General features: G+C 47.5%; 1 protein-coding gene across 1 annotated transcript; it reads right to left on the reverse strand.

Annotated features, from left to right (window-relative positions):
- Positions 1–5541: 5541 nt before the first annotated feature.
- On the reverse strand, positions 5542–36558 carry RSPO4 (R-spondin 4). The gene is made up of 6 exons (XM_035124282.3): positions 36436–36558; positions 35474–35552; positions 13698–13886; positions 12164–12307; positions 8681–8866; positions 5542–6943 (listed from the first exon to the last, which is right to left on the reverse strand). The coding sequence occupies exons 2-6, from the start codon at positions 35550–35552 to the stop codon at positions 6861–6863; spliced, it is 681 nt and encodes a 226-aa protein (XP_034980173.1). The 5' UTR covers positions 36436–36558; the 3' UTR covers positions 5542–6860.
- Positions 36559–72089: the final 35531 nt, after the last annotated feature.

The following is a 72089-nucleotide window of genomic DNA, read 5'->3' on the forward strand; positions in this document are numbered from 1 at the left end:
AAGGAATTGGTAACCCGTTTTCCATCCACCCCTCTTCTACAGACTTCAGGCCTGGCCACCAAGCCCAGGACATGATTAACGGCAGTCGCAGTTCTCGATGCCAGGCCAGCTTGTTTTTGAGCACATCCCCAGGGAGGTTGAAGAGGCCCTCTTTGCACAACAGTGTGTTGCCAACCATAACACCAGACAGACACACACAGAGAGAGAACGAGAACCAGAGGCCTCCCAGTCCTGGGGACCCCAAATTCTTCCTTTCCCTGTTTTGAGCATTCATCCTCACTTGCTAGTGCAAAGTTTACATGGAGGTTAGATTATATCTAGTCTTTGCTGGGGGTGGGGGAGTGAGAAATGTCCCTATTTTCATCTGAGGAATGTTCGAAGAATGTTGGTGAAGATCGCAGAGCCCAGGCAGGTTCATATGGGAGAATTCGGTCCTTCAAATAGCCTGGGCCAAACCTTGAGGCTTGACAGGCATATGTCAAGAATGCTTTGATGGTGATTCCTGCTTGGCAGGGGGTTGGACTGGATGGCCCTTGTGGTCTCTTCCAACTCTATGATTCTTATGGATAGATAAGACTCTGCATTGTCTCGCAGTACAGCTAAGGTTCTGCAACGTGGTTTAATGCCATCTTCTCACTCTTCAAACCCAAGGTGAGGCATTGCTTTGGTCCGAACAACTCAAGAGAGACTCTTCGCATTTCTAGCCCTTGTCAGAGATGTCGCAAGAGAAACTTGGAGGAATTCTCCCTTTCCACCCTGCCAGGCACCCTGGGCCCATGCCAGCTGGGCAAATAAACATCCCAGCCGGCTCTGTTTACATGTTGAGCGAGATCGCTCCTTTGAGATGCTGCCCTTTGGCCTGCAGTCAGGATGGGAACTGGCCCAGCTTTTCCTGCTTCCCAATGCAAATGGGAATGCTGATGTAAACCCAGCCCATGCTAGGCCAATGGGGCAGGCTTGCGAAGCCCCACTTTGCCCCTCCTGGTAAGCAACTGTGGTGCTGCTGCTACATCTGGGAGGCTATTGCTGCAGCCCCACAGAATCGTAGTGTTGGAAGGGGCCCCAAGGAGTTCAACCCCCTACAATGCAGGAATCACAGCTAAAGAATCCCGCTGTTCTTCTTCAAGCCTGCAAGAACTACTTGGTTTTATACTGGAACCCGGAGGTCAAATAACCAGAGCCAGGCGGGTGCAAAACAAGGCATGGGGAAGGGGGTGGAACCTGGAAACACCCAGGATGGAGAAAACGAGGCATTTCCACCACATAGGTAGGGGTGCCAGCTCAGGAGCACCCCAGATGCTAAGATTTCAGGGCACAAACCTGAGACCTAGGGGTGACCCCATAGCAATGTCACTAGTGGAGGCCATTGGTGATGTTGTTGTGACAATCCCCTGATGATGTCATCGGCCGGGCCCTGGAGACAGAGGTTAATTGGGAGAGGGGAGCGGAGGAGGGCAGAACCCCTCCACAGAGTGTCTATGCTATACTTTGCAGCCGTCTCCTGCTGAGCTGAATCTTGCAAGGTGCAGGCATGGCCCTGTTATCATTATAGTTATTGCTGTTATTGCTATTATTCACCTGGAGATCCAAACCCTTCGACCTGCCACCTGGAGAGAGCCAGGTGAACCTGGAGGTCTGGCAACCCAACACACAAGAGGTTTCTTTTTGCCTTGCCTCCGCTGACTCACCCACCAATTGAAAGGGATGGTTCTGAGAGCTTGTATTCTGTCCTAATCGAGCCACACCTGGAGAATCACATCTGGTTCTGAGGATTGCAGTGCTATAAAGGAGGGCAATTCTGCCAAAGGCTACAGCCACGATCACTCTGTTTCCTGTGTCCAGTTCTGGGCGCCACAATTTAAGAAGGATGTTGACAAGCTGGAAGGTGTGCAGAGGAGGGCGACCAAGATGATCAAGGATCTGGAAGCCAAGCCTTATGAGCAGGCACCTCCAAACTGCGGCCCTCCAGATGTTTTGGCCTACAACTCCCATGACCCCTAGCTATCAGGACCAGTGGTCGGGGAAGATGGGAATTGTAGTCCAAAACATCTGGAGGGCCGAAGTTTGGGGATGCCTGCTTATGAGGAACGGTTGAGGGAGCTGGGTATGTTTAGCCTGGAAAAGAGGAGTCCACGAGGTGATATGAGAGCTGTATTTAAATATTTAAAGGGCCAGCACATGGAAGTTGGAGCATACTTGTTTTCTCCTGCTCTGGAGGGTAGGACCCAAATCAATGGATTCAAGTTACAAGAAAGGAGATTCCAACTAAATATTAGAGCAGGCATCCCCAAACTGCGGCCCTCCAGATGTTTTGGCCTACAACTCCCATGATCCCTAGCTAACAGGACCAGTGGTCAGGGATGATGGGAATTGTAGTCCAAAACATCTGGAGGGCCGAAGTTTGGGGATGTCTGTATTAGAGCTTAAGACAGTAAGAGATGTTTGACAGTGGAGCGGTCTCCTTTGGAAGGTGGTGAACTCTCCTTCCTTGGAGGTTTTTAAGCAGAGGATGGATGGCCATCTGTCATGGACGCTTTAGCTGAGAGTCCTGCATTGCAGGGGGTTGGACTAGATGTGACTTGGGGTCCCTTCCAACCCTACAATTCTCCGATTCCATGATTCTATGAATGTCGGTGTTGGGGGTCATGGATGGGGGGAAGGCTTTTGCATTCGTGTTGGTTCCTTTGTCAGTCTTTGGGTGCCTCCAGATGTTTTGGGCTACAGCTCCCACCAGCCTCCATCAAAATGTGGTCAAGAGACGGGGATGATGGGAGTTGTAGTCCAACTGCACCAGGAGGGCCACATGCTCCCCTTCCCTGACTTAATGCTCCTCCAAATGAGCAAGGGTATATAACGCACACATGCAGAAGTTGTTGCTTTTTTAAAAAAAAGAAAGAACGTTTTTATTGGAAAGCAAACAAATCAGACAGCTGCCCTGCTTTTGAACGTGATACAGGCAATATACAAAACCGTAGCATTTGCTGATTTTGCGTTTCACTTGCATTCACTTGAAGGCAACAGCCGAAATTGTATTAAATGCAGGAAAGGAGTACCAGCCATCCTCTACTCTGTAGCGCCCCCAGGTGGTAGCTGCAAAAAAAGTGTATGTAAAAAAACAAAAAAGATCCCTTTCCTTGGAAAAACGTTTCTTTTAAGATGAGGTTGTGTCCATCTTCCATGCAATCACATTTGTTTTTTTCAGCCTAAGTCTCAACAAGGTTTCAAATAGAGGTTGCTATTTACAATGCATCTTTTTTTTTTTTTGGAAAAGAACAAAAATACATCTAAAACAAAATTGAAGAAATAAATCTATATGAGGAAGAGCATTTTAAATACATTGACATTCTAGAAATAAATTCTCTATATTATATATATATATTTATTTATTATTTATAGAAACAATAAAATGTCATTTGCTTTCATCCAGAATCACAGGAACCTATCAAAAAATCTGCATCTTGCTGAAGAAATGTAGCTAGGTAGGCTTACAGTGCAAGTTTTCTCAAAGGCAAGTAACTAAAATAAAGTACCCTAAAGGGAGTAAATTTGGACCTTCCACAACCCTCAGTTGGACAACATAAAGTGGGAAGGGGGAGAGGATTTCTTTATTAAGTATAAAAATTAAGCTGATGCTTATCCACGAGGTCACTATGCAGACTCGGTTCCAAGATGCAAATCGGGGGCTGAATGTGGTGCTGTTTTGTACTTCCCCCCTTTCCCTTTCACGCCCCCCCTCACTTCCTGCAACCTCTAGGCTGAGGAAGAGTCCTGTGGAACTCAAAAGCTCACGCCACTTTTGTGACGTATTGCTCAGTTATCCCAATAAAGGTCTTGCTCAGCTCCTGGCTTCAAAGGTCGCCCTCCCTCGCCACTTATAGAGCAATGTTGCTTCCTTTGTTTTTCCTGTAGAACTAACAGGATTTCTCCACTGGGAAGTTCCTCCCTGTTTGGGCCTCGTGGGAAACCATTGCTGCTCTAGGTTCTGGTCATGCAGGAGAGCTTCCTGTGTGTTGTGTCCACTATATTTTCAGGGAAATGCAACCCTAGGACCCAGGATCATATTCAGCATGTAGCAGGAAGGATTACGGCTATGGGACTAATTTAGCAAATGCGCTCTCTCTCACTCTCTCTTCAAAATTTTGACTTGGAAAAATCTGCAACACCATTGTAGCAGATGGTAGGCAGAGACACGGCTCAGCTCCAACTACAGGATAAATCCTCATGATATGCCTGTACAAACTGGGCTGGGTTATTGCTCTTCTGGGCCCTGTCCTGGGGCATTTCAGGAGCTGGAGTCACTTCCAGGGGTTCTCTGGCAAGAGAGTTGTCCTTCCTTAACTTTCCATGTTTGTCGAATCCAAAGTGAGCCCCGATGGTTCGGCTGCAGGTGAAGTTAGTTGCCCTTAGTTCCCACTGAAATTGATGAGATGTAAGTCGTTCAGCGGCGGAGCAAGCCGATTGGGCACCAGGGGCGGTGTGCGTACCCTGCACCCAGGGGCAGGACTAGTTGCCCATGGGGTGGGGCGAGCTGGGGCAAGACACTCCATGGGGCCTCTGAGGAGTCTGCCTGCCTTTTCACACTCAGCTGCCCTACAGGTGAGGGGGAGGCGGTGGGCAGACTGTTTGGGGCAGCGCGGAGCCTGCGGGGGCCCAAGCTACTGTTTCACTCCCAGGAGAGACATGCGGCTTGGGTGCGCTGCAGGTCCCGCGGCTAGTGCCACCTAGCATTTTGTCACACCCCTCAGTGGTGGGTCCGCCCCCACCGCCCCTCCTTCCTCCGCCCCTGAAGTCGTTATAACCAACTTGTCCCATTGATTTCAATGAGCCCTAACTTCAGCCAACCTAGCCTGGATCCGGCCCATTGAATAGTGCCATTCGGACTGTAGCCTTAGAGTGCTGCTTGCTCAGACCCCAAATCCTTCCCCGTCCCCCCGTACATCGGTATGCATTCATTTCGTAACAAATTTAAAAATGTACCAAAATTAAGCCAATTCAGTTCAACCCTCGCAAATACCAATAGGGGTGGGTAAAACTACGGTAGGTTCATTATTTATATCCCACAGGCCAGGGTTTCCCAAACTTGTGTTTCCAATTGTTCTTGGACTACAATTCCCATCATCCCTGACCACTGGTCTTGCTAGCTAGAGGTGATGGGAGTTGTAGTCTCAAAACAGCTGGAGACCTAAGTTTGGGAAACCCTGCCATAGGCACTCATTCCTTGTGTGTCATTCAGGGGTATGTGTGAAGTTCCGGCAGTGGAAACAGGAGACATTTTATTTTCCCAGAATGCCCTGGGTGTTGCATCATTCCAGGTCATTTAATGGTACCTGACACTCCTCTCCCCTTGCTCCAGAATGACACGACATCCAGGGGCATTCTGGGAAAATAAAGCAAGGGTTGCTGGGAAGATGCAGCCAATGAAATGAAGCTCTTTTGCCACTGCTCCAAATTTGGGGCCCAAGCCACAGCAAACGAGGAAAGGAAGGAAAGCCTGCAAAAGAAAGGATATTTTTTTGCAAGTGAATAACAAAACAACTGCCATTTCAATAAACAACGAAAGGAGTGGTGTTATTAATGCCAAAAACAAATGGAAGAACAACATTGGGGGGATATTCATGCACCCCTCATGGTCGCCTGAATGGACAGAAACCACTGGAGGCCTTTCAAAGACTTCTTTGACATGGAGGCATCTTGCGTCCTGGCTGCAGCAAGACTCTCTCCAACGAAAGTGTGCTGGAGTAGCAGCACAGAGGGGGACCTGGACGTCTAGGGCTTGGCTTGCTGGACTCTCCACAAGCATCAGTGAGCCCCTGTCAACTGCCCAGCCATCACAACTCCTCCTGCGCGAAGAAGGCGGAGATCAAGAGATACTCCCGGCAATCCGCTTTGGCATCTGTGCAGAGAGGATCCTGCCTTTATGGGTTCCAAGTGGGGAAGGGAGGCGGGAGAGAGAGAGGAGGGAAGCATTGCATGGCAGCCTAGCAAACGCATCTAAAGTCTTTCCGGCCTCTTCTTAGGAGGAAAGATACGCCGGATCCTGGCCAGCTTCTTCTGTTCATCAGTTCTGCTAGGTGAGCTCGCCTGCTCCCAGGCAAAGGGTGCAAGGCAGTTGGGTCAGCCCATTTGGGAAAGCCAGGAGAGTTGGTTTTCCACCCACTTGTGAACATCTGTGGTATATTCGCATTGCTTTGGAAGGAGATAAACACAAGCCTACAAGCCACGGACCTTTGAGTCAGGGTGCCTTGCCGCCTCTGGAACATAAAAGAATCTGCCTCATACCAAGTCAGGCCATTGGTCCATCTAGCTCAGCTTGTCTACACTGACCAGCAGCAGCTCTCCGGGGCTTCAGGCCGAGAGGGCTTTCCCAGCCCCAAACAGGTGCTCCACCTTTGAATGACAGCCTCTTTCCATCCTTTGGGAGACGTCCTCCTTCTTTGCTCTTCTCTGAATCCCTCTGGGGTGCCTTTCCAGTTCAACGAAGGCTGTGCAGGGAGTGTCAGCGACACAATGCCGTACGGCCCCAGCGTTCTTTTCCATACTGTCTGTGCCGCTTCATGAACATCCCGGCAATCTGAGGGTGAGGAGGGAGATGTGTGTGTGTGGCAACAAATTAGGACCTCTAAAGGGGAAACATCTGACAGGCCGCAAATGCTTCCTTTTCTCTCTTTCTCGAAAGAAGGATTGTGCAACGTGATCTGGATGGAAAAGATGGAAAAACAACAACAATGCAAAAATAGATGAGGAAGGAACCTCGCAGAGGCAGAGAAAGAAGGTCTTTTTTCCGTCCACTAGGATGCCCCCTGCTGGACTGCCTCATGTACTGCTCCCCTCCCTGACATTTCCACTTGATCTGACGGCGATTAAATAACCATGAGAGATTCCAGCTTTTTCTTCCTCCTCTGTTTTCTTTCCCTTTTTCCGTTCTTTTTGTTTTCCTTCTTCTCTGAAAGGCAAAACCAGAATCACGTTTAGTTCATGCCACGGACAAAAAACAGAAGCTCTTGGGATACACATTACTATTAGCACTGAAAATATCATTTCTAGGCTCCGCAGAAATAATTTAGTTTCAGATGTGGATTTAGAGGTAGTAGCAAACCTCCTCACTGGTGCAAAAATATGTGTAGGAAATAACTGCTGGGGGGGGCAGGAAGGAAAGCATGAGATGGTTTGATGACTTCTAGTGTACCACAATACTATCTAAATTAGCATTTTATAGCAGATCAGGTCATGAACAGCCCTACGAGTCCTTAGGGTGCTTCCAGACACCCTATTTGCTGAGCATTTGCCCTGTTGTGTTTGCAACAAGATTAGATGATGCTGGCAATTTAGCAAGCATTTGCTCCAGTCAGTTTGCAGGGAGGTTAGACGACAGTTGCGTCAAAGGGCTTTATTTATTGCAAGAAGTCCCAATCAACTGCGATTCTGCAACCTGAACATGCCAGTGTGCAACTGAATCTCACCGGAAAAGAGCGAGAACCTGGAAGCAGTGCTGGTCTTAAAACAATAAAACATTTACAGCATTCTGAGGACACTATTTAAGCCATCTAAAAGCAGTTTCGGTTAACAGCGTTATTCCATCCAGAGATCTCGACTTTGCCAGCCTTAGCAGCATCCTGCCCATGGGAGTGGAAGAATTATGGGATGGGGAAGAGGTTGCTTAGCCTCCTTGCCCACCCCCTGGCCACCAACCTGCATCTTGTTCTGTTTCCTGTTAGGGATGGTCTGCCGCCATCCATTATTGTTTTGCAATTCCCCGTTGGTGAGTCTTGAGGGACGCTTGTGTTCTTTAAAATGTCCTTGCCTTGCTTTGTAGTGCATTCTCTGTTTATTTAATGAATTGTAGGAATCTCAATACCACTCAGCTTCTAAAATGCTCTTTCTTTCACACAAGCATACCTGCCAAGTTGCTGTCAGAGAAATAAGGGACCGGACCGGAAATAGCAGACTGGAAGTAGCGCTGCTGCCATTTTGGAACTGGGCGGAGCATGCTCAGAAGTGACTTTTGATGCTGCTTTGCCCAGTTCCAAAATGGTCACCGCGCTAGAATAAACCGAGGAAAAACAAAAAAAGACCCCGTTTTTTCAGCTAGGAACAGCTGGAAAAACGGGAATTTCCCGGGGAAAACGGGAGACTTGGCAGCTATGCACACAAGTGTCCCGACTGGAAAACTGCATTGGCAAAATTCGGAGCAGTGTGAACTTTCGGACCACAGAGCATTCGAGAAAGTGGGAGGCAGGGGAGACTGCCTTTCAGTGCAAACGGAGACGAATTTCACAGCACCCCGCAGGGGAGTGGTGACAGGAACTGCCCTGTACAGCCAATGCAGAACTGAAGTCCTTGCACCTCCCAATCCAGTGACATCACCAGATGATGTCATTTGATTGGCAGGTGGCCAGGGCCGGTATATGTACATCCAGTTTTTTCCCCTTTAAATGTTTTTGGGGGGCCCCCAAGAGATTGGGGCCCTAAGCTATAGCTTGCTTAGCTTATATGTAAATCTGGCACTGCAGGTGGGTGTGGTTTGGGGGAAATTGCCTCTTGGGCTGAAATGGATCTATTAGCGAGCTAAACTTCTGCTGTGGACTAGAGGTTTCCCAGCCCTGTTTGGGATTCAGAAATGCTGGCAAGTCTCTTTGCCCCCTCCCCATAGCAGAGCTACCCCCCTCCCTCTGCACCTCACCTCCTGGGCAGATCTTCTTCAAGCGGCACTTCCTGGACTCGGAGAGCGTCTGGCACGCGGCCGCATCATCTTTGCTGGGCCTGAGGACCTCGCGGACCCGGGTCGTCGAGCCCCACTTGGAGCCGCACGTCCGCCCTTGGTTGTTGCAGGGGCTCCAGCTGCCCCAGGGACCCACCTCACACTTTTCTGGCAGGGGTGAGATAGGAAGAAAATAATAATGATAATAATAATAATAATAATAATAATAATAATAATAATAATAATAATAATATAATTTATTATTTATACCCCAGCCACTCTGGGCGGCTTCCAACAGAAGCATTAAAATACACTAATTTGTTAAACATTAAAAGCCTCCCTGAACAGGGCTGCCTTCAGATGTCTTCTAAAAATCTGGTAGCTGTTTTCCTTTTTGACATCTGATGGGAGGGCGTTCCACAGGGCAGGCGCCACCACCGAGAAGGCCCTCTGCCTAGTTCCCTGCAACTTGGCTTCTCGCAACGAGGGAACCGCCAGAAGGCCCTCGGAGCTGGACCTCAGTGTCCAGGCAGAACGATGGGGGTGGAGACGCTCCTTCAGGTATACGGGACCAAGGCCATTTAGGGCTTTAAAGAAAAACCCACAATCACCATGTCAGAATATAGGAAGCCGGCTTGGTTTGACCTTTGTCCATCAAAGTCCAAGATTGTTCGAAGCAGCAGAGAACCCAAGGGCCATGTTTCCTTCCATGGCCTAGAGACACTCCATGGGCCGGATAAGAAGATCCTGGGGGCTGCATGTGGCCCACACACCTGAAGTTCACCACCTGTAAGGGATTGGTTGGACATGGAGGAATGGTGGGGGGAACCAGCTGGGGGTTCGTGGTGGACCAGGTTGCTGGCTGGAGCAAGACGGTTTGAGCATATTACACCGATCCTGGTCCAACTGCTGTGTTGTTGTTGTTGTTGTTGTTGTTTAGTCGTTTAGTCGTGTCCGACTCTTCGTGACCCCATGGACCATAGCACGCCAGGCACTCCTGTCTTGCACTGCCTCCCGCAGTTTGGTCAAACTCATGTTCGTAGCTTCGAGAACACTGTCCAACCATCTCGTCCTCTGTCGTCCCCTTCTCCTAGTGCCCTCAATCTTTCCCAACCTCAGGGTCTTTTCCAAGGATTCTTCTCTTCTCATGAGGTGGCCAAAGTATTGGAGCCTCAGCTTCACGATCTGTCCTTCCAGTGAGCCAACTGCACTGGCTACCATCCAACTGCACTGGCTACCAATGAGTTTCTGGGCCCAATTCAAAGTGCTGGTGCCTATAAAGCCTTAAACGACTCAGGACCACAATACCTCAAGGACGGCCTCTTTCCCTATGAACCTACCCAGACCCTCAGATCATCTTCTGAGGCCCTCCTTCGTGTGCCTCCTCCTCGAGAGGTCCGGAGGGTGGCAACACGAGAACGGGGCCTTCTCTGCAGTGGCTCCCCGTCTGTGGAATGCTCTCCCCAGGGAAGTTTGCCTGGTGCCTTCATTGTACACCTTTAGGCGCCAGGCAAAAAACATTTCTTTTTAACCAGGCCTTTGGTTGACCTGACTGACATCCTATACACTTTTAAAATGTGGCTCTTTTTTGGGGGGGGGGTGTTTATTGGGTTATTGTTCTTATTTTGATTTTATATATTGTGATCTTTTCTGTGAACCACCCTGAGACCTCTGGGCATAGGGCAGTATATAAATTCAATGAATGAATGAATGACAATAAGTGATCCGAGGGAGAAGACTGGGCTTAGTGAACTGGAGGAGTCTGTTGCAGAGAGAAGTCCTAAAGCGTGGACTGAGAACAGGAGGAGGGAGGCAGAGGCAGAGATTGGTCTGGCTGAAGAGTCATGGGTGTCTCCCCTTCCTGCTTGCACCCCAGAACCAGAAGAGGTGTGAAGAGGGTAGAGGAGAGGTTGTCTGCACACAGGCACAGTCTCAGATTGCTTGAGGAAAGCCCTGGAGAGGAGGGGACTTAGGCAGCTGTGAGGAGGCAGGGACTTTCAGTCTCGGCAACTGATTTTCATGGAGTAAGACCACCAGGGATTGGGTGCTGTGCTTATTAGGCCTGCCACCCACCCGAGTCTGTGGAGATCACGTTTTTGCTAATAAAGAGTTGACTCCAACATTGAACAGTGTGATTACGAACCGGTCCTCTCCTCTTAACACCACCTTTGTATTGACTGATGGAACTGTATAACACATGCAGTTATTTCAGCATGTGGCAGCCCTAATTTACAGCAAGATTTTGTCATCAGAGATTTGTCAGCAGGGTCTACTCTCCATATCGCACGTTCCATCGTGGACAGAGCAGAAGTTGCTGGTCTAGCCAATCACGTGTCAGTTGTGGCCATAGGACCACAAGGCTTCTCTGTTCTCCTCTGTCGTGGAAGGCTGAAAGGCACCCCTGCCTATGAAACATCAGTGTACAGTGGAACCTCGGTTTATGAACACCCCGGTTTATGAATTTTCGGTTTATGAACACCGTTGACCCATCTGGAACGGATTAATTCACTTTCCATTATGGGAAAGTTCACTTCAGTTTATGAACGCTTCAGTTTATGAACAGACTTCTGGAACCAATTACACCCATGCTTCGGGTTAAGTACGCTTCAGGTTGAGTACTCCGTGGACCCATCTAGAACGGATTAATCCACTTTCCATTACTTTCAATGGGAAAGTTCGCTTCAGTTTATGAACACTTCAGTTTAAGTACTCCACGGACCGCCTGGAACAGATTAATCCACTTTCCATTACTTTCAATGGGAAAGTTCGCTTCAGTTTATGAACGCTTCAGTTTAAGTACTCCACGGACCGTCTGGAACAGATTAATCCACTTTCCATTACTTTCAATGGGAAAGTTCGCTTCAGTTTATGAACGCTTCAGTTTATGAACAGGCTTCCGGAACCAATTGTGTTCATAAACCGAGGTACCACTGTATTATATGATATCCTCCCTTCCCCCCCCCCCCTAGGATATTATGTACGTAGGGTTGCCATATGCCTGGAATTTCCTGGACCTAGTTGGGGTTCGTCCACTGAAAATTGTGTCGGGGTGTAATTTCTGATAATCAGCCAAAATGTGGAACAGGCATAGGCAAACTCGGCCCTCCAGATGTTTTGGGACTACAACTCCCACCATCCCTAGCTAACAGGACCAGTGGTCAGGGATGATGTGAGTTGTAGTCCCAAAACATCTGGAGGGCCGAGTTTGCCTATGCCTGATGTAGAATTTTTGGCAAGTTTCCTTAAAAACACCTCAGAAACCTAATTTTATTTTTGGAGATTTTGCCAAAAAAGCTCAACAACTTTGTGTCCGGATTTTCGCTTTCTGAAATACGGCAACCCTAATGTATGTGTATACATTTTTATTTAATGTAAGTCACTTGGAGACCTTTGAGTGACAAGTGACTGATAAGCATCCCTAACAGAGCCTGGGGTGGGCTCTTCGCTACTCCTTGCTTGGCTTACCTTGGCATTCCCGGGTGCTGTGCTGGACCACAGTGTCCTGGGGACACGAACTGAAGCATTTGCCTTTGTGCAGGTAGAATTGCTCTTTGCATCTCATGCAGAAGTCTTTGCTGAAGCAGCTGTCGCAGCTGGGCGACCTGCACTCTGCACGGGACAACAGAGAATAAAGTGGGAGAGAGGGAGGGAGGTCAGCAACACCTTGCCATACGTATATTTATTTCTTCCTGAAAATCTCCAACCCACTGCCCACAGCAACAGAACTCCCACAACTCTACAATTCTATGATTCTATTATTTTAATAATAATATTCCAACATAAATATTAAAATACACTAATTTAAGGTAAAGGTAAAGGGGCCCCTGACCATCAGGTCCAGTCATGTCCGACTCTGGGGTTGCGGCGCTCATCTTGCTCTATAGGCCGAGGGAGCCGGCGTTTGTCCGCAGACAGCTTCCAGGTCATGTGGCCAGCATGACAAATCTGCTTCTGGCGAACCAGAGCAGCGCATGGAAACGCCGTTTACCTTCCCGCCGGAGCGGTCCCTATTTATCTACTTGCACTTTGATGTGCTTTCGAACTGCTACCGGTAGGTGGGCAGGAGCTGGGACCGAACAACAGGAGCTCACCCCGTTGTAGGGATTCGAACCGCCGACCTTCTGATCAGCAAGCCCTTTCCATGGGACTCTCGCGTGGCAGGAGGGGGCTCGGGGAGGGGGATTAGAAGAAGGTGGACAATATATATTGTATGTTCTTTATTCATTTTGTAAAATCAATAAAAATCATTATATAAAAAAAGCAAGCCCTAGGCTCTGTGGTTTAACCCACAGCACCACCTGGGTCCCTTACACTAATTTATTAAACATTAAAAGCTTCCCTAAACAGGGCTGCCTTCAGATGTCCTCTAAAAGTCTGGTAGTTATTTTTCTTTTTGACATCTGGTGGGAGGGCGTTCCACAGGGCGGGTGCCACTACCGAGAAGGCCCTCTGGCCTGGTTCCCTGTAACTTGGCTTCTCGCAGCGAGGGAACCGCCAGAAGGCCCTCGGCACTGGACCTCAGTGTCCGGGCAGAGCGATGGAGGTGGAGACGCTCCTTCAGGTATACTGGACCGAGTGATGGAGGAATCTGCCAATTTCATTTTCTTCCAGGTTTGCATTTTGCAGCTTGTAAGTTCAGTTCCCCTTATTTATCAGTTCATCAGTTTGCTATCACATTGTTGTTGTTGTTGTTGTTGTTGTTGTTGTTGTTACTATTTCTTCTCTATAAAAATTAATATGCTTTCCCATGTATTTGTCATGAAATATACACAGTTTGGCAAACAGTTCTGCCCATTATAATGCATTTTTGTATGGTGTTTAAACAACATGTGCATTTTTCTGTATACTTTCCCCTATTAATCACGTTTTTGCATTTTGGGAAATGAAAACGAGGTAGTTTGGCTTTGGAATTCCCCTCCCCAGTTGCAACCTCCAGAGAACAGAGAGGCCAGAGCCCCATAGGGATAGGAGAGACCCGCTTGCGTAATCAGCCACCTACTAATGCAACGGTTGACCTCTTGGCCTCGCACCCCAAAGTATCCCGGTGGACAGGCGTGGACGCAGGCACCGTACTGCCGGATCCCGTCCCTCCAGATGAGCAGGAAGAGCCTCTGCTGGCAGGAGATGCATCCGTTGTCCTCCGAACACATGACACACCCGGTGCAGTTCTCAAACAACGTGGTGCTTACTGGTAGGGAGAGAGAGGAATCAGAGATGGGAAAGAGGCAGTGAACAGGGACTACTGACAGCATGAGCATGAGCCAGATTTATGTATAAACTAAACAAGCTATAGCTTAGGGCCCCACTCTCTTGGGGCCCCCCCAAAAAATTAAAGGAAAAAATATGGATGTACATTTCCAAAATATAAGCATAGCTGCCAAGTCTCCCGTTTTCCCCGGGGAAACCCCTTTTTTCTTACCTTTTCCCGGTGGTCACCTGTATCACTTAGTCTCCCGTTTTTCTCCATTATTTTCTCCTGCCGGCGGCCATTTTTTCTTCTTTCCGATTTGCCCTTCTATGGGCACCAAAAATGGCCGCTGCCAGCTTCAAAAGTCGCATCTGCGCATGTCCGGAAGTGCATAGACGTGACTTCCGGTGTTGGCGGCGGCCATTTTGGTGCCCATAGATGGGCGAAGCGACACCGGAAGTTGCGTCGGCACACTTCCTGACATGCGTACAAGCAACTTTTGAAGCCGGCGACGGCCATTTTGGGTGCCCATAGAAGGGCAAAGCAACACCGGAAGTTACATCGACGCAACGTCCGGTGTAAAATGGCTGCCGGTCCCGGATTCTGCAGTCCGGAACTTGGAAGGTAAGAATATAAGATAAAAAACACATAAAATAAAACCCAACAGCAACAGTGTTTGTGTGTTGTGTAGGCTCCTATGATGTAAGTCATGGGCCCCGCCTGCTAGCCTGCTCCCTAAAATATCACGGGTTTGCTCATTTCTATATATATAGAGAGAGTGCCTACATGGACTAGTTGGATGGCAACAAGGGCAAATGGCTTGAGATACCTATTAGGTCCATAAATTACCATATAGCATATATTCAACACGAAAAACAGCGACAATTTGTTGTGGACAAAGGACAGCTGGACATACAGAGGGCCCCATCACCTTCAGTAACTTGGGGCCTCATCAAACCTAAATCTGGCCCTGGTTACATGAGGCAAACCCTCCAAGTGCCCCTATTTCCCAGGGACAGTCCTGGAATTACGAAAGTCACCCCAGCTTCTGATTTGATCCTGGACGCAGAATGTCCGTATTTCCCCTGCCAGCTCCAGTGCCGATGAGCTCCGGGAGAAGGATGAGCCGGTGCTTGTCCTAAGTGGCAGCTGTGGCTGCAGTGGCCACAAGAGAGGATCCTGTGGCCTCTCTATGGCTGCTGCTGCCGACCTCCTCCTTTGGGTAGCTCATGGCAGCTGCTGGAGAGCAAGTGAGGTGGAGGGGAGTCTGCCCCATCAAGGACCACCTCCACTGGCTCTGAGGGGCAGGTAGAGGTCAGGGCCACCCTGGGCAGGAAGAAAGGGGGAGCAGAGCACAAGGGGCATTGGTTGTTTCTTTTAATGCTTTGTGCATCTGCGTCTAACCTTTCCCCTCTCTAAAATTTATTTATTGGTGTGTGTTTTTCCTTTTGTAAATCTACAGAAGGGCATGTGTGGCTGCGTCCCATTGGCAAAGTAGTGGAGGGACTCATCCTTCTTCCGATAGGAAAGGCTTTGCAAATTCCACAAATGCTAAAAATATTAACCTCAGCTGTTAAAATGCACAAGCCCAGTAAAACATTGACATTATAAGCATCCACAATGAAAATGTGCAATAAAACAATCTCATTGAAAACTGCGCAGCAGATGGAGCAGGCTGAGAGATTGTAAAGCTCAGGGATTTTGGATTGTAAGCCCTTTGGGGTCAGGGACTTGTCCCTTCATTTTTGCAAAGCATCCTGTGCTTTACAAAAAGAACAAAGTTTGGGCTAAAGATGTGGCTTTGAATTGGTGTTCCAGGAAAGCCTGAGGTTGCTTGGAAGCAGGTCTCCACGAGAAAGTGAATAATGGCAGACTAGCTTCCCAGAAAAACAGGAGATCAGCACTGCAGGTCTCCCCCTGCAATGCACAGACCCAGACAGTATCCGTTTTTATTTGCAAGACAACAGGGAGACCCACACAACAGACCTAGCCAATGCTCTCTGGTAATGGACACGGGGATATAGGAAACCAGCTGTGGTACTGAGTAAGTATGTCATATGGAGGAGGGAGAAAGATTGTTTTCTGCTGCTCCAGAGAAGCGGACACGGAGCAATGGATTCAAACTTCAAGAAAGAAGATTCCACCTAAACATTAGGAAGAACTTCCTGACAGTAAGAGCTGTTCGACAGTGGGATTTGCTGCCAAGGAGTGTGGTGGTGGAGTCTCCTTCTTTGGAGGTCTTTAAGCAGAGGCTTGACAGGCATATGTCAAGAATGCTTTGATGGTGTTTCCTGCTTGGCAGGGGGTTGGACTGGATGGCCCTTGTGGTCTCTTCCAACTCTATGATTCTATGATTCTAAGTAAGCAAGGCACAGTGGCCAGGATGGCAGAAGCCCATCACCTACAACCATCTGGGGGATGATCATAGCTGAGTGGCAGGACATCTGCCTTGCATGCAGAAGGTTCCATATGGCAAGCGGAGGAAGGAAGTGGGGTAATCAGCTTTACACACACGAAGCAAGCTCCACATCCTCCAACCTGGTGCCCTCCAGATGTTTTTGCCTACACCTGTCCTCATGCTTCCTCCAAGCACTGAGTCTCTGATAGAAGCCACCAGCAAGTTATCCAAGCGCGGCACAACTTTTTGATGAGTTACTCCACTAGGGATGGATAAGCCTTGGCAATGTTGGCTTCTCTCAATTTCTCATTCTCCAGATCTTTGATTTCTGTTCGTCCCACTTCCACATCTGTCTTCAAGAAGATTCTAACACATTTTTGCTAGCAAATTTTCCCTAATATGATGCATTTTAAAAAGCTACTTTCACTAACATACGCATTTTTGTGAACACTTTCCCCAGGGCTTATTCCCAGCGGGAACTCACAGGAACTTGGTTCTGACACCTCTCAGGTGGGTGCCATTGCCATTCTAAGAAAAAGAAGGAGGGATTCATGCTGATTTCTGGCACCACTTTCTCTAGAAAAATAGTGCTGACTTTTCCTAATATTCATCCTAGTCACTGATAGCCCTCTCCTCCATGCATTTGTCCAATCCTCTTTTAAAGTCATTCAAGCTGGTGGTCAGCACTACCTCTTGTGGGAGCGAGTTCCATAGGTCAACATGCACTATTTGAGAAATTTTGCTGTTCTGAATCTTCCGAAATGCACCACAAAATTCAGAGAACTGCAAATTTCAAAGGTAGCCATTTTTCTCATCTGCTTCCTAGTTCCAGAAGAGCAAGCCAGGCAGCTTCACATTAGAATGTAAACAGAATATATTTCTCCTCTGTCCCTACCCAACAGTATGCAGAAGCTAGAAGAAAGCTAGAATTGTGCCCATTCCCCTGTCTGGCCAAGAGAGGCAATTAAGGTGATGCAATGTACCTGCGCCCACTTCACGTTCCAAGATCCGGATAAGACAAGTATCCTTTGGAGCAGGGTTTGGGAACCCCCACGGATCCAAGTTTGACAGGAGGGAGGGGCTTCCCACCTGTCATTCACCTGACCCAAGGTGACCTACTTTGGCCCAATGTGGTTTGAAATCAGACTATGCCGCTGAAGGCAAGGTGCTTTGCAAATCATAGAATTGTAGAGTTGGAAGAGACCACAAGGGCCATCCAGTCCAACCCCCAGCTGATCCTTGGCACTTGCAAAGCCCAGTCCACATATATTACACCAGGGGTAGGCGAAGGTGGGCAGGACTTGGCCAAAATGCCCTCGCAGGACCAATGGGGAGACCTGGTGGTCCCCACACTGCACAGTCCCAGCTGTCTGGTGTTGATGGGGAATATGCATCTAGATTTCGCATGGGCCAAAGGGGTCCTTTCTCAGAGCGAGGCACAGAATGGAGGGGGCCTGAACTGCTACCAAGGGGGAAAGATACAGAGGAGGGGGCAGCGGCTTTTGTGACTTGGGGACTAGCATGCTCATCATCTGAGGGATTAAGAAGGACCAAGAACGGTTTTTTATCCCGCTCTGAGATTGTTGTAGGCTCATCTTCAAAATTTGCATTTCTTCGGTCACCCTGACCAGTCCCCCAAATAGTGCAATTGTGAAATTGAAATTTGTATTTAAGCTTACAAATAAATAATAATAATAGCGATGGCAATTGTTCCATCCTGACATTCTGACATCCATTGTTTCTGATTTGAATTTGAGAGGAGGAGAACCGACGGAGCGCCAGGATCCCAGAACAATTATGGAATGGAACGGTTCCATTCCACTCATCCCTAATTCCAAGACATTTTGGCGCCTGGAACAGAACATGCAAATCGTGCTCCCCGTGCCCACAGCCAATGTGGTTAAAAGAATCATACTACAACAAACACAATATCTAGATGCTTCCCCCAAATGTGCTGCGTTCGTTTCTGCATGGAGATGTCTCACACCCTGTCCTCGTTGGGCTGCTCTTACTAACTCCACCATTATCACCACTGCACTTCTAGAATAACAGAACTGTGGAAGGGATCCCAAGGGTCATCTAGTCCAACCTCCTGAAATGCAGGAATCACAACTACAGAATCCCTGACCATCCAACTTCTGCTTAAAAACTCTCCAAGGAAGGAGAGTCCACCACCTTCTGAGGGAGACCGTTCCACTGCCGAACAATTCTTACTGTCAAAACCTTCTTCCTAATGTTTCCCGATGCTTTCCAATGCCATCATCTTCCACAGGAACCAGCCTCCCTCATTTCAGCGGTCTTCCCTCCCTCCAGATCGATCAGTCCAGCAAGCTTCAGTGTGTCAACAAGAAATCCACCCTTCTCCAGCATCTGCCTTTGACACTCCTAGGAGACATGCCTCAGACTTTGGTACTGCAAGGTCGTTCCTGGTATCAAGGGAGATCCAGCAGCAATATTTTTAAAAGGACAGCACCCTCAAGGCAACAACTTTCCTGCCTCCTTGCCCCTCTCCTTTCCCTCCCATTTAAGTAGAAGCAAGAAGAATTGAGCAGTGGCTCTCAAAGGGTGTGATGTGCCACACTGCTGTGGCAAGAGAGGGTGGCAAGTGTAGTACATTTCAGCGTAGTACAGTATCAAAATAAATCTTTTTTGGATACACAACTACAAACAGTATCTGCACCTCTGTCTTCAAGAGCATTGGCTATTCTGCAGTTCTCCACAAACATATTGTTGGGAGCAGGGATTTTCAACTCTGGCAAATATGAAAGATCAGAAAAGAGAAAGGCTTCTTTGTGTCGATGAGGAGATGAGAGTTTGTCTGTCTCAAATCAGACCTAATCTAAATGAGATCGCCCACTAAAAGCAAGCTCACACGTCTTATGGAATTGTAGAATTGGAGAGCTGGAAGGGACCCTGAGGGCAGAGAGCAAAGGGGTGAAATAAGGCAATCTCTATGCGATCTGAAGATGAATCAATAGAACCTGAAGGTTGGAGGGGACCTTGCAAGTCATATAGTGTGCTACCTTCCTGCTCAGTGAAGAAAATCTGGAGTTTCAGAATCTCCCACAGATGCTCCTCTGGATTCTACTTGAAGAGCCCACCAGGAAATTGGTTCCATTGTCAGGACGTTTCCACTAATGCTCAACCGAACTCTATCCTCCTGCAATGTAATCTAGTGATCTAGTCCTGCCCCCTGGGAGGCAGAAGAGAGCAGCCTTTTGCCCTTTTCTGTGTGGCAGCCCTTCAGGTACGTGGAGAGAGATTGAGAGTGATATTGTCACCTTTCAATCTTCCCTCCTCTGGGCTAAACAGACCCACTTCCTTCCACCTTTCCCTATATGATTCCTCGTGAGATTCCTAAGCAGGGCATCTCCTACCATCATAGAATTGTAGAGTTGGAAGGGACCCCGAGGGTCATCTAGTCCGACCCCCACCAAGGCAGGAATATTTTGCCCGACACAGGACTCGAACCCACAACCCTGAGTTTAAGAGTCTTGTGCTCCTGTTTGCCCTGTATCAATAATGGATTGCCTAGTTTTGTGGGCACTGGGTTGGAGGAGGTGGGGGTTAGTGATTCCAGAAGGAAACCTATCCCATGAACAGAGGAAGTTGTTCTGTACCCAGTCAGACCACAAATGCATCTAGTCCAGAACTGTCTACTTTGCCAGTGCATCTTCAGGTTCTCAAGATGAGGAGTTCCCCTGTCTTGCTACCAGAGACCCTTTTAACTGGAGGTGCCAGAAATAACCTGGGATCATCCATATGTGGGCCAGGCACTCTCTTGCTAAGCTGTGGCCCCAAGCAAGCTCGACTAGACAGCAACTTTTCAATGTCCTTTGCAAAGGCAGCCCAGCTTCAACAATGGCTGCATCCCAACCCTGACAAGCTCCTTTTTGACATGGTTGCTGCTACCGAGAGAGGTCAGCATCCTCTCCTCCCGTTACTAATGCACCTGGGAGTCATAAGACGTGATGGTTTGCATTTGTCAATGCTGGCTGCGTCACTTTTTCAGGCTTCGTCTCAAGGGTTCTCCCTGTGACAACATCATGCCATGTTTGATTTCATCTAGTTTTCTTTCAGCTTCTCTTTTTAAAATATACCTTCGTTTCCTTCTCTTCTGGACCCTTAGTGTGAAAAGAAAGAAGAAGAGGAAAAAAGCAGTTTTATGGGAATTACCAATGGAACTGTATCACCAGTTGCAATGTATTTCCCTTCATGAAGCTGAAACTGAGTTTTTTTGTGGAAATCAAATGTCTGAGCCTAATTCAGATCAAATATGAAACTATACTTTCCCTGTACATCAATGAACCTCATGCTTGCACTCTGCCCCCACCCTTTCTCTTCCTTTTTTGCACACTGGAGGAGGGAACTGCAAGCACCCACTTCCTGTTTTAAACAAACCACAGTTCCCCATGACGTCCAAACCCAGGGAACTGTGGCTTGATATAACTGTAGTTTCAGCATGCTTTGTCCTCACTGTAGATTAATCCCAGGTCTGTGAGTTCGGATGTCGCAGAGAACTGTGGCTTTTTAAAGATCGAGAACAAAAGTCTACTAGTTACAGGTAGGTAGCCGTGTTGGTCTGGGTCGAAGTAAAATAAAAAAATTCCTTCAGTAGCACCTTAAAGACCAACTAAGTTTTTATTTTGGTATGAGCTTTCGTGTGCATGCACACTTCTTCAGATACAGTGAAAAGTCTACTAGCTTCGCTCTGTGGCATGAAATTGGCATATAGAAGAGGAGGAGTGTGTGAGCCCATTTCCTGCTGTTTCTTAACCAGCCTTTGAGGTGCAACTCATACCGTGACTGTCCACACTTCCTTGCTACCGCTCCTTTGATGGAGGGCTTGATCTAATAAAATGACTCACCCCTTTGGCCAGCCTGATGAATCACGTAACCAGAGCACGCACAAAGCCTTTTCCGGTTAGATTAAAAAGCCGGTGCCCATATTTGGACAAATGAAGGCAGATATCCACCTCTGAAGCGCAGAGCCACAAGAATGCAAGGCTCTGGTCCACATGGGGCAACATGGAGAAAACTCAGAGCCAGATAGGCAGGACTCACCAAGAAAACAGGATGCCAGGGACTGGCTAGTTGAGGAGGAGTGGTAGAAACTGCCTGACCAGGAGAGCCCCCCCCCCCCAGGGAAAGATCAGAGGATTTGTATCCCAGCTTCTGGTGGTGGACAACCGAACATACCCCAGAGGAGGGGAAGAGCTGGGAGTTGGAGGAGGAGGAAAAGGGGGAGACAAGCAGGTGTCCCAGCACAGAGTCAAACTTAGCAGCTTCACCACAGAGTTTCTGCTGAAAGCCTACCAGCTCCCACTTCCAGAACACTGTGTTTGATGCACATAATAGAGAAGAGAGCCAGCCAGAGGCAGAGAGGGTCCCTCGGGGCTCACTGTAGACAGAGGGAAGGGCCTGTCCAGGGCCAGATTTGGGTTTGATGAGGCTCTAAGCTACTGAAGGTAATGGGGCCCTTTATATGTCCAGCTGTCCTTTGTCAACAACAAATTGCCGCTGTTTTTTGTGTTGAATGTATGAAATCAATCAGTAGGCATAAGACTCATACCCTTATGCTGCCGGTTCATCAGTTTACAACATGGGTAGGCAAACTAAGGCCGGGGGGGGGCAGATCCGGCCCAATCGCCTTCAAAATCTGGCCCGTGGACGGTCTGGGAATCAGCATGTTTTTTACATGAGCAGAATGTGTGCTTTTATTTAAAATGCATCTCTGGGTAATTTGTTCTCTTTTTTTTCTCCTTCCAAAATATAGTCTGGCCCCCCACAAGGTCTGAGGGACAGTGGACCGCCCCCCCTGCTGAAAAAGTTTCCTGACCCCTGGTCTACACACACTCTTTAATATTAGACAACAGTTTGACCTACTACATCAAACTGTGCTGCACTGCAGTCTGCAGCTGCATGCTACATGTTGCCATGTGACCGGTCCACGCACCCTATATATTGTTGTTGTTGGACCAGAGCACGCCAGGCACTCCTGTCTTCCACTGCCTCCCGTAGTTTGGTCAGACTCATGTTGGTAGCTTCGAGAACACTGTCCAACCATCTCGTCCTCTGACGTCCCCTTCTCCTTGTGCCCTCCATCTTTCCCAACATCAGGGTCTTTTCCAGGGAGTCTTCTCTTCTCATGAGGTGGCCAAGAGAGTGGGGCCCTAAGCTATAGCTTGTTTAGCTTATACATAAATCCGGCACAGGGCCTGAAATGGGAGGGATGGAGTGAAGTGGGAAGTGCAAGAGAGTCTGAGCAACTGCTTGCTATCTCAGGAGTCTCCGTATATTTTTCTGTTTCGATTCCTTAATAAAACGACTCGCTGCAAGTTAGCTAGTGTCACCTTGCCTCTCTCTGATCTGTGCTACGCATCAGCTCTCTTGGCACAGGGCATCTGCAAACGAAGAGTTGGCAGACATGTTCCTGGCATCACGAGGAGTCGCCTGGAAGCTGTTCAATGACTCCCCCTCCCACAATTTCTCAGGCACTTAGTGCTGCCTACGATCAGAAGTGGTCACTGCGGTGGGGCAAGGGGTGATGCTGGTTCCTGAAATGGGGCAGGCATGGGGAGAGAACCAGGGTGCAAACACAGCAGCAGAACCAATCCACTCCTCCTGCCACTGCACCTAACTCCACGTGCCTCGCCCCTCCCTCTCTCCGAAACGAAAAAGTTCATTTTTATCCCTTCATTCATTCATTCAATTTATTCATTTACTACATTTATATCTCACCGTTTCCTTCAAGGAGCTCAAGGTGGACTACACAGTTTTCCTCCCCCCCCCCATTTAATCCTCAAAACAGCCTTTTGAGGTAGGCTACGCAGAGAGTGAGCGGCCCAAGGGGACCCACTGGATTCCATGGATGAGAGGGGATTTGAACCCCGGTCTCTCCCATGTCCTAGTCCGGTGCTCTAACCAGTATACCACACTGCCTCTCCATATTCTCAAGCAGCTAGCTTGCTATTGGCAGAGGGAGGGGCTCTCCAGCTTTCCAGGCAGGGGACAGCTTTCCAGCCTCCCTGTAGATGACAGGGATTGAACCTGGAACCTTCTGCACTTGGGGTGCCAACATGAATAATTTTTTGTGGGGGCCCAGGTAAGCCCCGCCCTGCATAATTGATCACATGACACAGTACACACACACCACTTGAATGGGAATGCCCATAAACTTTGGGAGGCAGCCCCCTCAAATATTTAATTTGGGGGGGGGCTGAATCCCACACAGCCCCACTGAACTATGGCCTTCTTTTCTACATTTGGTTTCAATGTTTTCAGCTGGGTGTTCTTCTGCAAGTCTAATGGCACTTCTAATGGCATCGATGCTTGAGTGAGTTAATTGGGTTTTAAATAATCGGTTACTAGGTAATGTTGGAAAGATCCTTCACACAACGCATGGAGCCACGAACCTGCACGAGATCTAAACTGTTAAGCAATTCCTCTAAAAGTGCGCCCCCCCCCTTCTTTGAAGAAAAGAGAGTTAATGACTTGGATGAAGGAATTGAGGGGATGCTTATCAAATTTGCCGATGACACCAAACTAAGGTTACCAGATTTTTTCCAATGAATCTGGGGACACTTTTCAACTTCAGCAGGAATGATAGGGTTTTGTCAGGGGACTGATTTGTAAATCTGGGGACTGTCCCCGGGAAATGGGGACATAGCTGCCAAGTTTTCCCTTTTCTCGCGAGGAAGCCTATTCAGCATAAGGGAAAATCCCTTTAAAAAAGGGATAACTTGGCAGCTATGAATGGGGATGTCTGGTAGCCTTACACCAAACTGGGAGGGGTAGCTAATGCAACAGAAGACAGAATCAGTTTTCAAAATGACCTTAACAAAATGAATTTCAAATGTAATGTTCTGCACTAAGGCAAGAAGAACCAGATGCACAAATAAAAGATTGGGGACACCTGGCTTACTAGCAGTACATGTGAAAAGGATCTAGGGGTCTTGGTGGACCACTAACTTAACATGAGTCAACAGTGTGATGCAGCGGCGAAAAGGGCTAATGCTGTTCTAGGCTGCATCAACAGAAGTCTAGTGTCCAGATCAAGGGAAGTCATAGTCCCACTCTATTCTGTCTTGATCAGACCACACCTGGAATACTGTGCCCAGTTCTGAGCACCACAATTTAAGAAGGATGTTGACAAGCTGGAAGAAGAAGAAGAAGAAGAAGAAGAAGAAGAAGAAGAAGAAGAAGAAGAAGAAGAAGAAGAAGAAGAAGAAGAAGAAGAAGAAGGAGGAGGAGGAGGAGGAGGAGGAGGAGGAGGAGGAGGAGGAGGAGGAGGAGGAGGAGGAGGAGGAGGAGGAGGAGGAGGAGGAGGAGGAGGAGGAGGAAGAGTTTGTATTTGATATCCCGCTTCATCACTACCCGAAGGAGTCTCAAAGCGGCTAACAATCTCCTTTCCCTTCCTCCCCCACAACAAACACTCTGTGAGGTGAGTAGGGCTGAGAGACTTCAGAGAAGTGTGACTAGCCCAAGGTCACCCAGCAGCTGCATGTGGAGGAGCGGAGACGCAAAGCCGGCTCCCCAGATTACGAGACTACCGCTCTTAACCACTACACCACACTGGAAGGTGTGCAGAGGAGGGCAACCAAGATGATCAAGGATCTGGAAACCAAGCCTTATGAGGAATGGTTGAGGAAGCTGGTCATGTTTAGCCTGGCAAAGAGGACTGAAGGGAGCTAGGATAGCCATTGATAGCCTCCTCCTCCATGAATTTGCTCAATCCTTTTCAAAGCCATCACTGCCTCATGTGGGAGGGAGTTCCACAGTTTAACTCTGTGCTGCTGGGGATTTTGGTGACTGAGCCAGGAATCTTCTGCATGCCAAACCGTTGCTGTACAACTGAGCTACGGAAGAACACAGGCGTTCTGAGATGGCTCACATCTACGCATTGAAAGTATATATGTTATGGGAGCCTCACTGGCGATGTCTCCCAGACTGGAGCCCCTTCCCACATTAGTCTGAGGCTCAAGCATCACAGGTGTGGCCGCTGCATTCGTTGCCATGTCCTCCATCCTCAAAATTCGACCAGAACCATTTGAAATCTCCCTCTTACAATCGCCTGCAGGTGTCCCATCTCATATCCTCATGAGAAAGTGTGACTTTAGGGCAGCAAACTCATCCTACGGTAGTTTGTTTCCAGACAAATAAAGGGATGTCAGTAAGTACGGGTAGAAATGCAAATTTGCGTTTTAAAGGCGCACTAGCTAATTCACACTTCTCAAACCAGCCATGAGCTGAAACACCCTGCGGAATTTAAACTTTTCTGAATTTTACAATGCACTTCCCCAACCTAACGATGTGTACGAAAATGCCGACGTTATTGGGAAGTATACACAAAAAGGCATTGATTAGAGAAAACAACATTGCTTGCTTTTTTAAAAAAAAATTGATTTTTTTTGAAGAAGAATTGCCAATCGCTGCAGATATGTGGAGAACTAAATTCAGGATTAGAAGGTGAGAGAATGTGAAATAGACAGATTTGTCTATGCCTAGCACGTTCGTGTGCATGCTTAGTTCTACGAACTCAAGAAAAACCTGAACCAGGTCAGGAGTCCTTATAGGCCCAGTATCCTATTTCCAAGAGTGGACAGCTGCAAAGTAGGAGGTGATTAGGCAACAGCCCTGCTCCCCACTGCTGGATTTTATAGGTTTGATTTTCTGGAGTTTCCATGTGGTTATCATGGCTAATTTAGCCATGGAGAGAAATTCCCTCCTCCTCCTCCTCCTCCTCCTCCTCCTCCTCCTCCTCCTCCTCCTCTTCTAAAGCCAGCAAACTCACATCTTGTGTCAGTGAGTTCCACAGATTAACTCAGTATTAACTTCTTTCTTGTGTCCGATCCTCAGTCTATGGGGGTGGAGGATGCGCTGTCTGAATGTGCCCCCCCCCTGCACACACTAACCCCCTCAGGAGAATCATTGCATGTAGAAATGTAGCATGTCAGAGAAAATGTTGCAGCTTCACGATTTGACTGCCCCCTCCCAAACAAGAAAACCTCAGCTGGATCAGGACAAAGGCCCATTTAGCTCAGCTGCTTCCTGTTCTCACAGTGGCCCACCAGGTGCAAGCAAGACCTAAGTGCAGCAGCTCTCCCCTCTGAAGGGATGTTCCAAGATCTACTGCTTCCAACAGTGGAGGGAGAACATCTCCGTTGTAGCTGGTACTCCCCTTGCAGCCTCATCCTCCATGCGAGTGAAGGAATCTCTATTTGATGCTATTTTAGGTTGCAACAACCAAAGTGTCCAGATCAAGGGAAGTCATAGTCCCACTCTATTCTGCCTCGGTCAGACCCCACCTGGAATACTGTGTCCAGTTCTGGGTGCTACAATTCAAGAAGGATGTTGACAAGCTGGAACATGTGCAGAGGAGGGCAACCAAGATGGCCAAGGGTCTGGAAGCCAAGCCCTTATGAAGAAAGGTTGAAGGAGCTAGGCGTGTTTAGTTTAGCCTGAAAAAGAGGCGACTGAGAGGAGAAATGAGAGCCATCTTCAAATATCTCAAGGGCTGTCACACAGAAGATGGAGTGAGCTTGTTTTCTCCTGCTCTGGGAGGGTAGGACTCAAACCAAGAAAGGAGATTCCAACTCAACATCATGATTCTAGCTGATTAATAGGGCTCAAATTAATTTGGGGAATGACGGGGAAATGTCAACATATTTGCTACTCTCTCTTCCCCTCTTTCCACTACAAGGGCAGGCTACAGACCAGAGGTGGGTGCGGTGGGTGCAGTTCGCCCCAGGTGTCACCTCTGAGGGGGGTGACAAAATGCTGTTCGGCTTTGGCGCGTGCTGTGGCTTTGGCGCGCGCATGCTTCCTGCTTCCGAAACTGTCAGCTCTAGAGTGGCAGGCAGACTCCTCGTTGCAAGGCACGTGATCTCCGCTAAACAACTCTGGCTGCGCTAAAAAAGCTCAACAAATTTGGCTCCCCCCCAAAAAGCTCAACAATTCCGGCTCCCCAAAAATAGCTCAACAACTTTGGCTCCACAAAAAAAATATGAAATAAAGTCAAACTGTTTTTGCAGGCAAAATAAAATATATATTTAAAAAAATGTGTGTGGAGGGGGTGACAGGAAATTTTCTGCACCGGGTACCACCTGACCTTGCTACGCCACTGCTACAGACCACCAAAAATTATTTTGGAACTACGAATTCCTAATACAGGTATTTCCAAGAATCCCTAGCCCGTGGGGGGAGAGACGGTTCAGATTCCATTGCACACACACAAAGACAGAGTTTCTGCTACAATCTGACATTCATTCAGCGCTAATAGTCCGATGTCCGTTGCTTCAATGAACCCTGGTCTCCCAGGTCTTAACGCAACACTCTAGCCATTAGACTGCCTGGGCTATTTCTCTGCTTATGTCCCTGGATGCAGATGTTCCTTCCCCTCCTTTCATCCACTCCCCTCCAGCTTCTGGAAGCGTCTGTTTCGCAAACAGGTGTCTTTGTTTTGCAACCAGAGCTGAGCAGAGCCAAGTCAGAGGTTTCTGACCCACAGCCTCCGCTCCGACCCCGAAACCAGCCCGCCTGCCACCTCTTTCATCCCTCACGTGCAGGAATTCCGAGAAAGCCAGGGTTTTTACTGAAAATATTTTGCGTCTGGAATTGTCGCCACTCCAATTCAAGGCCTGCATTTTTTCGGCTTAAGTGCCTGGCCTGGAGCCTGCTCTGGTTCAAGCGTCCAGCGCTTGGCCGCCCCCACCCGGAGGTGCAGAACAGAAGCTGAGAAGAAAGACCTCGCAGATGATAGCAGGGGAACCTCAGGTTCGAATGCCAGTTACGTCATCAGCAGACGAGTGATTTTGGCAAGACTGGCAGCCTCAGCTCTCTGTGAAATGGGAAGATTAAGGGACAACCTTCAACGGCTGCTTTGAGGATGGACAGAATGTGATCGGAAATGTAGAATGAGCTGCTACCAGTGTGCTTTCATCTCCAAAATTTCGGGCTACCACTCAGCCAGGATTCTTTAGCTCTGGGCTAACAATCAGGATCGGGGGGGGGGGGCAGGAGAAATTTGATCCAGTTTGCATTTAATTTGCACTTTGGGAAGCAATGCGCAAACCCAAACATAGCCGCACATCAAAATTCGCCCTTCTCCGTATTGGGTAATGCATTTCCCCGGCCAAGTAACGTGCTCAAAAATGTACAAACCGGGGTAAAGCATGCACAGAAATGCATATAATAGGGAAGATACCATGCAAAACTCCTTTAGATTCGGGAACGTTGGTTTGCAAGGACGGGTCCCTTAGGCAACAGCACATAGAAAAATGTGCATACCAGCAAAGGATTGCAATAAAAAGCTGCTACATTTTCATGCAGACTTTTTTTAAAAAGAAAAAAATTGCAGGCTGATGTTGGAGGACTGGAGAAATGAGAAACTGAAAGAAACCGAAAATTGACCAATTTGCTTTGCCCTCACTGCCATGAATGTGCCTGCGTTCTAGTAGGCCAGGCATCCCCAAACTGTGGCCCTCCAGATGTTTTGGGCTACAACTCCCATGATCCCTAGCTAACAGGACCATTGGTCGGGGAAGATGGGAATTGTAGTCCAAAACATCTGGAGGGCCGAAGTTTGGGGGTGCCTGTAGTAGATCAATGAACAAGCCTCTCATTCCCTTCCGGAATGGCGTGTGTGACACTAGGCACCAAGGCATCCCATAACTGTCTACCCTCAGCCCAATGTGCCACTTGCCGGGTCTCACTGCATTGCACCAGAGCCACAACACACCCATATTTTCCCCACACCAATTGTTTCATCTTTGGCACAGCCAAGGGTGGACCAGGGTCCAGAGTTCCAGGTCTTTCCTGCCAGGCCCCAGATCTCCTGTTACTTCCCCACTCTTTAAAAACTTTAATATTAATAAAGTTTGCTTACAGAATGGGTTGGAGGAATCGCTTGGCTCCAGTTTCTCCCGCTTTCTCATTATTCCACCCCTAAGTTCACATTTTCACAACGGTGGTTCGCCATCTAGGTATTTATTCCAAAAGTCCTCACAAAAATTCAGCAGCTTTTTAGTGCGCAGCTCTTCCTAACGTACACATTTTTCCATGCAGTTTCTCCCAATATAATGCATGTTTATATCCAGTCTTATTAATATAGTAATTGTGGTTGTTCTTAATTGTATGCATTTTTAGAAATGCTTTTTCCTAGTGTATCCATTTTTGGTACCCAGTTTTTGGGGTTGGAAACGTACATTTCAAAGGATAGCCATGTGTTGGTCCACATACTGTTTTGAAAACTGTCTGTTAGGTAGGTGACCTGAACTGAATTTCTTCCTCCAGCCCTTGCCTGGAGGTCCTGTATACATTTAGGCACTTTTGCGCTGCAGATGCGAACCTTGAGCGGTTTAGCTACCCAACAATGCCCCAGGCTGCTGCACAGCTGGCTGCTTACACACAATACATTTAAACAGGGGCGTTGCAATGGGGGGGGGCGATGGGGGCGGACCGCCCCAGGTTCCACTCGGGGGGGTGCCACTTGGCGCCCCCACCCCCGCGACTCCCAAGCCAAGCCTCCAGCCTCCTGGTAAAAAGTCCGCTCGGCGCACCGAGATGCTGCACATGCGTCATTACATGGCGGGGTATCGCCACCCCCCCGCCCCTCCAAAGCCGCGCCCCTCCAGCTACAAACTCAGTGCGGCGCTGAGCGGGCTTTCTACCTGGAGTTTGTAGCTGGAGGCGCGCGGCTTTGGAGGGGCGGGGGGACGGCGATACCGTTACGTAACACACATGTGTCATTATGTAGCGGCACTGCGCACCCCCGGGTGCATGGCAATTTGCCACCCCGGGTGTCGCGGCGGCTCACTACGCCCCTGCATTTAAAGCACACACACCCTCGGAATCCTAGGATCTGTAGTTTGTTTAAAGATGCTGAGAATTCCAGTTCTGTGGGGCGCAAACTACAGTTCCCAAAATTCTTTGGGGGTGTGTGTGTGTGTGTGTGAAATGTCCTTTAAACATATGGTGCGTACACAGCCACAGGGAATTATGAAACCAGTGCATCTGGCTAGGTCCCCATGTTTCAAAGATCCCACAAACAACGTCATCCTCACATTATAAGCCATTCTCACATGTAAAGCCATGCCTCAAAAGTGCTGCATTGTCCATAACAATATCCCGAATCGTCTGGGAATCCCCCCCATCACTGGCAAACTGAGGGCTTTGCAATTTTTCGAATGAGATGATTTCCTACAAGGAAACTTCTCCTTTTTGCTACTGGGGAGGGGAAAATATGGGGCAAATGGACGTAGCCATTCAGTGGACAATGCCATTCAGACCTGGACAGCTTTCGCCCAGCAGTGGGCTAGCCAAAGCCTTGCATGCCCCATACTGTGAGCATGACAGCGCCTAAGCGGCTCTAATGAGAGGATGGTTTTTTCCGTACGCTGAATGCCAAGTATTGCTCAAACCTTTCAGACGGCACAAAACCCATCCGGTTCTTATAAAACCCACCAAATCCATCCAGTTCTCCAGTATCTCATATGCTCTGCTGTATCCCTTTTGTTTTCCATCTGTTTACTTTTCCATGGACAACCAGCTCTAGTCTCCTCCTCTCCACCTGCTCCTCTCCAAAAGCCATGTTGGCCACCATCATGAAGTCTGGCTCACAGTGGAATGGAGGGGGCCTAATTGGGCTCTCTCTCTCTCTCTCTCTCTCTCTCTCTCTCTCTCTCTCTCTCTCTCTCTCTCTCTCTCTCTCTCTCTCTCACATCATTTAAGGGGGCTCGACTCACAGATCAGAAGAACGCCATTGCAGCTGGGGGAAGGAGACAAGAGAGGTTAGGGTTTGCAAAAGGAAAAGAAAGAAAGAAAGAAAGAAAGAAAGAAAGAAAGAAAGAAAGAAAGAAAGAAAGAAAGAAAGAAAGAAAGAAAGAAAGAAAGAAAGAAAAGGGGATTAAACCCGCCTCCTTGTGTGTTGCCTCTGTGGTGGCCAAACCCGCTTGCCAGTGTGCCAACTATGAGAGGGTTCTACACTTCCTCATAACTGCTCAGCAGGCAGTTTAAAGCCTGAACACACATTTCCAAGCTGCAACTGGTAGAGATGAAGAAGAAGAAGAAGAAGAAGAAGAAGAAGAAGAAGAAGAAGAAGAAGAAGAAGAAGAAGAAGAAGAAGAAGAAGAAGAAGAAGAGGAGGAGGAGGAGTAGTAGTAGTAGTAGTAGTTTGGATTTGATATCCCACTTTATCACTACCCGAAGGAGTCTCAAAGCGGCTAACATTCTCCTTTCCCTTCCTCTCCCACAACAAACACTCTGTGAGGTGGGTGGGGCTGAGAGACTTCAAAGAAGTGTGACTAGCCCAAGGTCACCCAGCAGCTGCATGTGGAGGAGCGAAGACATGAACCCGGTTCCCCAGATTACGAGTCCACCGCTCTTAACCACTACACCACACTGGCTGATGATAACCTTACTCTCTATGTGCCCACCCAACCACTTCGATCTGTGCTCTTTTCCAAATGTGGATAGGGCATTAAAGATAAAGGGACCCCTGACCATTAGGTCCAGTCGTGAACGACTCTGGGGTTGCGGCGCTCATCTCGCTTTACTGGCCGAGGGAGCCGGCGTACAGCTTCCGGGTCATGTGGCCAGCATGGCTAAGCCGCTTCTGGCAAACCAGAGCAGCACACGGAAACGCCGTTTACCTTCCCGCGGAGCTGTACCTATTTATCTACTTGCACTTTGATGTACTTTCAAACTGCTAGGTTGGCAGGAGCGGGGCAAGTGTTGCACCTCCCTAGTGGACTGGGCAGCTGGGCTGGGCCACATGCTTGGGGGGGCATGTGGAGCCCATGCAGAGGGTGAAGCGATTCCACCTCCAACAGGCTCCTCGCCTGCTGCCTGCATCCGCCTGCCCACTAGACCAACCTGCCTGCTGCTGCCCAGCTGCCAAGGCTCTATGTTTATCGTGGGGGCACCTGATTGTGCCCCCTCAAAAATGTGGTCCCCCCTGGCCCCACCATGCTATGCCTCTGGAAACAATATCCACATTGGGCTGTATCTGGCCAAATCAGAGTAGACCCATTGAGCTCCACCAGCTTGACTTCAGTCCATTGATTTCAGTGGACCAGCTCGGAGTATGACTTAACCAGATCCCCCATCAGAAATCCAGCCTTGCAGGTGACAAGGGTATCTCAGACCACCTGGCTGCCATAGGAGGGCCTCTCTCCCAGTCCCTACCTGATTGACTGAATGCATCTATGATTAGATGAATTCGATAAATGTATCTGCACTTAGAGAGCCTGTGGTGGTGGATTGCTCAAACTCAGACCTGGGAAAGAAGAACCAGGGTTCAAATTCCCAGTCGGCCAAGCGAAGTTCATTGGGTGAACTTGGGGTGTTCACTGCCTCTCAGCCTGTCCTGAACTACGCAATGCCACATTGGAGGAAAGGAAGGGAATAAATGTAATGAATTTAAATGAACAAATAAACCCCCTCCCTTGTAATTACTTCTGGTACAAAAGGTAAAGGTAAAGGGACCCCTGACCATTAGGTCCACTTGCGGACGACTCTGGGGTTGTGGCGCTCATCTCGCTTTACTGGCCAAGGGAGCCGGTGTACAGGTTCCGGGTCATGTGGCCAGCATGACTAAGCCGCTTCTGGCAAACCAGAGCAGCACACAGAAACACCGTTTACCTTCCCGCCGCAGTGGTACCTATTTATCTACTTGCACCTGGCGTGCTTTCGAACGGCTAGGTTGGCAGGAGCAGGGACCGAGCAACAGGAGCTCATGCTGTCACGGGGATTTGAACCGCCGACCTTCTGATCGGCAAGCCCTAGGCTCAGTGGTTTAACTCACAGCACCACCCGCGTCCTTCCTACTTCTGGTATACTTATTTCTTTTAGCATTTGGCATCTGTCTCCTTCTACAATTCCTCCTAATATCCTCATTCTCCCATCAGCAGCAGACATTGCATTACTTCCCCCTTCCCTTTATGCTCAAGATGCTTCTCTTGCACAATTTTGCAGTGTACGGAAAGAGATCCCACACCATATGAGTGTCCTCTATCCCAATCTTTCTGTCCAGGGAGACAGCAATGCTTATCCCAAACTATTCACAGTATCCCTTTAACACCTGCCCATTGTCTGTATTTTCCAGGACCACCTCAGGTGTCTGATTTAACACCAAAGTATCTCAGCAGGGACACAAACCCTTCATCGACGAAGCTATCCCCTCTGACATCTACAGAGTATAATATCGGGTATCATTTCCTTCAGGATATTTCCATAGTATTCTACGGAAGCCAATGAAAGCAAGCCCTGCTGAATCAGACCAAGGCCGGTCCATCTCACCCAGTATCCAGTTTCCAACAGGGAACAGCCGGGAACCTGTATGATGCTCACAAGCGGGGCAACTGGCCTTATTGAATAGCCCTTGAGGGACCTACCCTTCACAAGCGGAGCCAATCCTTTTTTCGAACCACCTGAGTAGCTGGCTCGCATCACCACTTCTTGTGGCAGTGAGTTCCATAAGCTAATTCTGCGTTTGCATGAAGAAGTCCTTTCTTTGTTCTGTCTGAGCCACCTGCCGATTAATTTCTTTTAGCAAGTGGCCACGAGAACAAATTATACTACCAAAGAAAGAAAGACAATTGTGTGCTTTCTTAACACCTTGATCATATCCTCTCTCAATTAAAAAGCCCCATGTGATTTTAAGTCTAGGTCTAGGTCCCCCAACTCTTTTAGCTGTGATTGCAGGGGGTTGGACTAGATGACCCTTTGAGTTCCTTCCAACTCTACAATTCTATGATTCTGAAGTTACCCTTTTCTGAATCCTTTTCAACCCTCTGTTTTTAGGTTTGCCACCCGCCATTTGCTTTTCACTGCCATCCTGTGCGATATCTGATTTTGTCTACCTGTTTACACACACACACACACACTTAGATAACTTGACTATTTGGCGACGAGAGATACCCAGTCACACAAGTGTGGTTTTTCAGGTGATGAACCTGGTCTGGGAGAACACAAGCTGATTTTTTTTTTTACAGCACCTTTGCCAGGGCAGAATCTGCCCTGCAAATGCTTCAGATGGAACAATTCACAGCTCAGAATGGGCAACGTTTAGATTTAAGTTCAGGAGCTGGGGTTTTACTTCTCTGGGGAGCCCTCGGGAGATGGAGGAAGGTGAGAGGACGGCCTGCCTCATCCCCCATCAGCTAGGCTTGGCTGGTGTGCCCACCTAACCCATGATCAGTTCTGCTAACAGGTTCTTCAGGATTCTGGAGTGCCTGCCAGCTTGCACAACCTATTTGATTGCAGATGAAAGCAAGGCACAAAAGATGGGTGAGGACAAGTGATGATGAAAGATTAGTGAGGCCTCTATTATAACACCTTTCATCCGCTTGAAAGAAAATGTCTCTGACCTCTTAATCCCTCTCCCTGCCCTGATTCACTTACTGGGTCTCGGGGGGCCACTCATATCATCTCCTTCCCACTCTATCCTATCCAAAGCTATTCGGGGTAGCTCTGGATAGGGGGGCAAGAACTGGGGGGGGTGTAATAGGGGGATTTCTGTCTTGTCTCCTCTTTTGAATCAAACACAGGACCAGCTGGTTCATACCTAAAGCTTTGTGCCTGACTTAATCTTGAACACGCACCCTGATCAAATCTTGCCCTGCCCTGAAAAAATATTTCCAAACTAGCATTATTGACAATATCTCAAGGTGAGGGTATTGACCTTCTATGGAACCGATAATTTCCCTATAAGTAGCAGCTTATAGCCACAACCTGGAAAAGTTTTGAATACCTACAGATTCTCCATGTGGCAATAAGAAAGTATGGACAAAAGCTTTGTCGGAAAAATTGACCAAATAAGCGAAAGCCTTGGCGGAAAAAATTCTCGGCGCAGAATTCCACAAAGTGGCATCCTCCGGACTCACATTTACAGCTCTGGAGAAATGTTTTTTCATAAAAGCTCTTGGGGAGAGCAGGGATAGGAGATTAGATTGTTTAAGTGGGGGTACCTGTGTATTTACTTGTTATAATAAAATTAAAAATTAAATTTTAAAAAAGAACTTTTTCCAGAGCAGTTTGAGATCGAGCACAACGGACAGCACATTGCAAACACCTGTCACAGCAATCGCAAGACCGGCTCAGCACCCAAATTGGCACCACGTTGTGCGAATAAGCGTGGAGCCCTGCGCGGCTCTCGGGGCGAAACCGACCGAGCGAATGCGACCCCTACCTCGTTTCTTCCTCCTGGCTTGAGCGAGCATTTCCATGGAGTTTACGAATAACAGCAACAGGAACAGAATCCACTGCATCTGGCCAGGAATAAATTGGCGCAAGGGAAGAATCAGATCATTCAGGCGGCTGACAGTTCTCCGGCTGCCAAGCGCAGATTGAGCAAAAGGAGAGAAAACAGCACTCTCTCTCTCTCTCTTTTTGGAGGGGAGTGGGATAAAATAAAAAGAAGCAGGGGGGGAGAGAAAATGATGGGGACAAAAGCACTGTTTACAGCATCCCCTGCGACGTGGGTCTTGGCACCAGCTGGTCACCAAATGTGGGCTCTCTATGGTGGCATGGAGCAGGCGTCAGAAGAGATGGCAGGAGTTCAGCGGCCGGTCCCAAGAACCATGGCACAGAAGAAGCATCGGCGCAAGGTCCAGTCCCCCTCCTCACCTGTGTCATGGGCCGCACAAGCTGAACCCAGGCCAAAGGGAACAAAACCCTGCAAAGTTTCCCCCCTTTGGAGAGCTCCAGGCTTCACCTCTGCTGAGAACTGCTGGTCTGCCTTGCGCCGCTCAGGCTGAACTTCTGCCATGACTCGGAAATCAGGTTCAATGTAAAGCCCTTCCAAATTATCGGGGTGGAGTCAGGGAATTAACCGTGTCCCTGCCGGCGAGCCGCTCGTTCACCCTTGCCCCCATGTCGCCGTGCAACCCCCCCCCCCCGTTAAAAAAAAGATCTCCGACAGACTTTCTGGATTAGTCAGACACAAATGCCGGTCTCTCCTCGAGACTTTATTTCAGAAAGGGGAAATTTAATCACTTCAATTTACTCAGCCGCATTCCATATGACAAACTCGGTGTATGCACAGCCAAAAATGAGAGAGAGGAAAAGGGAATCAAAGGGACTCCCTCTTTGCATTTTTACAGCCACTATTTATTACAGCAACTAATAAATTTTCATTTGATAGCTACTGACCTGGGACGTTTATTTCCCAACATTATCTCTGCATCGCGGGAGATTTGCTTCTTCATTCCCCTCCAGTGAGCAAAACAAGAGCAGATTTCTTCTGTGTGTCTTGCGTGTTCATTAGCTGCAGCGCTGCTCTTTGAATTTTCCACACATTTTTGGCCAAAAATGAACGTTCTCCATATCCTGGAAAGAAAAACCCAGATAGATTTTAACGGGGCAAAACAACACAGGTCAGAAAACAAGAAGCAGATGCTTTTTTAAAAATAATAATGAATAAAACAGGAATCATTCCCCCCCTCCCTCCAGAACTGACAAAACAGCTAATCCTGATATAATTAAGGATCTGCCACAACTGAGCTTCTAATCATTCACATTATCTACATTTGGACAAAACACCATTGCACGGTAGTATTAAGGAGTGAGGGAGCTTGGTAAACTTTTTAAAATAGAGAAACTGCAGTTTTATTCCCCCCCCCCCAAAAAAATAGCAACTTAATCCTCCTGGTGATATTGAACATAAACTTCAATCTTCTTTGCTTTTTAAGATTTGGAAATCTTTGAAATGAAGAATGTTAGCGTGTCAACATTTATGTATTCATTTAGCAATATTTATGACAATTAATCAAACATATCTCTAAAACCAGGGGTAGGCTACCTAAGGCCCGTGGGCCGGATGCGGCCCAATCGCCTTCTCAATCCGGCCCACGGAGAGTTTTTACATGAGTAGAATGAGCCCTTTTATTTAAAATGCATCTCTGGGTTATTTGTGGGGCAGAGGAATTCGTTCATTCCCCCCCCAAAAAAAGTCTGGCCCACCACATGGTCTGAGGGACGGTGGACCGGCCCACGGCTCAAAAAGGTTGCTGACCCCTGTCTAAAACCATTATGTATCTCTAAAAATGGCATGAAATATGCATGCAAAATCATGGCTAAAAACTTTCACAATTAAATTAACAGGAGCACATTGAAATAAAGATGGCTGCATATTCATTTATTATTTCTTCTCTCTCTCTCTCTCCCTCTCTCTCTCCCCATCTTCATCCTGCAATTAAACATTCATGGCTTTCCCCAGAGAATCATGGGAAGTGTAGTTTAGTTTGTTAAGGGTGCTGAGAATTGTTAGGAGACCCCCTGCCCCCTATTTCCCTCACAGAGCTACGATTCCCAGAGTTCCCTGGGAAGAGTGACTGGCTGTTAAACACTTCTGAGAATTGTCATTTTCTTGTGGGAATTCATCAGCATTTTCATGCAAATTTATCCCAATATGCATGTTTGCATGTAATTGTGCCTAATAATACACCTTTTTGCAAAGCAATTTCCCTTAACATAATGCATTTTTTTGTACACCATTTTCACTGATAAGTGCCTTATTTGTGCACATTTCACACCCCAGTATATGCATTTTGGTAAACATTGCTTGGCTGGAGAACTGCATTGCAAAATTCAGAGAATTTCAAACTTTCGAAAGATGGCTTTGCTTCAGTTCATGCATTGTTTCATAAAGTGCAACTTGGGTAAGTTCACCTATAAATGCAAACAGAATCAAATTTCTCCCCCATCCCTAGTGGGAAGAAAAATTGCTGGGGGAGGTGATTCGTAGCAGGATCATACCTTATTGACATTAAGAATTTGAGACTTTCTGTCCTTTCCATCTTAGTTCTGGGTCTCCAGAACCGTGGAAATATTTCAAATTTTGTTCTTTAGCCTTCCACACTCAGAGGGAGCTGAGAATCTCGGCTTTCTCCACCTCCTGCAATATTAAAGATAGGTTTTCCCCTAATGTCCAACCTCAGCGAAGGCAAGCTTTCAGTCTTCAGCTTCTTGCCTTCTTCTTATAAATTCTCCTTCTTGCTATCTGAGAACAGCATGTGCATGGCTGGAGGTGGATGAGGGTCAGGAAGAAAGCCACGGATACCTACAAATTTAATGCTGGCGGGCAAAATGATTTTGGCACCTCGGGATTGACAAATATTTTCCAGTCCCGAACACCTCCCCTTTAATCTTCTGTTCTCGAGTGTCAGGAAGTAGTGTTCCTTCATCTCTTCCTCCTACAGTTTTTCTTCTAGATCTTTGATCAGCTCCATATCTCTTGAGAAATCCTTTCCAACTTTCCAGTGCTTTGCCAGGGCTGTAGTTGCCTAGAAAAGACTCTTTGTACTGGAGACTTTGAAGGGCCAAGCTGCATGTTACCTGGGGCTGGATCCAGCCAGTCAGACTAGTTAGTGAGAGCCAGAACAATGGGTGCTGCTAGTGCAATAGGGCTTTCTTCTCCTCTCCTCCCCCCCCCCAGCCCATGCTTCCCTGCTGCCCCCCAAATAGGCTGGGGGTGGGATTGAAAAAGTCCTCAGAACAGCACGATGGGAGAGGAGAGGGGAGATCATTTCAGCCAGCAAGCAGAAACACTTCTGCTAAACAGATGAACTTAACAACTTTGCCCCTATCTGGACAAGGCTAACCTACCTAACTTATTACCAAGCTTAAAACCATGGAGCCACCTGGGATGAACAAAGACATTGGATTCTTATCTCATTATGCATGATCAAGCTTTCTTTAGCGCCTCAGCCCTTGCTTTTTCCCCGCAGGACCAATTGCAGTCATAAGCAGTCGTTAACAGCCATCTACAGGTTTACCACTCCCATCAGCCCATCACCCATTCCCACCCACCCCCACCACCCTCTGTATATACATAAGGGTCTGACTCTTCTGTTTCAAGTGTATCTGAAGAAGTGTGCATGTACACGAAAGCTCATACCAAAATAAAAACTTAGTTGGTCTTTAAGGTGCTACTGAAGGAATTTTTTTATTTTGCTTCGACTCAGACCAACATGGCTACCTACCTGTAACTACCTAGCTTCTGTCATCTGTGCTCTGGTAACTGCTAGGTTTGATTACTGCAATGCGTTTTTGATGGGACTAACTCTGAAGACGGTTTCGAAAATTCAGCTGATGCCGAATTCAGAAAGTTTGAGTATATTACAACAATCCGGACCCAACTGCACTGGCTGCCAATCAGTTTCTGGTCCCAGTTCGAAGTGCTGGTTTTGACCTTAAACTGCTCAGGACTGCAATACTTCAAGGACCACCTCTTTCCATATGAACCTACCTGGACCCTGAGATCACCATCTGAGGCCCTTCTCTGTGTGCCTCCTCCTCAAGAGGTCCAGGGGGTGGCCACATGAGAACGGGGCCTTCTCTGCTGTGGCTCCCCATCTGTGGAACACTCTCCCCTGGCACCTTCATTATATATATATTAGGCACCAGGTGAAAATGGTCCTCTTCAACCAGGCCTTGTTGGGTAATCAGCATTCTGTTGTCTTTCAAACATGCTTGTGGGAGTGGGGGTTATTACTATTATTATTATTATTATTATTATTATTTATTTTGTGTTCTCACTTTCTGTTTTTATATTGTGCAGCAGCCTGCGATTTTCAGATGAAGAGTGGTATACTAAGCAAACAAACAAAGCAACATTGAATTCCTCCGTTAGGCTCCTTTTCCCCCATTTTAAAAACTATTTATATACTACCAACTCACATAAACTCTCAAGGTGATGTGCACAAATATATAAAAATACCAAAAAAAAACCCACACAAAATGCCTGGTGGGGAGGACGGAGACAAAACAATCCCAAATCGTTATTAAAATGATAAGCTAATCAAGGAAGCAGCCTAGGCCCGTCGGAGGCAGAAGATGCTCAAGAGAAATTTGGAAGTCAACAGTGAGGAGCCCTGCAGGGTTTATGCAGGAAACATTTTCCATAGCAGGCAGCTAGTGACTAAACTAAAGCATGTCTCACCTATAGTTGAAGCCAGCTGGGCCTCAGCAACATGGCAGGGCCAATAACAGCTCCTCCAGGGCACCTTAGTTGCCGTACAGACTATTTAAAGCACAGTTAAAGCAAATGCACACAGACCCCAAAGAATTCTGGGAACTGTAGTTTGTTAAGGGTCCTCAGAACTGTAGTTCTGCGAGGAGTAAACCACAGTTCCCAGGATTCTTTGGGGCGGATGTGCATGCAGCCTTTGTGACTAATTTGAGGAGATGAGGGCTCAAGTGGTCCTTAAGGGATCCTGGACCCAAGTTGTAAGGTACGTAAAGGTAAATAGGTGAAAAAGGTAAAGGACTTCTGGACAGTTAAGTCCAACCCAAGTTGTATATTAACAAGAGACAGGCAGACAGACAGACAGGCAGGCAGGCTGACAGGAGACAAATAGATAAAGTAGATAAATAGAAAAATGTGAGCTTTCTTTTGCTAAAGTTGTTGAGCTTTTGCCGTTTTTCTGCTGCTTTTATGGAAAATGGGCAAAACCATGCAGCCAGATTTCCCTGGACATTTTCCTGATTTCCACCCAGGCACTGCTGCCGAGTGCAGTATTCTGAATATGTCTGGGAAAATTTGGATGTATGGCAAGCCTATAATACGATAGATCAAACAGGGTGCTTAAGTGACCTGTTTTACTTCGAAGAAAAAGGTGCTTTGGAGTCTAGATCCAGAATGTACCCTGAGTCTGGATTGAAAGGTCCATGGCTGTTTCCTATCATAGAACTGTGAGTTGGAAGGGACCCTGGGTGCCATCTAGTCCACCCCCCTTCAAGGCAGGAATCTCAGTTAAAGGATTCATGGCAGATGGGCATCTAACCTCTGCTGAAAAGGAAGGTGGACGAAGGTGTCTGGTTGTGCTGCTGCAGATGCACCATGTAACAATTTAAAAATTCCTTTGTGTTCTCTTCGGGGCAAATAAACTGACTTCTTAGTGAGCAATTGGGCAGAATATTGTCAGCACGTATGTCCTTATTGCTTCAAAACTTTAAAAAAGAGAGAGAGAGAAGACTGAGATTATTATTTTTTAAGGCAAAGCAGAACATCCAAAGCTCCCCTCCACACTGGCCTTCCACATCTGGAATTCAGAATATAGACTGCCTTCGTACGAGGAAGTTCCATTTAGCTATGACAGCCAACAACCCTTGACAGACACTTCATTGTATTAATGGAGCTAATCCGTTTTCAAAGCCATCTGAGCAAATGCGTTCTGCCTGTTCTGCGAGGAAACACTTTCTCTTGTCAGTACTAAGCCCGATGCTACTCATCTTGATTAACCCTGAATTTTATGGTTTAATGTTATGAGAAAGAGAAAATTCCCCCTTCACCACATCTCTCATATTTCATAAAAACACTGCCATGTCCGTCCCCCCACTCAAGTTGCATCTTTTTGCCAAGTAGCAGTGAAATCCTGTACAAGCCTCCTCAGAAATTAGAGCTATGGAGTTTGATGAGATTTACTTCCCAGGTGGCGCTGTGGGTTAAACCACTGAGCCTAGGGTTTGCTGATCAGAAGGTCGGCGGTTTGAATCCCTGTGACGGGGTGAGCTCCCGTTGCTTGGTCCCAGCTCCTGCCAACCTAGCAGTTCGAAAGCACGTCAAAATGCAAGTAGATAAATACCGGTAGGAACCGCTATAGCGGGAAGGTAAGTGGTGTTTCCCTGTGCTGCTCTGGTTTGCCAGAAGCGGCTTAGTCATGCTGGTCACATGACCTGGAAGCTATACGCCGGCTCCCTCGGCCAATAATGCGAGATGGGGCACAACCTCAGAGTCGGTCACGACTGGACCTAATGATCAGGGGTCCCTTTACCTTTACCTTTACTTCCTCTCAAGTATGGATGGATGGAGTTGTCAATTTTGATTTTCCTCTGTTTACCATTTCCACATCATTCCCTTCCTTCCTCCCTTCCCCCCCCCTCTCTCTCACACACACAAAACACACACATATTCCTCATGAAAGAGCACCACTATTTTAGTACAAATTTCTCCTAATACATATTTTTGTATTCATTTGTTCCTAATACTGTAAACACATTTCTGCAAGGCAACCTTGCCTCATTTAAGGCCTTGTCAAGCTACCCCATTTGCCACCTAGAGCATAAGCTACGCACCCCCCTTGTGTCTCCCATCTGGCGGGGTGGGCATGATCCAAAACAGCAGGTTCTCACCCTGGAGTGTGAAACAACCATATTCACGTATCAGGGCCGTCTTAAGCATATCCGGCACCATGGTGCAAAGCTCCCTCCGCCGCCCCGCCGCCCATTTCCCATAGTTTTTTAGGGAGGACAGCGCTGCCGGCGGGACTGGAGGAGGAGGGCAGCGGCTGGAGGGTGGCTCCTCCGGTGGGGAAGAGGCGGAGGCTGGATGCGGCGCCTCCTGGCTCAGCTGTCCGCTTCGTGCCACGGTGGCCACGGCAGACGGAGGCTCCGGGCGCAGCACTGCTTCTGCGTGGCATGGCGGAGGCGGAGGTGGGCGAGGGCGGTGAGCTGGTGCCAGAAGGCGCCGCGTCCAGCCTGTGCCTCTTCCCTGGCGCCCTCCTGAACTTGGCGCCCTGGCGCCCTGCGCCACTAGCCTCTATGGGTAAGACGGCCCTGTCATCTATATAAGCCGAACATGAAATGGCTCACAGCAACAGGGCACCATCAAATCTAGTTCCCCCTATTAGATTTCAATCAGACACAGCTCTGGATTCAGCAAGTCAAGCCTTTGTATCCCATTTTGAGCTCAAAAGGCAAGGTGATGCTGTCTCTTGCTGGTGGGGAGAAGGCCTGCTCTCTTCTGAAAGAAGCAGTGCTGTTTTTCTAGAAAAAAGAGGTGCTGGAACTCACCATGAGCTCACCTTTGTTCTCTTAGAATGGCAATGGCGTCCACCTGAGAGCACTACAGTGGTACCTCGCCAGACGAATGCCCTGCAAGACGAATTTTTCTGATCTGATGGTGACTTGCAAGACGAATTCATTTTGTGAAAAATTCATCTTGCGAATCGCGGTTTCCCATAGGAATGCATTGAAATTTAATAAATGCGTTCCTATGGGCAAAAAAAGAAATTTCAATGCATTCCTATGGCAAACCGCGATTCGCAAGACAATTTTTTCGCAAAACGAATTGACTCGTGGAACAAATTTAATTCATCTTGCGAGGCACCACTGTACCTAGTTACTCCTCCATCAAGAGTCCTGTACTTGGCCAACTCTTTAGTTATGTAGACTAGAGAGAGATTCCTAACTGACTTGGCGAGGTCCATTAACCTAACAAAGGGATTGGTTTCATCATCTTCTACAGAAGCCTACAGGTTTGCACATGAACCCCAAAGATGACATCCAAACAACCGCCCCACCCCAGTCCTGTAAAAATATATTTGGATATTTGGCTTGTCATAATAACAACAACAACAACAACAACAACAACAACAACAACAACAATGTATTACTTATAGCCCACCCATCTGACTGGGTTGCCCCTTTTGTGCAGCTTTCAAACGCAATATAAAAACAGAACAAGACATTATTATTATTATTATTATTATTATTATTATTATTATTATTATTATTTCCCCAGCCACTCTGGGTGGACAGCAAACATTAAAAACTTCCCTAAACAGGTCTGCCTTCAGGTGTCTTCTAAAGGTTGTATAGTTACTTATCTCCTTGACATCTGATGGGATGGCGTTCCACAGGGTGGGTGCCACCACCAAGAAGGCCCTCTGCCTGGTTCCCTGTAACCTCACTTCTCACAGTGAGGGAACTGCCAGAAGGCCCTCGGACCTGGAACTCAGTGTCCGGGCAGAATGATGGGGGTGGAGACGCTCCTTCAGGTATACTGGGCTGAGGCCATTTAGACCTAGGAAGCCGAGCTTTAAAATCTAGTGCTTTAGACCTAGGAGCCCAAGGCAGGTTATAACTCAGAACATGTATAAAATAGCCCTTAATGTTATTCAGTCACCAGTTTTTAACATACATGGAACAATTCCATAAAGGGGTGTCACTCAGGTTTGGCCTAATCCTGCCACCACTGTTGTGGTGCAACATCTTTGGCAAAACCCAGAAGGAAGAAGGAGCAGCAGCTGCACAAATCAGGAAGAGCCATGGTATTGGACCCTTTAAAGCTTGCCTTAAAAATAATGTCAAATCTCTCTTCCCTCCCCACCCTTTCTTCCTTTTTTGTGCAATCCAGAATTCTTTCTTCTGGTTGCCATTAATAACGTGACATTTACTGGGGTTTCTCCAGATGTTTGCGCCAGCAATGTCCTTTCGAAGGAATTTCTGATTACCGAGGCTTTCATAAGGATGTCCACGTGGTTCCCTTTGCGGATGGAGACGTCGGGGGCGGATCGGAAGCGCTAACCGAAAGGGAGCCAGGAGCAAGCACTAACCCTTCGTAGCTCCGCTCATCCTCTGCTCCAGGTGACGCAGTTCTCCTGTCTGTTGGCAAGGGGCAGAAAGAAGGGAGAAGGTAGACAGTGTCTTCCTGGGTGACTCACAAAAAGAATTGCATGGCAGTGGAGGAACAGCTGGAGCCGAGCTATTTAATAGCAACAATACCCCTCGGTTCTTGGGAAAGAGACAGTGGAAATGCACCACATGCGACCACAGGCATTTATAAATGAAATTCAGAAAATATGAATGAAAGCCCCTCTCTTCATTGGATAAGTATGTCTCGCATATTCAGCCCCAGTCAAAGGGAAGCGGGTTTCCTCTGATCTGCCATACAGATTTGGCCCAAGCTTCTCACTTCAATGTCCAAAAGGGGGGGGGGAGAAAACATGAGGATCTTCAAAGTCAGAAGGCTGGGATTCTCAAAGATCTTCTTCATCCATCCCCTTCCAAAAGGGGTGTCTTGGGGAAGAGGGTCAAGTTCTTGTTACACGCTAGTCCGCGTCTATTATCACCCACCGAGGTGCGAATTTGACATCAATTAACGCAGATTTATGTCCTCCTTAGCAGACTCCAACTTTCCTTTTATGGGATTGCTTGTTAGGAATGCGTCAATTTGTCCCAGGTTCCCCATCCATATTTATGGGTGTTTTTGCATGAATGTTTTCCCTCCTCTTTTAACACTGAGGCAACCAGAAGAAATGGGAATCTAATGAAATGGAGTTGGCATGGGAAGCTTAAAGTCTGGGGCAGAGAACTTCTTTCCCTCCCAAATCACCCAGCCCGAAACTCACCCTGAGTCTCACACCCATGCCTCCTTCCTGCTCTCATCTACTAAAAATCATGTTAAAAGAAAAATTAAAACTAAGTTTTAAACCCCAGGTCATGAGCCTAACTTCCATCTCAGCCTAAGGACAATATGAGTCATTGGCCTGATCCAGCAGGCTTTTCGTATGTTCTTAGAATGATGGAGAGAACTTTGTTGTTGTTGTTGTTTAGTCGTTTAGTCGTGTCCGACTCTTCATGACTCCATGGACCAGAGCATGCCAGGCACTCCTGTCTTCCACTGCCTCCCAGAGTTTCATCAAATTCATATTGGTAGCTTCGAGAACACTGTCCAACCATCTCGTCCTCTGTCGTCCCCTTCTCCTAGTGCCCTCCATCTTTCCCAACATCAAGGTCTTTTCCAGGGAGTCTTCTCTTCTCATGAGGTGGCCAAAGTATTGGAGCCTCAGCTTCAGGATCTGTCCTTCCAGTGAGCACTCAGGGCTGACTTCCTTCAGAATGGAGAGGTTTGATCTTCCTGCAGTTCATGGGACTCTCAAGAGTCTCCTCCAGCACCATAATTCAAAAGCATCAATTCTTCGGCGATCAGCCTTCGTTATGGTTCAACTCTCACTTCCATACATCACTACTGGGAAAACCATAGCTTTAACTATACGGTCCTTTGTCGGCAAGGTAATGTCTCTGCTTTTTAAGATGCTGTCTAGGTTTGTCATTGCTTTTCTCCCAAGAAGCAGGCATCTTTTAACTTTGTGACTGCGGTCACCATCTGTAGTGATCATGGAGCCCAAGAAAGTAAAATCTCTCACTGCCTCCATTTCTTCCCCTTCTATTTGCCAGGAGGTGATGGGAGAGAACTTAAAGAGGTGTTTATCCAAAGTGGACCTGAAATGCTGCAGAGGAGGAGGAGAAAAAAGTCATGACATTTGTCCTGGCCCTGATGCCCACACATTCGGTATGGGTGATTGCAGGGGGGGGGAGTTCAAATTTCTCCCCTTCCTAGAACCAGACAAACTTCAAATGTAGTTTCCCTTTTTCCTATGTACATTCAGCCCAGTATGCCCTAAACATAGCATCATTTCAGGAAATTTCCTAAGGGAGGGAGATTGGGTGGCCACAAAAACTGGCAGAACCCAATAGCAGCTACCATTTCCCCCCAGGACATCCCAGGACATTGCAACGGCCCAGACATTCATGGAAAAGGAGATAGTTGCCACCACAATCTCCCACCAACATCTTCCCTGCCGCCCCCATTGCCACCCGTTGGCCACTAAATTCATCACTAAATGCGCTTGTTGAGAAACAGTCCCCTGTGGGCCCTGTTTGGTTCAGTTTTTCATTTGCTGCACAATCAATGCAGAGTCCCAGCCTTCTGGAAAGCCAGGCTTTTACGGCAGCGCAACACAGATGAAGACATCGTGTGCTGCAACTTGAAAAACTGCAGCAGCAGAAGCTGGCCTGTTTGGTGTGTGGCACATTCCTGGGGCAGACAGCTGCGCAAGGAGGCTAGGAACCCAGCGGCAAATGTCTTGAAGGAGAGGTGGACAGCTAATTCAGAAACAGAAGCCACAAGGAGGAGGTGTCACCAGGAGGAAGGCCACGGGTCAAATTTGTGCACGTTCAAACATATGTACTGAATAAATATATGGACATGTGAATCACCAGCTCAAGCCCACAGAAGCGCACAGTTGCTGACAAGTTGTACGGCAGCAGTCATCACCTCTTTGAGACCAGCCATTTGCAAATGCGCACTGATTAAGACCTTTGTTCACACGTGGACTAGATGTCAAAGACAGAACAGGGCTGGAGAACATGTTGCACCAGTCCCGTTCCCAGGGAATGAACACCTCATTAACAGTTCATGGTGTCGAAGTGAACTCAGAGGGTGTTTGAAATATTGCTGTCTGGTCCCTGTTCCTTCCAGCAATTTTTTTTTTAAGCACCCCCTTTGGCCATGTGTCTCCAGTCACCGTTTGGCTGCCAGGAGACTGCTGTCACCCAACGTCCATTTCTGGTGGTTGTTTTCTATTATTCCCTTAGGGAAAGTGGGACATTGTATATGCAGAGGTAGAATTTCAGCAAAGCTTCTTTTAAATCTCTTTATCCCTTACATTCATATCCTGCCTTTCCTCCAAGGAGCTCAAGGTAGCATCCGGGGCTCTCCTCCTCCCCATTTGATCCTCACAACATCCCTGTGAGGTTGGTTAGGCTAAGAACTATGAGCCTTTTTTTGTTTTGTTTTTGTTTTGTTTTTACAGTTTCCAATTGACACCACAAAACCAAAACGCAGCAATTATTACCGGGTGCTTCTTTAAACCAGTCCAAGTTCAGATTGTATCAATTTGTTGCTCTGGTGATGGACATACTTTCCGCACTTCAGCAGATCACAGAATTTATATATAGATTACAAAAAAAAACCAAAACAGCTCCCTGATCCAGCTCTAATAGTGCATAGTTACTCAGTTCTATTTAGCTGGTTGCAGTCTCTGGGAGCTCGTGACCAGGACTTGTAAACAGGAGCATTTGTAAGGGGATTTTGAGGGGGTGGCCTGGAGCGCTGTCTCGCGATGTACATAGGACCAGGAGACATGGATGGCGAGAGAGATGCTGCACTCACCTGCGACATCTGTGCCGTGTTTGTTTTACTGCCTGAGAACCAAAACTACACCTGAAGCAAGTGCAAGCTGGTTGCAAACCCTCCACGTGTCCCTATTTTCCAGGGACATCCCTGATTTTGAGAAGCTGTCCCCGTTTCCAATTTGATCCCACTTTTCCTTAGGGCAGTGATGGGCAACCTTTTGAGCTTGGTGTGTTACAATTCGCCAAAAAACCGAGCATAACTCGGGTGGTGTGTCACTTCAAGAAAAAAAACCCATAATTTCGCGATATTTATAGTTTAAATAACAAAAATGTATAATTGTAATATATAACTGTATTTAATAAACAAAAAACTAATTATTTAACCAAACCAAACAAAAAAACCCTTATTTATCACAAAGTGCCCAGAGTTGTTGAGCTTTTGGGGGGGGGAGCTGCCGACCAAAGTTTTGGAGGTTTTTTGGGGGGGTGCAAAAGTTGCTTTGCTTTTTTGGGGGAGTGCCCCAAAGCTGCTGCGCTTTTTTTGGGGGGGGAGAGAGAACAGAAATAAATAACGAATAATACCTTCGCTGGAACTAACACGCAGCACCAACATAGTCTGCCAAAGCGCCAAAAAACCCAGCACAGAACGTGTTAAAAAATGAACACTGTTACACCCAATCATTGTCTGCCAAAGCGCCAGAAAAAACAGGACAGAAAGGGTTAAAAACTCTGGCTACCAGCAACAACAACAACATAAAAGGATCTGGGGTTTTGACCACGGGTTTTAACAGCGGAGACAAGCTGTAGCGTGAGGAGGAGTGGGAGAACAAATAGGGGGGGCAACAACAACAGCGATTGGGCCGATGGGGCGCGTGACAGCAGTGAGGGCCCTGCGTGTCACGTCTGACACGCGTGTCATAGGTTCGGCATCACTGCCTTAGGGTGTCCCCATTTTCTTTGGAGAAATGTTGGAGGGTATGGAGTTATCCAACCCCTAAGCAGTCTGAAGGCAATCCTGTATAGGGAACTTTAAAAAAATGTTCTAATATGTTTTTATATATGTTGGAAGCTGCCCAGACTGCTGGCGCAACCCAATAAGTGGTGTGGGGTATAAATAGTAAAATTATCATTATGGAATGGGATGTCCCTATCTTCATCGGAGAAATGTTGGTGGGTATGTGGCTGTCTTGCTGAAAGAGAAGGTACAGCATCTTAAGGTCTGCCTATCCATACATTGAGGGATGCGGGTGGCGCTGTGGTCTAAACCAAGAGAGCCTAGGGCTTGCCGATCAGAAGGTCAGCAGTTCGAATCCCCACAATGGGGTGAGCTCCCGTTGCTGGGTCCCAGCTCCTGCCCACCTAGCAGTTCGAAAGCACATCAAAGTGCAAGTAGATAAATTGGTACCGCTCCAGCGGGAAGGCAAACTGCATTTCTGTGTGCTGCCCTGGTTCGCCAGAAGCAGCTTAGTCAGGGGTCAGCAAACTTTTTCAGCAGGGGGCCGGTCCACTGTCCCTCAGACCTTGTGGGGGGCCGGACTATATTTTGAAATAAAATATGAACGAATTCCTATGCCCCACAAATAACCCAGAGATGCATTTTAAATAAAAGGACACATTCTACTCGTGTAAAAACACCAGGCAGGCACCACAAATAACCCAGAGATGCATTTTAAATATAGTAAAGGGACACATTCTACTCATGTAAAAACATGCTGATTCCTGGACTGTCCGTGGGCCAGATTGACAAGGCGATTGGGCCGCATCCGGCCCCCGGGCCTTAGTTTGGGGACCCCTGGGCTTAGTCATGCTGGCCACCTGACCCGGAAGCTGTCTGCGGGCAAATGCCAGCACCCACGGCGTATAGAGCGGGATGAGCGCGCAACCCCAGAGTCGTCCGCGACTGGACCTAATGGTCAGGGGTTCCTTTACCTTTATCCATATTTTGAGCTACTGTGCAAGATAAAGAATTTCTCGATAGAGCAGAGTAGACTGTCCCGGGACAGCGGCACAGGTGGGGGCCCTTAGTGAGGAGGAAGATCACTCATTGCAAGAGACAAACCGCCAGAGGAATGTGGCACACAGAAGCAAGACTGTCAGGAGCCATGCTGGGTGACCAAAACTGCTCACAGTTTGCCAAATGCATTCGCACCACAGATTTGTAGAATGGCATTCGCATTCTGGAAATTTTGTTTTCAATTCCTTTCCTAATTCCTTTCAACTTTCAAGGGTGCATTTCTCCTAATATACGCATTTTTTTGGATTCAGTTTTTTTCTAATATACACATTTTTCCCCAAGGAATTTCTTTTATTTTCAAATAGCAGCCCTGTTCAGGGAAGTTTTTCATGTGTGATGTTTTATCACTTTTTTACTATTCTGCTGAGAGCCACCCAGAGTGGTTGGGGCAACCCAGCCAGATGGGTAGCATGCTATTATTATTATTATTATTATTATTATTATTATTATTATTATTATTATTATTAGATTAGCATGTACACTTTTTACACTTTTTTGGCTTTCAGACCTGCATAGCACAGAGATGTAAATTTCAAATGCCGCTGTATTTCAGTTTGCAGATTGAACTGAATTCCTCCCCTTTCCCTAAGTATACAGCAGATCCCTATGTTCTTCCCTCCAAAGGAAGCCAGACCAGTTGGCCATTGTGGTCTGTACATGATGGGCCACTGGCAATCCAATCCAAAATCGCATATAGTCAAAACACAATGGGCTCAACGGCGGATGGGATTGCCAAAGTCTTTCCCCCTGGACACCTGCTCTCTTTCTGCCCCCTTAATACAAAAATTATTATTATTATTATTCTTGCCAAGCGGATAAAGCTGAATGCGCACAAATTAAATTCATGCGAGTTGCGGAAACCCATTCTCATTACTTGGGGAAGCAGGGAGCAGGATACAGCAATGTATACCTGCACAGTACGGTCTCTGAAATGTCCCAAAATAGTTCTCAAGCAAAGCAGAGTAATTAGGGGAAAGCTGCTGTTAATTAGCCAGGACGGAGCCATAAATTGCCACGTCTGGAAAAGAACTGGTTAGCACAATTGCTGGTGCTCTGCTCTAATACAACCTTCTATAGATTCATTTGTGTGTGTGTGTGTTTTGTCCACTGTCTCATGTTTTATTCAAAAATCATATATAAACAAATAAAAACATAAATAAATGAGAAATATATATCTTCTTTGGTGATCACTCATAGCCGAGAGAGAGAGGGGGGGGGAACTGGATGGAGTGCTTATTTAAGAATAGTAAAAAGAATAAGTTTAGTTAATATTAAATTAACAGACATAAGTACGCTGGGTAAAATCAAAGGCATGACAACAACCATTAATTGGATTTAGATCGTACCTAACAAGGAGGAGGGATGAACTAGACCCTGAGCTTTATTATTCCAGTAATGAATAAAAAGACTTTACTCCTCTATGAATTGATTATTTTGCTAACTCTAATAAGTTTAACCATATATAGGTTTAACCACACTATTTAAAAGGCATTCATTGATATATGCTGAATTGCTTTCCTTCCCTTTAAAACTATTGGAGATCCTTCAACGATCATCTGCTATTTTTGGTCACCAGTTTGAATAGGTCCATCCTTTCAAGTAACACATTTTCATCTTTTGGGGGAGGAATTGTACCAGTTATGTTATTGAACGGTATTTTATTAATTATTGTTATTGCAACCCATCACCTCCCCCCCTTTTTTACAGCAAAAGTCAGGACAGAACTTCACGCATAAAGAAACAAACGGGAAGTTTACCGAGAAAGAAATAGGCCCCCTCCGACCATGGATTTGTCTAATCTTCTTGCAAGGCCATCCAAGCTGGTGGCCCCTACTGCCTCCTGAGGCAGGGAGTTCCACAGTTTAACCATGTGTTGCACAAAAGAGTCACTTTTTTCCATCGATCCTGAATCTTCCAATATTCAGCTTCCTTGGAAGCCCACGAATTCTCTGCAGAGCCTCAGGAAAGTAATGTTATTTCCTTGCATTTTGCCATCTCCTGTTGTCAAAATTCACTATAATTGGAATTGGCAGGGGCTGAACCTAAGAGGACCTCCAGAATGCAGAGCGAGTCTTTGACCACTGGGCAATGCTTCCCCCTCTTTGAAGACCAGAGTCCCAGCTCCACCCTGAGGTGCTCCAGGGAGCTTGTTCTCCCAGCAGCGTCGCATCCTGATGGGCCAAAGGGAGCTGAGCCCTGTCTGAGTGGGTGGGCTAGGCCAGGGAGGGGGAACGCAAGGGGCCTGGTCCTTTGAGAGAGGGATTGACCAAGCAATTTGTGAAGCCCTGAATTAGAATTAAAAGATTAAAACAGTCAAGGGCACTTATTCCACTTTGTTTATGAAACGACCAAGGAGAGCCAGATGGTGAAAGAAAGAAAGAAAGAAAGAAAGAAAGAAAGAAAGAAAGAAAGAAAGAAAGAAAGAAAGAAAGAAAGAAAGAAAGAAAGAAAGAAAGAAAGAAAGAAAGAAAGCAAGCACTCCATGGATCATTTTTTTAAACATTTATTTGACTTTGGCAATAAAACAAAAAATAATTCCAGCCATTATTGCTTTCTGGGGGACAGGGCACAAATGTTATTGAAATGCAGCTACTGGGCTGACTTAAGAAATTAATGTTTTGTACAGTGGTACCTCGGGTTACATATGCTTCAGGTTATAGACTCCGCTAAATCGGAAGTAGTACCTCAGGTTGAGAACTTTACCTCAGGATGAGAACAGAAATTGCCTCAGGTTAAGAATCATAGAATCATAGAGCTGGAAGAGACCACAAGGGCCATCCAGTCCAACCCCCTGCCAAGCAGGAAACACCATCAAAGCATTCTTGACATATGCCTGTCAAGCCTCTGCTTAAAGACCTCCAAAGAAGGAGACTCCACCACACTCCTTGGTAGCAAATTCCACTGCCGAACAGCTCTTACTGTCAGGAAGTTCTTCCTAATGTTTAGGTGGAATCTTCTTTCTTGAAGTTTGAATCCATTGCTCCGTGTCCGCTTCTCTGGAGCAGCAGAAAACAACCTTTCTCCCTCCTCTATTTGCCATCCTTTTATATATTTGAACATGGCTATCATATCACCCCTTAACCTTCTCTTCTCCAGGCTAAACATACCCAGCTCCCTAAGCCGTTCCTCATAAGGCATCGTTTCCAGGCCTTTGACCATTTTGGTTGCCCTCTTCTGGACACGTTCTGGCTTGTCAGTATCCTTCTTGAACTGTGGTGCCCAGAACTGGTTTCAGGTTAAGAAAGGACCTCTGGAACGGATTAAGTTCTTAACCAGAGGTACCACTGTACAGGCATTTTGTTTTATTTAGAATAAACAAAAGTATTTCTTCACACAGCACATAGTTAATCTCTGGAATGCACCACCTCAGGAGTCAAGGATGGTCACCAAAGCAGATGGCTTTAAAAGAGGATAAGACCATTTAATGGAGGAAGAGAGGACTATCGATGGCTGCCAGCCGTGATAATGATGTTCTGCATCCATGGCTGGAGGCAGCAATGCTTCTGAATACCAGTTGCTCTTGTGTTCGAATCCTGCTTGCAGGTTTCCCACAGGCATCTGCTTGTCCATTGTGAGAAGCAGATGCTGGTCTAGAGGGGCCATTGGCCTGATCCAGCATCTTCTCATGTTCATAATATTTGCTTCCACTGGACAAATTCCCCTCCCTATTTTTCACTTTAAATAATCTGCACTTCTCTGAATTTTGCAATGCAGTAATCCAGCCTGGTAACGTGTACAATATATACCATATATTGTTGTTGTTGTTTGGTCGTTTAGTCGTGTCCGAGGGAGGTCCATTTTGTCCAGCATCCAGCTTTCACAGTGACCAACCAGATGCCCTGATGTTGTTGTTTAGTTGTGTCCGACTCTTCGTGACCCCATGGACCAGAGCACGCCAGGCACTCCTGTCTTGCACTGCCTCCCGCAGTTTGGTCAAACTCATGTTTGTAGCTCTGAGAACACTGTCCAACCATCTTGTCCTCTGACGTCCCCTTCTCCTAGTGCCCTCAATCTTTCCCAACATCAGGGTCTTTTCCAAGGATTCTTCTCTTCTCATGAGGTGGCCAAAGTATTGGAGCCTCAGCTTCACGATCCGTCCTTCCAGGGAGCACTCAGGGCTGATTTCCTTAAGAATGGATAGGTTTGATCTTCTTGCAGTCCATGGGACTCTCAAGAGTCTCCTCCAGCACCATAATTCAAAAGCATCAATTCTTCGGCGATCAGCCTTCTTTATGGTCCAGCTCTCACTTCCATACATCACTAACTATACGGACCTTTGTCGGCAAGGTGATGTCTCTGCTTTTTAAGATGCTGTCTAGGTTTGTCATTGCTTTTCTCCCAAGAAGCAGGCGTCTTTTAATTTCGTGACTGCTGTCACCATCTGCAGTGATCAAGGAACCCAAGAAAGTAAAATCGCTCACTGCCTCCATTTCTTCCCCTTCTATTTGCCAGGAGGTGATGGGACCAGTGGCCATGATCTTGGTTTTTTTTGATGTTGAGCTTCAGACCATATTTTGCGCTCTCCTCTTTCACCCTCATTAAAAGGTTCTTTAATTCCTCCTCACTTTCTGCCATCAAGGTTGTGTCATCTGAGGTTGTTGATATTTCTTCCGGCAATCTTAATTCCGGCTTGGGAATTATATACCATATATATATTGGAGTAAAGTTTGCCTAGGAGAAATTTACACCAAAATGTTGATAAAGTTGCATGGTGACTTTAAAAAAATAAAAACAAATCACAAACTGCTGTGGAAATGCGGAGGATGAAACTTAAGAATGCGAAAATGAGAAACTGAGATTGGCAGATGCTCTGATCCCAGTTAACCAATTGGACACTGAGGAATAAAAGTGTGAATTTCAGCAGGATGAGGACCCAAGTTGAGATGGAAAGGGCTAGGAAGAACTTGAGAAGGGGCCACCACAATGTATCTCCAAAGGAATCATTTGAAGACAGAGTTAAAGGTAAAGGAAGACAGAGTTAAAGGTAAAGGGGACAACTGGGGTTGTGGCACTCATCTCGCTCTATTGGCCGAGGGAGCCGGCGTACAGCTTCCGGGTCATGTGGCCAGCATGACTAAGCCGCTTATGGCGAACCAAAGCAGAGATGGAGGAGAAATTCCTCTCTCTCTTTTTGCATTTATAGGCACACCTACCTAATTCAGAGTTTCCAAAACAACACAAGAACCAAAATACAGCCAGCCTTTGAAATTCACACCTATCCGAATTTTGCAACACCATTCTCCAGCCAAGCAGTGTTTACACAAATGTTTATATTAGGAGAAAAGGTGTATAAAGACAAATATATTAATAAATTAACATACAAAAATCCAGTCTATATGGGGTAATTGCTCGTAAACATGAGTTTATTAGGAGAAATTCACACTAAAATGCTCGACAAATTTTCATGAGGATTTTTTTTTAAATTGCAAATTGATGCAGAAATATTGAGAAGTGAATTTAAGAAATTAAGAATTTAATGAAATGAGAAGGAGGGAGCTCATAAATTGTCAGAGGACAAAATTTGGAACTCCCTCTAAATAGTTCTTAATTTTACAATGATTAAAGCTGCTTTTTTATTGGATCTCTGCAATATTATTATTGTTATTTTGTGCCCCCTTGGCTCAGTGCCCTGTGCAGCAGAACCGCCTGCACCTCCCTAAATCTGGAGCTCCCCCCACAAACTTTGCTAAAACAACAGCAAATAACACTGTCATGAGACCCTAAGCTTTGCTAATTACATTTGTGACGAAAGCAATTTACTTCATTATCATGAACCAAATGGTAAAATCTGTGACGAACACTCGTAACCTTTTAACGGTGTTAGGTAAGATTTCTATAAATGCAAATGATTCATCTTTCCTCTTTGGCTTTCATCCTGGAACACCAGGGTCAGCCGAAAGTTATCATTCTTCTCGCTCTCTTTGTTTTCAAGCGAAACTAAAACAGAAGCAAGGCAATGGAACGGCCGGTCTGTTTAAAAACAAAAAAGTTTAAGAGTGCTAGATCTTCAGATATCATCAACATCATCATCGAGGAACCGTGATCTCTTTGGTCACACATGTACCCACACAGTCATAGGAGCCACGAGGTCAAATGGATATTTCTGACAAGTCCATGGAACAGCACGCTGCTGAGCTCCATTCCTGTTCATAGAATCACAGGGTAAAAGGTACAAAGAAGAAGAAGATAAAGACCCCTGGATGCTTAAGTCTAGTTGAATTTGACTATGGGAGTGCAGCGCTCATCTCACTTTCATTCCGAAGGAGCTGGCATTTGTCCACAGACAGCTTTCCGGGTCATGTGGCCAGCATGACTAAACCGCTACTGGCGCATGGAGGACCGTGACAAGTGCCAGAGCGCATGGAAATGCCGTTTACCTTCCCGCCGCAGCAGCACCTATTTATCCACTTGCACTGGCGTGCTTTCGAACTGCTAGGCTGGCAGGAGCTGGGACAGAGCAACGGGAACTCACCCCGTCGCGGGGATTCGAACCGCTGACCTTCCGATCAGCAAGCCCAAGAGGCTCCGTGGTTTAGACCACAGCGTCACCCGTGTCCCCCAATGGTCATGTAGTCCAACCCCCTGCAATGCAGGAACCACAACGAAAGAATCCATGGCAGATGGCCCCCCGACCTCTGCTTAAAACGCTTCCATGAAAGAGAGTCCACCACCTTCTGAGGGAGTCCTTTCCGCTGTTGAACAGCTCTCGGAGCCTGACAATGGGCAAAGGGGCGGCACCTGCTCTTTTAAAGCAGTGGGGGACATTTTTCAGCTTGAGGTTCAATTTAGCCCCTGAGGAAACATCCAGAGACCCCCTGGCAGTGGTGGGTGGCGCCAGAGGCAAACGTGTGCAGAGCGACTGATGAGTCAGAAGGATCTTTATTTGCACCGGCCACTAGCCATAGCAATAAAATAAAATAGACTGAAGATAGAGGTAAAAACTTAACTATAGAAAATACATCTTGGGGGTTTACATCAACAATCAAATAATAGATCTTATTCTAAAAGAAAGCTCCCTGGAAGGACAGATCGTGAAGCTGAGGCTCCAATACTTTGGCCACCTCATGAGAAGAGAAGAATCCTTGGAAAAGACCCTGATGTTGGGAAAGATGGAAGGCACAAGGAGAAGGGGACGACAGAGGACAAGATGGTTGGACAGTGTTCTCGAAGCTACGAACATGAGTTTGACCAAACTACGGGAGGCAGTGCAAGACAGGAGTGCCTGGCGTGCTATGGTCCATGGGGTCACGAAGAGTCGGACACAACTAAACGACTAAACAACAACAACAACATTCTAATTGCCCCCGCTAAAAACCTTGCAGGGTTTTTGTTTTGTTTTGTTTTTTGTCACGGTCCGGTCGGCGGGCGGTTGAAGCCCTGGCTGAGGACGTCAGGACCAGAGGCAAGATGGTGGTGTAGAAGCAGGAACAGGTGCAGGGCTGAGGGTCCAGCAGCAGGCAGTCACAGGGTCAAGGAGCAAGGCAGAGGCGAAGGTCTGGGAGTCAAGGAGCAAGGCGTCAGCAAGGCAAAGGTCCAAGGGTCAAGGATCAAGGTGTCGGCAAGGCGAAGGTCCAAGGATCAAGGATCAAGGCGTCGGCAAGGCGAGGGTCCAAGGAGCAAGGCGTTGGCAGGGCAAGGGTTCAAGGAACAAGACGTCGGCAAGGCAAGGGTCCAAGGAGCAAGAGGCCAGAGGCAACCAGGCAGGGATAGCGTTGCTGTGGCAAAGAGCTGAAGGGAAATGCCGAGCTTTTATCCCTCCCAGCTCCTGCCACCAGGTGCAGTGAGGTATCAAGTGGCCTCACCTGAGTGGCCACTCCTTGCTTCTCCAGCACAAGCTGAGGCAGACCCCAGTCCTGCAAAGCGCTACAGGCCCCAGAGCCTGACTCCTGCCCATACTCCTGACAGTTTTGCCACCTGATCATCTTGATCTGCTAAAAGAAAGGACACCGTAGCAATGGTTGAGCAACCCGGCATGGACAATAATAGAGAGGTAATGACCTCACTCCTCAAATCTTTATAAAGAGTGCAAGGCAGAAGCACATGAGCCACCGACTCAACTCTGAGCGACTGATGTAAATTTTACCTCTGCGCAGTAGGCTAGTTTCTACACATACACAAACACACACCTTCTCTGCCCTCCATCACGAGAAACAAGAGTTATCTGAAGAAGTGTGCATGCACACAAAAGCTTATACCAGAACAAACTTAGTAAGGTGCTACCGGACAATTTTTTAATTATTTTTCTGACTGCGTCAGACCAACACGGCTACCTACCTGAATCGAGAAACAAGAGTGTCATCAGAGTTCAAGGGCCCATTCCAGCCAGGTAAAAATATTCAAGGAGAGTGCAAAGCAAGGCCCGTAGGGTGCTATGGCCCGGGAAGAGCTTGGAAAAGCCAGATAGGCAGGCTTGCCCCCCCCCCCAAATTTCCCCCCACCCTGTTTTAAAGCTTCCTGAAATGTCTGGAGTTGAGAGCTGCCAGAGAGACGATACTGATCTTAATCGATGGGCAACTGTTCACTCCCCAGCTGTTTCGCACTTTTTGTGGTCTTAGAAACACTCACTTGCAACCTTTGGCATCAAGTAAAGAGAGGGCTTTGGCTACTTTTAAGTAAGGCAATGAAACCCTTCCATATCTTCCTAGGCTGTGTCACTCAGCCGCATGAAACAGAGGCTGGGGTTTGTGTCAGATCACCCCAGCTTTGACACGGGTGGTTGAAAGCGAGTTTCGAGGAGTTTATCGCATCTCTCTCGGCTTGGCTGGACTCAGGAGTGGAAACCTTTGCTTAAAAATCCTGGCTTGCTCCCTCTCCGAAGGCCCATAACGTTACCCAGTAAATAACATGCCTCTGACAGTCTTAAGCCTGGAGAAAGCCGCCTCCAGAAACCCAGCCTTTATCTTCCTCTTTCCCCCCAGATCTGTGTCTTTTGTAACTCTAATTCAAAATGACAACAGATGCCTGAGAAACAAGAGGAACGTTGGATCTGAAAAAGAAAAAGAAGAAGTGTGTTTGTGCAAAGAGGGAGAAGAGACCGGGATGAAGTTTCACAAATCTAATTTTGCTTTGATATTTTCAAAAGTCATTTTGAGCTCCTTCCGATCCCAAGTCAGCTCTGCAATGCCCTTTGCAGGCAGGCAATTTATCCCTGAATTCACTACAGCAGGAAAAGCATAGCAGAAGTGTGTGTGTTTCTGTCCCCTTTGCTCTAAAGCTTGCACAGAATTGTTCCACGAACGAACAAGTGCCTCATGACATGTTTGTTTGTTTGTTTGTTTCATAAAATTTATGCACCATTTAATTGTAAGTGGGGGACACACACCTCAAAGCAGTTTACAAAAAAGATCACAGAATTGCAGAGTTGGACGGGAGCACGAGGTTCATTTAGTCCCCTGCAAGAATCTTTTCCAGTACGTTTCCGAGCACAATTCAAAGTGTTGGTGTTGAGTAAAGCCCTAAACGGCCTCGGTCCTGTATACCTAAAGGAGCGTCTCCACCCCCACCGTTTAGCCCGGACACTGAGATCCAGCGCCGAGGGCCTTCTGGCAGTTCCCTCGCTACAAGAAGCCAAGTTACAGGGAACCAGGCAGAGGGCCTTCTTGGTAGTGGCACCCACCCTGTGGAATGCCCTCCCACCAGAGGTCAAAGAAAACAACAATTACCAGACCTTTAGAAGGCATCTCAAGGCAGCCCTGTTTAGGGAAGCTTTTAATGTTTGGTGGATTTCTGTATTTTAGTATTTTGTTGGAAGCCGCCCAGAGTGGCTGGGGGAACCCGGCCAGATGGGCGGGGTATAAATAATAATTTTTTATTATTGTTGTTATTATTATTATTTTATCCAATGTGGAGCTTGAACCAGCAACCCTGAGATTAAGAGTCCCATGCTCTCACCCACTGAGCTATCCCATATGCACCTAAAACAATAAAACTGAGAAGAATTCACAACCATACTTTAAAATATACAGAAATGAAAATACTAAAGTAGTTTTAAATCACCCCAATTTTCTAATGGCATTAGTTTCATTGGGGTGACGCCGGTTGTTATTTTTATTAGTTATGTTATGGGAAATGGGGTGTTAGGAGCAAAGAGCATCCGATGTTTTAGCACAAAAGTCAGAATGAGGTGCAGGGCCTGTCCAGGAGGTTGTGATGCAAAAAGTAATTGTGGTTTCACATTCCCATTTTGGTGAGGCACTAGGTCAGATTAAAGTGGTTGGGGACACTCAAAATAAGCCCCCTCCCCCCGGAACATTACAAACTAACAATCTTTCATGGCATTAGCTTTTATAGACTACAGAAAAGTAGTCTGAGCGTGTGCAGTTTCAGATTTTAAATGCACTTAACTCATCATTGCTTTTGTTCACTTCCTGCCGTAATAGCTCAGTCCATAGGGACAAGACTCTTAATCTTAGGGCTGTGTGTTCAAGACCCACGTTGGGCAAAATATTCCTTCATTGCAGGAGGTTGGGCTAGATGGCGCTCATGGTCTCCTCCAACTCTATGATTCTACAGTAGTTGTAAAGGAAGTGCAGTTACAGTTCATGCCACTAGTTGGCGCTGGCAATAACAGAGCTGTTTAAGACGCAGTAAACAAAGTAAAGTGTGCTTTGGAACTCAGCAATCTCAGATTGTCTGTCTGCTCCTTCATGTGCAGCACCCACAACAGAACATTATACCCACTACAGGAGAGTCATCAAGATCTAGACACATCAAAAAGCGATTCAGTTAAACGCGTTGTAAACTTCATAAAGGGAAATCCCGTTGGTGAAAGACGGGACTCCACAGCGCCATCTGATGCCACACTGTTATAACGCACATAAAGCGTTTTTTCTTCACCAATGTAGCTGAATCCTCTATGATTCTATGATTCTCACATAGCCTACCTTGTTATTCGGTGTCTCCGAAAAATGTTACACATCACTTGGGAAGATAGACGAACTAATGTCAGAAGCAAAGATCACCAGTGTTGAAGCAATGATTCTTCAACATCAACTTTGTTGGATTGGTCATGTTGTGCAGATGCCTGATTATCATCTTCCAAAGCAAACACTCTGAACTTAAACATGGAAAGCATAATGCTGATGGTCAACAAAAGAGATTTAAAGACTGTCTCAAGGCAAATCTTTAAAATGTAGTATAAACACTGACAACTGGGAAACACTGGCCTGCGAGCGCTCCAGTTGGAGAACAGCCTTTACCAAAGGTGTCATGGGCTTGGAAGACACTTGAACTCAGGACGCAAGGGAGAAACGTGCTAAGAGGAAGGCACGCTTGGCAAATCCACACCGTGATCAACTTCTGCTCGGAAACCAGTGTCCCCACTGTGGAAGGATGTGTGGGTCCAGAACTGGCCTCCATAGTCACTTACGGACTTATTGTTAAAACTGTGTTTATGGAAGGCCATCTTACTTGGCTATGAGGGATCGCCAAAGAAGACGAAGACCTCACACAGCTGATGTGACATAAAGGAGGTATTTCTATCACATGCAACAATTTTTGCTTCCTTTAACCAGAGGGATGCATTCTTGCCACCCTGCCCCCAAAGAAAACTATACACACCCCAGTATAGCTCCAAGGCTTCAACCAATCTTAATCTGATCTGGTTCTTGCTTTCGTTTTTAAATGATTTTTGCTTATGTGTTACTATTTTATTTTTACAGGTAAAATCATAAGTAAAAGCATACAGTCAGTATTCTTCCTAATTGCTCAGATTAGATAGATAGATAGATGATAGATAGATGATGATAGATAGATAGATGATAGATAGATAGATAGATAGATAGATAGATAGATAGATAGATAGATATCCACACACACCTGCTCTCACTTTCCAATAGTCTGCCCAAGATGAAGAACAGGGTTATTTTGTCCAACCCCTGCAAGACAGGACTCACAGCTAATATAACAGAATAATGGCTATGTTCTTAAGAATTTAATGGTTTTACAATTATTATTTGATTTCATATGCCTCTTTTTCAACACTACATGGGGTCGTTGGTCATGATGCAAACATCGGAAGCTGCCTGCCTTATACTGAATCAAACCATTGGGTTCATCTAGCTCAGTATTGCCTGCACTGACTGGTAGCATCTCTCCAGGTTTTTGGTCAGGGAACTCTGCCAGTCCTACCTGGAGATGCTCTCGGGATTGAATCTGGGACCTTCTGCATGCAAGGCAGGTGTCCTACCACCGGACTTTCTGGGTCTCCCTCACCGGCAGGGAGTCAGGTTGGACTGTGAAGCCAACAGAGCAAAAGAAATGCATGAAGGTGGCGTACCTGGCAGGCTACCTTCTGGCTTCTAAATTCCCCCCAAAGGAAGCAGGAAGTTGTCTGTACAACACAGCCGACTACTGGCTTGGCCACATTAAAAGATTCAGGGGCAGGAAGGCAGTTGTATCCGAAACAACAAATGTGGGTTTGATCACGGGAGGATTTGGGGTGGATGGTGGAGGATCAGAATGAAAAATAGTCCGCATTCTTCCATCATTACAACCCCGGATGCCTTGGGTGGTGGCAGCAGCCCTGTTCCCCACAAGAATGGAAATTCACAGCTGTTGCCTTGCCGCTTTTGGCTAAGGGATCCTCCCTCTCGTGTTTGTAGGCATGCTACGCTTTTCATATGGGATTTTAAGGTTTTCAAAACTCACTTCTCGGCCGCCAGCCCATTCCAACCGTTCGTTCTTGAGAAAGCAAACGGGAAGGTTGCAGAGCCCATGGCTGCTACATTCAGGTTACGATTTCAAATGCAGAATTGATCTGGAGGATTATGAGATTCTCAGGGTTCAAGGCTCATTTCTTGAAGCCAGTTACCAGCTCTCAACAACCGCAGTTTCTGCCGCAGCCTGGCCAGGGGTGGCGCATCTGTGGACCTCCAGATCTTGCTGGACTACAACTCCCATCATCCTTGACGATTGGCCAGGCTGGCTGGGGATGATGGCAACTGGATCCCCACAACATCTGGAAGGCCAAAGGCCAAAAGAGAGAAGTGCCAGTCAACATTTGGGCAAGACATCTTTAGAACAGTTCTTTAGCCATCCAACTACTCATTCATCTCTCTCAGCATTTAACAGACCTTCCAAGTGTCCCTATTTTCCAGGGACAGTCCCAGATTTACAGAAGCTGACCCACTTTCTGATTAGACCCTGGAATGTCCCACTTTTTGCTTAGGATGTCCTTATTTTCATCGGGGGAAATGTTGGAGGGTATTGGTTAGGATGTCTGTATTTCCATCACTGGAGGGTATGGAGTTATGCGACCCCTGAGCCAACCTTTAGAAGACATCTGAAGGCAGTCCTGTATAGCGGAGCTTTTTTCAATGTTTAATGTTTTATTATGTTTTTATATATGTTGGAAGCCGCCCAGAATGGCTGGTGCAACCCAGTCAGATGGCCAGGGTATAATAATAATAATAATAATAATAATAATAATAATAATAATAATAATAGAACAGGACTTTCCTATTTTCATCAGAGAAATGCTGGAGGGTAGGTCATTATCTACAGGCTCTCTAGGGCAGGAGTAGGCAACCTAAGGCCCGGAGGCCGGATGCGGCCCAATCGCCTTCCCACGTACGGTCCGGGAATCAGTGTGTTTTTACATGAGTAGTGTTATGTACTGAGCTGAATCCTAGAACAATAGGATTCAGAATCAGCGGGAGCTACCCAATCCAACTCCAGGTGGAAGTGAATCCGCAACCTGATTGGCCTGCGGGAGCAGCCAATCAGGCGGCTGGCAGAAGTGAATCTGCTACCTGATTGGCCTGTAGGAGCAGCCAATCAGGCTGCAGGCAGAAGTCAATCCACAATATAATTGGCCCACAGGTGTAGCCCTGAAGTAGCCAATCACGCAAGGCCCATTGTGTAAATAATGTATATAAGCAGATGGTTTTGGGAAAAGAGCGATTCGTCTTCTCTTCTTCTCCTTGATGAATATGAGCTGAATAAAGAGCATGAAATTCACTCTCGACTCCGAGTATATTTCACTGGCGACGAAGGTGGGATTCTTCTGAGCTGACCGCCACCACGCACTGCACCACAGCACCGCCACCTGCTGCACCGCTGCATCGCACCGTGCATCCAGGCTTCAGCTCCAGGACCCAAGGAACCCAGAATGGCAACCGACAGCAGCTTCTTGCCATTCAAACCAGCATCAGGAGACTGGGAAGGGTACGCCGCCCGTTTCAACTTCCTCCTGCAAGCGAAAGAAGTCACCAACGATGCCATGAAGAGGGCGACATTCTTCAGCGTCTGTGGAGAGGAGACGTTTGAAATCGCCCGGGCTCTCCTTGCACCTAGAGATGTCGCTACCGTCTCTTACAAAACAATAATGGAACGGCTGAAGGAGCACTTTTCACCACAGCCCTCGGTGGTAGCTTGCCGAAATGCCTTCTACGCAAAGCGGCAAGCCCCGGGGGAAACCATAACTGGGTTTGTGACCTCCCTCCGCCAAGCCGCCCGGTTATGCAACTTCTCAGAGTTGGAGAACATGCTTCGTGACCGCCTCGTCGGTGGCCTGAGGGACGAGATGTTGCAACGACGCCTCTACGCCAAAAAAGACCTCACGTTCCAGATTGCTCTGGAGGAAGCCCTGGCAACCGAAGCCGCCGAGAGGTCAACGCAAGAGGCACGACCGGCCCCGCCATCCCAACCGAGGGTCTACCACGAAGACCTCACCGACGAATCCGAATCTGACAGGGAGGAAGTACACCGAGTACAGCGGCGCACTCAATCAGCACACACACCACAGCAGCCTCGACGAGAAGGAGGGAACTGTGCAAGCTGCGGGGAGAACCACGAGAGGAGGACCTGTCGTTTCCGCAACGCAGAGTGCAGGCAGTGCAGAAAATTGGGACACATCGCCCGGGTGTGTCGGGCTCGACTCACCCGTCGACAAGCATCAGATGACCGACCCAGGAGCCCCAGGTCACACGGCACCATGCACCAAGGCAACTCGACGGAGATCACGGACTACCAGGTATTCCAGTTGCCCCATCCCAGCACAGAGAAAATTTATATAGAGGTACAGATAGAGGGAGCCCCATGCCGCATGGAGCTGGACACGGGTTCAACTCTATCCATAATCTCGGCCCGAACATTAAGGGAACTGTGCCCTAATGGGGGTCCCAAACTAAGGCCGGCCCCATTCACCCTCCGGGACTTCCAGAAACGTAAGGTCCCTACAATGGGGGTGGGGACCTTCAGGGTGCAATATCGAAGGCGAAAGCAACAATTGGACTTGCTGGTAGTTAAGGGCCCCTACGTTAGCTTACTGGGACTGGCATGGTTTGGACCTCTGGGGCTAGCCGTTACCGGGGTGAACCGCACTAGCTTACAAGTGGACGTGGACGCCATATGCAAAGAGTTTCCAGGGGTTTTCGATGGGGCATTGGGACGATATACAGGACCCCCCATTGCCCTACAGCTAGACCCCGCTGTACGACCCATCAGGCACAAGGCCCGCCGGGTCCCGTTCGCCCTGAAACCCCGCATAGACGAGGAATTGGACCGGCTCGTGGAGCAAGGAGTGCTGGAGCCGGTGCCCAACGCCCCCTGGGAAACTCCAATTGTCACACCCGTCAAGCCTAACGGTTCGGTCCGCATCTGTGCAGACTACAAATGCACCATAAACAAGGCTCTCACGGCCCATGCATACCCAGTGCCAGTGGTCAGCCATGTCCTCGCCACCCTGGCTGGGTCAAAAATCTTTGGCAAACTGGACTTGGCCCAAGCGTATCAACAGTTGCCTGTGGACGAAGCCACAGCAGAGGCTCAGACGATTGTGACGCACAGAGGGGCATTCAGAGTAAAGCGGCTGCAATTTGGCGTTAGCGTGGCACCAGGCATATTCCAGAATCTAATGGACTCTCTCCTTAAAGGGATTCCTGGCGTCACCCCCTTCTTCGATGATGTACTGATCGCCGGGCCCACACCAGAGGAATTTGAGGACCGCCTCCGCTCCGTCCTGCACCGTTTCCAGACGGCGGGCCTCAAGGTGAAGCGGGAAAAGTGTTTACTGGGAGTGCCGCAGGTGGACTTTCTGGGATTTAAGGTGGACGCAGAAGGGGTCCATCCAACCGGTGACAAGGTACGGGCCATTTGTGAGGCCCCAGCGCCCAAGAGCAAGCCCGAACTTCAGTCATTCTTGGGACTATTGAACTTTTACCATGCCTTCCTTCCCCATAAGGCAGCGGTAGCGGAGCCCCTACACAGACTCCTAGATAAAAGGGCCCCTTGGGTGTGGGGCCAGCGACAAAGGGCCGCATTCCAGGCAGTCAAGGACTTGCTCGTCTCGAACTCGGTCTTGGCACACTTCGACGAGAGGCTGCCAGTGGTGCTGGCATGCGACGCCTCTCCCTATGGCATCGGCGCTGTCCTGGGACACCAACTCCCGGATGGAAGAGAGGTGCCGGTGGCATACTTCTCCCAGACGCTTGCTGCAGCCGAACGAAACTACTCACAGATTGACAAGGAGGGTCTGGCAATCGTGAAGGGCGTAAAAAAATTCCATGATTTCTTGTACGGGCGGCCCTTTACCATAGTGACTGACCACAAGCCGTTGCTTGGCCTGTTTGCCCCCGAGAAGCAGACCCCCCAAGTGTTGTCTCCACGTGTCCTCAGGTGGTCAATTTTCCTTGCCGGCTACCAGTATGCACTAATCCACCGCCCTGGGAAGGCGATGGGCCACGCAGACGCACTCAGCAGGCTACCACTACCAGAAACAGGCCCCGACCCAGCGCCTGCGCAAGAGGTTATGACCCTGGAGCTGCTTCCCGACCGACCCATTCAGGCACAAGAAGTTGCGCACCATTCCACAAAAGATAGGGTCATCTCCCGGGTCCTGGACTGGGTGTGGCGAGGATGGCCCAGCAGCAGCCCCGGGCCAGAATTCGCTGGCTACACAAACCGCAAACATGAACTGTCGGCCCACAAGGGGTGCCTGTTATGGGGAAGCAGGGTTGTTGTTCCCCAGCCCCTCCGCAAAAGGGTCCTCACAGCCCTACACGAGACACACCCAGGGGTAGTGAGGGTGAAGGCCCTCGCCAGGAGTTATGTGTGGTGGCCGGGGATTGACAGAGAGATAGAGGCCTGGGTCCAACACTGCCAGACCTGCCAAGAATCCCGCCCGGATCCCCCAAGGGCCCCAGTCCAGCCCTGGGAGTCCGCCCGACATCCATGGTCACGCTTGCACGTGGACTTCGCTGGCCCCTTCCAGGGAAAAACATTCTTCATAGTGGTGGATTCCTACACCAAATGGCTGGAGGTCGCACTGGTACCGTCCACTTCTACGGCGGCAGCCATCCGGGTACTACGTAAGCTGTTTGCAACCCACGGGCTCCCTGACACCCTCGTCTCGGACAATGGAACCGCATTCACGTCAGAGGAGTTCCAGACCTTCACAGCGCAGAACGCCATCCGCCACATCCGCTCAGCACCATTCCACCCTGCCACCAATGGCCAAGCGGAGCGCATGGTGCGGACCACCAAGGACAGCCTCCGCCGCATAACACAAGGGGACTGGGAATACCGCCTTGCCGCATTTCTTCTAGCACAGCACAGCACCCCAAGCACAACGACGGGCCGGAGCCCAGCTGAACTACTCATGGGCCGGCGCCTTGCAACTAGACTGGACCGACTTCACCCCGACAGAGCTCAGGATGAGGTAGTGGTGGGGAAAGGCAGGAACCCCCGGACATTTGTGGCCCAGGACCCAGTGTATGCAAAGAATTTTGGGGCAGGCCCAGCATGGGTACCCGCCACAGTCACCAAGGTGACCGGTCCCGTGTCGTACGAGGTACTAACGGAAGGGGGGCAATGTTGGCGCCGCCACTGCGACCAGCTACGGCGACGATTCCCAGGAGGAACCCGGGAGGAGAGCGGGACAGAGGGGTCCCAAGGGGACAGCAGGGCAGTGAGGCCTGTAGAGCGAGAGGGGTGGGCAGGGGAAGCAGAAGCAGTAGGCACAGAGGGGCGCCCCGAGGCTGGAAGGACACCGGAACCAGAGTCACAACCTAGTGGTTCAGTGGCGCCAGACCAGACAGCCCCGGCACAGCCAGCAGCCTCGGAACACGAGCCAGAACCAGAACCCCTGACCAAGGAACACCCCAGGCCACAACGCACACGGAGGCGGCCAGCAGACCTTGGGGACTACGAATGCAACTTCCCGGGCAGGACTGGAACTTAGAGGGGAGGGGTGTTATGTACTGAGCTGAATCCTAGAACAATAGGATTCAGAATCAGCGGGAGCTACCCAATCCAACTCCAGGTGGAAGTGAATCCGCAACCTGATTGGCCTGCGGGAGCAGCCAATCAGGCGGCTGGCAGAAGTGAATCTGCTACCTGATTGGCCTGTAGGAGCAGCCAATCAGGCTGCAGGCAGAAGTCAATCCACAATATAATTGGCCCACAGGTGTAGCCCTGAAGTAGCCAATCACGCAAGGCCCATTGTGTAAATAATGTATATAAGCAGATGGTTTTGGGAAAAGAGCGATTCGTCTTCTCTTCTTCTCCTTGATGAATATGAGCTGAATAAAGAGCATGAAATTCACTCTCGACTCCGAGTATATTTCAAGTAGAATGTGTCCTTTTATTTAAAATGCATCTCTATATAGTCTATATATTAAAAAATATAGTCCGACCCCCCACATGGTCTGAGGGACGGTGGACCAGCTGAAAAAGTTTGCTGACCCTTGCTCTAGGGCAGGCATCCCCAAACTTCGGCCCTCCAGATGTTTTGGACTACATTTCCCATCTTCCCCGACCACTGGTCCTGTTAGCTAGGGATCATGGGAGTTGTAGGCCAAAACATCTGGAGGGCCGCAGTTTGGGGATGCCTGCTCTAGGGTTTCCCAACTTTAGCTAGAGATGCCAGGAATTGAACCCAGACTCATCCATATGCAGTGGGGTAACCCAGCCAGATGGACAAGGTATAACAACAACAACAACAACAACAACAACAACAACAACAACAACAACAACAACAACCATCATTGTCTGCTCTACTGCTGAGCTACGGCTGTTCTGCATTGAGTGGGGTCTTCAGGTGACCATCAAATGATGTCCCAGCATATGTGAATCGTGTGGGATGTATCATCACTGAAGCAGTTAAGTACCACATTTTCCTGTTGCCTGGAATGGACACCCAGGGGAATGGGGCTCCAGACTGGGAGGACTTCCTGTCATACCTGCTCTGGAGCCTCCTCCCCTTGTGTGTGGCCAGGTAGATGAGTGTGACCCTAGATGACCCTGAAAAGGGCTAGCTATGCAGCCATCTTCCCTTTTCAGACTTCTCTCTTCGACCTCCTCTTCTGGCTCTTAACCAGCACCTGGCTCTCATCCTTACAGAGGATGGAAGCCACAGGTAGAAAGTCTGAGGCAGAGTTCAATCTTCTCTACAAATGTAACTGTAACCACAAGATAAAGCCTGCCTGCATATTACTGCCTGTGAACTGAATGCGAGTAAACCTTTAATCTTACTTAAAAAGAAGACTGTGTTGTGTTATTATTATTTTAAGAGGGAAATAAAGGGGAAACGTATCAGGAACAATCCAGATTGGACAAGCCAAACTGGATTGCTTAATTTAAAGGATTCTAAGGAATCATCCATTTGCTTCCAGGAATGTGCTCTGCTGCTTGCTCACTAGCGTGAGTTAGGAGGGGTAATATTTAATCAATATATCAATGTTAAGATATAAGAATTATAAATATGAATTTTTCTTCTTTTTTATTTTTTGTATTATGCATTTTTGTGTTGTATTTTCTTTTTTCTTGTGTATTTTTGTATTTTGTATTTCTTTTTTATTATTATAAAATGAATAAATATTATTTGGGGGAAAATATTTAATCAATATATCCTCTCCTACCTTCCTCAACATTCCCACAAGTCGGCCCCTGGCTATGCAAGTCAAAGCCTGCATTGATTTGCTGACAAGCTTCTTCCTGTCTTTGCAACACTGTCTCCCCCACCTTTGTTTCCCACCAATATTTATTTCGGCTAGGTGGCCTTGAGAGGTCAGCCAGCTACGCGATGCAACAAATGAATTCAATTCCCCCCTCCAGCTTTCCCCAAATGAGATGAGCCCAACTTGGCAGCTATTTGAAGGGAGCCGAGGATGGCTAACACCTGGAGATCAGCACAGAGAGACCCCGGTGCTCTGCCGTGGCCACAGACCAAAAAACCAAGAGATAATCAGAAGCAGAGCAGCACCTGGCAACCAGGGGAAGAGGGGGGGAAGACTACAGAACCGTCCAAGTCTAATGCATCTTGGCAACCTGAAGTCCCCGGGATCGCTGTGCATCAGCTCCTTTTAGAGTTGGTTTGTTAACTGTTCGTTTTGATGTGTTATGGAAGAGTGTGAGCAGGAGAAAGCGCTGTGGCAGAGTCGCAGAGCATCTGCTACACATACAGAAGGGTGAAGCTTCGATTTCTGACATCTCCAGACTGGAAAGAGAAGTTGCTGAATTGCAACTCATTACCAAGCTTAAAACCATGGAGAGACCTGGTCTGAATAAGGACATTGGATTCTTATCTCATTATACATGATAAAGCTTTCTTATGCCATCTCACCCCTTGCTTTTTCCTGCAAGACCAATTGCAGTCGTTAACAGTCGTCCACAGGTTTACCACTCCTATCAGCCAATCACCTACCGTATTCCCACCACCCTTCTGAGTAATAGCCCTCCCCACCCTCTGACTATACACAAGCGTCTGGTGACTTCTGTTTCAGTGTATCTGGAGAAGTGTGCATGCACACGAAAGCTCATACCTATGACAAACTTAGTTCGTCTCTAAGGTGCTACTGGAAGGATTTTTCCCCCCCTACATCTCCAGGTAGGTCCGAGTAGAGCCGCTGCCTGAAAACCCTGGAGAGCTGCTACCAGTGAGTGTCGACGATTCTGACCTAGATGAGCCAATAGAATCATAGAGTTGCAAGGGACCCCAAGGGTCCAAACCCCCTGCAATGCAGAAATAGGCAGCTGTCCCATACGGGGATCGAACCTGCGACCTTGGCATTATCAGCACCATGGTTTAACCAGTTTCCTACATTTGGGTAAGACCAGTGACTCGGTGGTTCAGCACCTGCTTTCCTTCCTCTTTTTAATTTCTTTTTATTTATCTAAAAGCACTTAGAAGCTACTTTGTTTCATTTCACTTCTAGTTTGTATACCTCCTTTCTATGTTACACAAGGCGGTTTTACAGCAACAAAGAACACACACCTTGTAATAAACCGATGCATAATAACTTGATATTTTTTAAAAAAAAATCTTTAAGCAGTGAGCAGCATAGGAACAATGAACATTATTATTATTATTATTATTATCATCATCATCATCATCATCATCGGTGTTAAAACACACTCCGTAGGAATTTCAACTTGCTGCAGCTGTAAACTGTTTAATCATTTTGTGGTATTTTATTTGTATTTTATATTTTTGTTTTATGGTTACTCAACTAATATAAATAAGACAGTGGTGACAAAGAGAGCAGTACAGTAGTGGCTTGGTGGGGCAACTTGTAAAATCGGGGGAGGGGGGCACTGCAATATCAACATATATTCTTTTCTCAGTAGGAAACACACCTCCTTTATTTCAAGGGAGTTTCTTCTGAGCCAAACATACCAATTGTGCTTTATTCTGCACCATCAGCACACTTATTCATTAATTCCTTAATTACTTAAATTTGTATACTGCCCTTCCCCGTAGATCTCACAGCAGTTTGCAACATAAAAATACAAGATAAAAAACAAAACACACAATAAGAGCAAGAGCAACAACAAAAGCAAAAACTCCCACAAACCTATAACCCCCTTCGCCCCCTCACAAACACATTTAAAAGGGCAGCAGTTGCATGTTGAGACCCTGAGACCACCCCCTCGTTGATGAATAAGACACAAGGACACTAATAATAATAATAATAATAATAATAATAATAATAATAATAATAATATACCCCGCCCATTGGGCTGGGTTCCCCCAGCCACTCTGGGCAGCTTCCAAAAAATATTAAAATACAGAAATCCATCAAACATTGAAAGCTTCCCTAAACAGGGCTGCCTTAAGATACCATCTAAAGGTCTAGTAGTGGGAGGGCAT

Source organism: Zootoca vivipara, chromosome 7 (assembly GCF_965207765.1).
Source record: "Zootoca vivipara chromosome 7, rZooViv2.hap1.1, whole genome shotgun sequence".
Classification (NCBI taxonomy): Eukaryota; Metazoa; Chordata; class Lepidosauria; order Squamata; family Lacertidae; genus Zootoca; species Zootoca vivipara.

Coding starts and splice junctions, on each gene's coding strand:
- RSPO4 (XM_035124282.3), bottom strand. CDS start 35,552: ATGCAGTGGATTCTGTTCCTGTTGCTGTTATTCGTAAACTCCATGGAA. Junction 13,887..35,473: donor AGCCAGGAGGAAGAAACGAG/GTAGGGGTCGCA, acceptor TCTCCCTACCAG/TAAGCACCACGTTGTTTGAG. Junction 12,308..13,697: donor AGAGGTCAACCGTTGCATTA/GTAGGTGGCTGA, acceptor TGTCCCGTGCAG/AGTGCAGGTCGCCCAGCTGC.